Below are 72089 nucleotides of genomic sequence, written 5' to 3' on the forward strand. Positions count from 1 at the left end.
CCAGCAAGTACAGGTCACAGAGTACCTAACAGCTTTTCTCCGTCTTGGTATGGCAGAGAGGGGCAGATGTTTCCCAGCTACCCATTCTCTCCTTCGGACACATAGCTGCTCAACTGAAGAGAACAACTGCAAGATGTCCCTTGCACCTGGATATGGCCAAAGGTATGTGAGGGAAATATGCAACTTAAGGAAAGGAGTTTAACCTCCCATTCCATCTTTCCACTTTCTGAAGGTAAAACACATCTGACGGTGCATGTACCTGTAACCACATGGATGAGGCAAAACCTCAAGGAATGCAGAGCAGTGGAAAGGAAGGAGCCGAAGTTCCCAACACTGCTGGGTTCCTCTGTCATCCCCAGACCCTTGATGTGACTGCTACGTGAGTGGGTCACACTGCAATCTCTCCTCTTGTTTAAGCCATTGCATTTGGAGGTCCATTATGGCAGCCTAGCCAATATCCTAACCAACACTCTTGGTCTCTACACTTGATAGATAAACTTTCTCCACTCCGTTGAATCTCTGACCTGCCCTGTCCACCTAACCCCATGCTCTCAGCAGATGACTTGATCTTCTATTGAGAGAAAAAGAGAAGCCAGCATATGGGCACTATCTCAGCGTCCATTACCTAACCTGAAACCTGCTGATATCTGCACCCAGCTTGTTACTCCCCTGCCTCCTGTGACTATCTAGAAACGTCCCTCTTCCTATCATGGCCAGGGTTTCCACATGGGCTTCGACTCCAACCCCCTTCTACCCTTCAAGGAATTCTCATTATTAATCATCCCTCCTCTTTTTTATTCCCCCATGTACTACCCTATTATTAACATCTTGCATTGGTGTGGTACTTTGTTACAATTGAGGAAAGCACATTTTTATAATTATACTATTAACTATAGTCCATGATTTAAATTAGGGTTCACCATTCATGTTATGTAGTTATATGGAATTTTTTAAATAATTTTTATTCTAGTAACATAGCTACAAGCTAAAATTTCCCCTTTTAACCATATTTAAAGATATAATTCAGGGCTGTTAATTATGTTTACAATGTTGGGCTGTCATCATCACTAACCATTATAAAAACTTTTCCATCATTCCAAATAGGAACTGTACATTTTAAGCATTAACTCCTTCTTCCCTACTCCCATGCTTTCCCCTGGTAATCTGTATTCTAGATTCTGACTCTATGAATTTGCTTATTGTAATTGTTTCATATCAGTGAGGTAATACAATATTTGTCCTTTTGCTTCTGGCTTATTTCAATCAACGTAATGTTTTCAGGTTCATCCAAGATGTTGCATGTATCAGAAGTTCATTCCTTTTTACAGCAGAATAATATTCAATTGCATGACTAAAATACACTTTGTTTATCCACTCATCAGTTGATGGATACTTGGGTTGTTTCCATCTTTTGTGAGTATATCTGTTCAAGTCTGTTTTCAATTCTTCTTGATATATACCTAGAAATGGGGTTGCTGGCTCATATGGTAATTCTATACTTAGCTTCCTGAGGAACTGCCAAACTGTCTTCCACAGCAGCTGCATCATTTTTTTTTTTTTTAACATGGGCAGGCACCAGGAATCGAAGCTGGGTCTCTGGCATGGCAGGCGAGAATTTTGCCACCAAGCCACTGTCGCCCCGCCCACCTGCACCACTTTACATTATCACCAGCAACGAATAAATGTTCCTACTTCTCCATATCTTCTCCAACATTAATGATTTTTCATTTTCTAATAGCAGCCATTCTAGTGGGAATGAAACAGTATCTCATGGGTTTGATTTGCATTTCCCTGATGGCTAATGATATTGAGCATTTTTTCACATGCTTTCTGGCCGTTCATATTATCTTCTTTGGAGAAAAGTCTATGAAGTCTTTTGCCCATTTTTAAATTGGGTTGTTTGACTTTTTGTTGTTGAGTTGAAGCATTTCTTTATATATTCGGGATAGTAATCCTTCATTGGATATGTGGTTGCAAAATATTTTCTCCCATTGTATAGGTTGTCTCTTTACTTTCATGATAAAGTCTTTTGATGAGCAAAAGTTTTTTTTTTCTTTTGATGAGGTTCCATTTATCTATTTTTTTCATTTGTTGCTTGTGCTTTGAGTGTAAAGTCTAAGAAACCATTGCTTAAAACAAGGTCCTGAAGATGCTTCCCTACATTTTCTTTCAGGAGGTTGATAGTTCAGGCTCTTATATTTAGGTCTTTGATCCATTTGGGGTTAATTTTTATATATGGTGTGAAGTATGGGTCTACCTTCATTCTTTTGCATATGGAGATCCTGTTTTCCCAGTGCCACATGTTGAAGAGAGTATTCTTTCCAAATTGAGTGGTCTTTGCCAACTCATCAAAAATCAGCTGGCCATAAATGTGAGGACTAAATTCTGAACTCTCAATTCAATTCCATTATTCTATATAGATCTGACCTTGTCCAATAACATGCTATCTTAATTACAGTCATTTTGTAATATGTTTCATGATCAGGAAGTGTGAGTCCTTCTACTTTGTTCTTGTCCAGATGGCTTTGACAAATTTCAAGGAAGATGGAAGAGTAGGGCACTCAGGACTCAGTCCTCCAACCAAAATAACTATTAAACAGGTGGGAACTGTCTGAAACAACTATTTTGAAACACCAAGGGACTGAAGAACTCTGTAAGATTTAAAGATGTTTAAATCTCAGGGCTGTGGGGGTAAAGTGAGCTGAAGGGCTGAATTTGCTGGGCAGGCCAAGAAAGCTCTTCTTTGGGGAGCCACTGAAGAAGTTTTTGGCATCCTTTCTGGCCCCTCCACAAGACACTGTGGAGCAGGTCTGTACCCTCTCTATACTCCTGTAAACAGGGGAACTCCAAAACAATTAGTATGCAAAAGCTGAGGACAAGGAGAGGTCCATTAAGACAGGTAAAACCCTGTACCATACATTCCACCTTAGGCAGACTTTCCTGATAGGAGGGCTGAAGCTCAAGAAAATATCTGTCTTAACACCATCTGGTTACAAAACCAGGAAACAGACATCCCAGGGAGTAAATCCAAGAGTTAACATTTTAAAATATTAAAATGTAGAGTGTGCAACATAAGATTAAAAGACAAAGAAAAAGGAAATGGTCCATCCAAAGGAAGAGGATAAAAATACATAAACAGCAACAAAGAAGACAAGAACATGGACATACCAAATAAGATTTTTTAAAAAATGACCTTAAAAATGCTCAAGGAGATGAAGGAAAGTAGAAAAAGAAATATAGAGTATTTGGAAAACAATGAATGAGCAATATGAGAGTCTAAATAAAGAGAAAGAAATTTTTAAAAGGACACAAACAGAACTACTAGAGTTGAAGGCCACAATAACTGAGATGAAAAATGTACAGAAGGGTTTCAAGAGCAGAATGGAGCTGACAGAAGAAATAATCAGTGAACTTGAAGACAAGACACTTGAAATGCGTCAGGTTGAGGAACAGGGGAAAAAAATGCTAAAAATGAAAATAAAGGGATGCAAGGGTAGTTCAGTGGTAGGATTCTCGCCTACCATGAGGGAGGCCTGGGTTTGATTCCTGGCCCATGCAGTTCCCAAACAAACAAAAATTCAACAAATGGAGCTAGGATAATGGGATACCACATGGAAAAAGAATGCAATGTGACTCCCACCATATAGCATACACACACACACACAAAAAGAAGTGAAAATAGCCCAAGACAGTTATGGGGCACCATCAGGTATAACAAGATATGCATTCTGGAAGTCTCAGAAGGAGAAGAAAGAGAAAAAAGGACAGAAGGAATAGTCAAAGAAATAATGACTAAGAACATTCCAAACTTAGCAAAAGACATAAGTCTAGAGAACAAAAAACAGGATAAACATGAGAAAAAATATCCACTTATATACTGATCACAACATCAAATGCAAAAGACAAGGAGAGAGTTCTGAAAGCTATAAGAGTAAAGCAATGTGTTACATGCAAAGGAGTCCCAATAATACTGAGTGTTGGTTTCTCATTAGAGACCATGGAAACAAGAAGGCAATGGGTTGAAATCCTTAAAATGCTGGAAAAAAAAAAACATCAGCCCAGAATATCTAGCAAGACTCTTTTTCAACAATGAGAGATTAAGACATTCTCAAATAAACAGAAGCTGATGGAATATATCACCACTAGAACTGCCCTACAAGCAATGCTAAAGAGACCTTTCAGAGTGAAAGGAAAGAATACTAGACAGTGGTTCAAAGCAGCATAAAGAAATAAAGACCTGTGATAAAGATAACCATTTGGACAATGTGCTGGTTTGAAAGGATTATGTACCTAGAAAAGCCATGTTTTAATCCTGATCCATCTTGTTGGAAACAGTCACTTCTTTTAATCCCTATTCAGTACTATAGGTTGGGAACTTGATTAGATTATCTCCATGGAGATGTGACACACCTAATTGTGGGTATTGACCTTTGATTAGAGGGAGAGGTGACTCATCCATTCCAGGTGGGCCTTGGTTAGTTTACTGGACTCCTTTAGAAGAGGAAGCATTTTGGAGAAAGCTTCAGAATCATGAGAGATTGACAGAGCCACAGATCCATGAGAGTCCACACAGTCAGAGACATTTGGAGATGAAGAAGGAAAATGATCCCAGGGGAGTTTCACGAAACAAGAAGCCTAGACACAGAGTTAGTAGACGTCGCCATGTTTGCCATCTGCCTTTCCACTTGAAAGAAATCCTGAACCTCACAGCCTTTCTTATATGAAGATAACCTCTTGTTGGTACCTTAATTTGGACATTTTGATAGCCTTGCTTTAATCTGGACATTTTCGCAGGCTTAGAACTGTAAACTAGCAACTTAATAAATTCCAGTTTTTAAGAGCCACTCCTTTTCTTGTATATCACATTCTGGCAGCTAGCAAACTAGAACAGGTAATAATAAATAACAATATTATTATATCATATTATGTGTTAGTTACTCTACTTCTTACTTCCTATAGGTGCTAAAATGCAAATGCATAAAAAGTAATGATAAATTTAGGTTTCTAGACATACAGTGTAGAAAGATGTATAACAAGTAAAAAAAATTGGGGGTGGATAGAGAGGTAAGGTATAGGAAAAGCATACGTGCAGGCTACTAAAGTTAAGCTGGTATCAAACCAAATATTACTGTCATATATTTAGGAAGCTAAATTTTAACCCTGTAGTAACCACGATGAAAAGAGATGAAAAATATATCAAGCTAGAAATGAGAAGGCACTCAATATGGTGCAATACAAGAAAGCAAAAAAATATAGAAGTAGGCTTTACGGAAGTGAGGGACAAAAAAGGTATTAAGACTTACAAAAGCTAAATAGCAGAATCCCAGAAGAAAGAACTATATTATCAGTGGTGACTTTAAAGTAAATGGATTAAACACCCCAATCAAAAGGCAGAGGTTGGCAGAATAGATTTTTAAAAAGCATGACACAACTTTATGCTGTCTGCAAGAGATTCACCATAAAGTCAAAGACAGAAGTAGGTTGACAGCAAAAGGACGGAAAAATACATATATCATGCAAATAGTAACAAAAGAGAGCTAGGTGGCTCAGATAAAATAGGATGTAGATCAAAACAGTTTCAAGGAATAAAGATGGTCATTACATATTGATTACAACTCCACAGGAATATGTAAAAATTATAAATATATATGCCCCTAGCAGCAGAGCTCCAAAATACATGAAGAAAATACTGACAGATTTGAAGGGAGAAATGGATGATTCCACATTAATAATAGGAGCAGTAGCACACTGTTCTCAGTAATGGACAAAATATCCAGTCAGAAAATCAAGAAGGAAGTACAGGACTTGAATGAAACACTAAACCAACTATACCTAACAGACATATATAGAATAGTACACCCAATGAAAACAGAATATACTCTCTTCTCAAATGCACATGGATCATTCTACAGTATAGAGCATATGTTGGATCATAAAACAAGTCTCAATAAATTCAAAATATTGAAGCCATACAATGTATATTTTCCAACAAAAATAGAATGAAGCTAAAAATCAACAAAAGAGGGAGAAAGGGAAAATTCACAAATACATGGAAATTAAACAACATACTCTTAAACCACCAATGGGTTAAAGAGGAAATCAGAAGCAGAATTAAGAAATATCTTGAGGTGAATGAAAATGCAAGTACAACATACCAAAACTCATGGGATATAGCAAAGGCAGTGATGAGAGGGAAACTTACACAGCTCTAAATGTTTACATTAAAAAAAAGGAAGCCTTCAAATCAGAGACCTAACCCCAAAACCAGAACCAGTAGAAAAAGAAGTGCAAACTAAACCCAAAGCAAGAAGGAAGGAAATAACAAAGTTTAGAATGTAAGTTAATGAAATAGAGAAAAAAAGAGAGAGAGAAAAATTCAACAAAACCAAAAGTTGGTTCTTTGATAAGATAAAAAAATCAACACAACTTTAGCTAGAATGACAAAGAAAAAAAGAGACAGGATATAAATAAAAATCAGAAATGAAAAGGGGGATGTTACTAAATACCGACACTTCTGAAATAAAAAGGGCTATAAGGGGATACTATGAACAACTGTATGCCAATAAATTAGATAACCTAGATAAAATGGACAAATTCTTAGAACCAGACAAATAACCTACATTGACTCAAGAAGACATAGAAGATCTCAACAAACCACTTAAGGGTTTGAATCAGTAAACAAAAATTTGTCAACAAGAAAAGCCAGAACCAGATGGTTTCATAAGGCAATGCTACCAAACATTCCAAGAAGACAAATCCAATTCTGCTCAAAATCTTCCAAACAATTGAAGAAGAGGGAACATTCCCTAACTCACTTAGCAAGGCAAACATCACTCTCATACCAAAGCTGGATAAACATACGATAAGAAAAGAAAACAACAGACAAATATCTCTTATGAAGATACGCATTTTATGATGCAAAACTCCTCAACAAAATACTAGCAAACTGATTACAACTCCATATTAAAAGAATCATACACCACAATCAAGTGGCATTTATCCCTAGTATGCAAGGGTGGTTCAATTTAAGAAAATCAATTAATGTAATACACCACTACAGCAACCCAGGGGTTGGGACCCCCTCCCTCAGGGGAATAAATAAAAAACAGAACTTTTGGCACATAGCAGCCTTGGTGACCAAAACACTGTCCAGAAGGAAAACTGCCTCTCCAAAGGGGGAAAGAATGGTCAAGCCCCGTAAACAGACCCTCTGAAACTTTCTTTGAATGATTACTCTGTTTTCCCTATAATATATCAATACTGAATCTATATCCTACATGTTTCAGGAAATCTTGAAATGTCACTATAAGAAAATAGTTAACTTTGTTAGCAACATGTACATGCACTCTCTTTGCCCTGCTTCTCCTTTGTCTATACCCACTACAAAACCCTGCCTACCCCTCTGATCAAAGCAGAGCACTGGCTTCCATTTGCAAGACTTCCATTTCCCGACTGGCTGCCATTGTGAAGAATCTTCTCTTGTTAGTAAGTCCCTAATTAAAATTCATGAGTAACTCTCTGCCTAGTGTGTTCTTTGATCTTGGGGCTGTGCTGGGTTGAAACACCCACATTAACAGAATGAAGGGAAAAACCACACGATCATTTCAATTGATGCAGAAAGGGTATTTGACAACATACAGCATCCTTTCTTGATATAAACACTTAGGAAACTAGGAATAAAAGGAAACTTTCTCAACATGATATAGGGCATACATGAAAAGCCTACAGCTAACATCCTACTTAATGGTGAAAGACTGAACGCTTTTCCTCTAAGATAAGGAACAGGACAACTATGCCCACTGTTAACATTATTACTCAACGTTGTAATGGAAGTTCTTCCAAGAGCCATTTAGCAAGAAAAAGTAATAAAAGGCATCCAAATTGGAAAGGAAGAAGTAAAACTTGCAATGTTTTCTTAGACTTTACACTTAGAGTACAAGTAACAAATGAAAAAAATAGATAAATGGGACCTCATCAAAATTAAAAACTTTTGCTCATCAAAGGACTTTATCATGAAAGTAAACAGACAACCTACACAATAGGAGAAAATATTCTGTGACCACATATCCAATAAAGGATTACTATCCAGAATATAGAGAGAAATGCTTCAGCTCAACAACAAAAAGTAAAACAACCCAATTTAAAAATGAGCAAAAGACTTTAATAGACATTTCTCCAAAGAAGATATATGAATGGCCAAAAAGCATGTGGCAAGGCAAACATCAGTCTCATACCAAAGCTGGATAAACATAAAGCTATCAGGGAAATGCAAACCACAAACACAATGAGATACCATTTCACACCCATTAGAATGGTTGGTTAGGATGCAGGATAATAGGAACACTCACTCATTGCTGATGGCAATATAAAATGGTACAGCCACTACAGAAGACAGTTTGATGGTTCCTTAGAAAGCTAATTATAGAACTACCATATGACCCAGGAATCACACTACTAAGTATATACCCAAAAGAACTGAAACTAGAGGCTTGAACAGTTATTTGCACACTGTGATGTTCATAGCAGCATTATTCACAATTGCCAAAAGATGGGAGCAACCCAAGTGTCCATGAGCCGATGAATGGATAAATAAAATGTGGTGTATACACATAAAGGAATATTACTTAGCCATAAAAAGGAATGAAGCTCTGAAACATGCAACAACCTGGATAAACCTTAAAGACACCAGGTTGAATGAAATAAGGCAGAAACAAAATGACAAATATTGTGTGATCTGATTCGAAACAATGAGAATAAGCAAACTCAGAGTCAGAATCTAGAACATAGGTTACCAGGGGATGGATGAAGGGGGATATGGAATGGAAACTTAAGGCTTAAAATATACAAGGTTCCTATTTGGAATGATGGAAATGTTTTGGTAATGAATGGTGGTGATAGGAGCACAAAACTGTGAATTCAGTTAACAGTAAAGAAATATACATCACCTTTTAATTAAAGGGAAAATGTTAGATTGTACATATGATAACAGAATAAAACATTCTTTTAAAAAATTCATGGACCTTCACTGCCTACACAGTGAATCCTAAATTAAACCATGGACTATAATTAATAGTGCAATTATAAAAATGTGTTTTCAATTATAACAAATATTCCGTATCAATACAAGGTGTTGCTAGTGGTACTGAATATCAGAATCCTGTGTTTTATGCATGATTGTTCTGTAAACATCTCTAAAGGGGGGGGGGGGAATGATGGCTTTGGCTATTTAGAGTCCCTTCCCCTTCCACATATATTTGATAACTAGCTTTTCCATTTCTGCAAAGAAGGTTGCTGGAATTCTGATTGGGATTGTGTTACATCTGTAAATTGTTTGGGGTAGAATTAACATCTTAACGAAATTTAGTTTTCCAATCCAAGAACATGGAAAGCCCTTCCATTTATTTAGGTTGTCTTTGATTTCTTTTAGCGATGTTTTGTTAGTTTCCTGTGTACAAGTCCTTTATATCTTTGGTTAGGTTTATTCCTAGATATTTGATTCTTTTAGTTTTGCTATTGTAAATGGAATTTCTCTTGATTTCTTCTTCCAATTGTTCATTACTAGTATATAGACACACATATATGGTAGTGTCTACAAATACTGATTTTCACATTATTTTTGCACCCTGTCATTTTGCTGAATTCATTTATTAGCTGTAGGAGCTTTGCTGTGGATTTTTCAGGATTTTCCCTATCTAGGATCATCTCATCGCAAATAGGGAAAGTTTTACTTCTTTCTTTCCAATTTAGATACCTTTTATTACATCTTCTTGCCTAAATGCTGTGGCTAGAACTTCCAGTGCAATGCTGAATAGCAGTGGGGACAGTGGGCATCCTTGCCTTACTCCTTACCTTACAGGGAAAGCTTTCAGTCTTTCACCATTAAGTAAGATGTTAGTTATGGGATTTTCATATATGCCCTTTATCAGGTTCAGAAAGTTTCCTTCTATTCCTAGTTTTCTAAGTGTTTATATCAAGAAGGGGTGCTGTATTTCGACAAATGCCTTTTCCACCTCAATTGAGATGAGCACGTGTTTTCTTCCCCCTCATTCTGTTAATATGGTGCATTACATTTATTTATTTTCTTATGTTGAACCACCCCTGCATACCTGGGATAAATCACGATGGATAATTCTTCTAATGTTCTGTTGGATTCAGTTTGCTAATATTTTGTGGAGGATTCTGACATCTATATTCATAAGAGACATTGGTCTGAAATTTTCTTTTCTAGTGGTATCTTTATCTGACTTTGGTGCTCTCGTTATCAATCATCCCTCCTCTGTTATAACTCAATCTCTCCCTCTTAATTGTTGCACAGCAGCATTAAAACTCACTAATGTCTCACTCATTTTAACAAAAATAAAAGAAATACTAAAGGCCTCCCTTGATCACATCCCATCCTTGTTCCCAAATTATCTCTTAACCACTTCACAGCAAAATTTCCTAAAAGAGTTGTGTATGCTTTGTGTCTACTTCCACAGTCTGCACACACTCGTCAGCCCTTTCCTACAGGAGTTATGTCCCAACGCCGCGCTGAAACAGTCCTAGGTACTGCCTCCAATGACCTCCAAGTTGAGAAATCTTCGCCCCCTGGGCCTCAAGGCCATGTTCGTTCGTGTTCATCTCTCTTATAATCCCTGTCTCGTTTAATCCTCACAACCATCCCATGAGGCAGGTACTTTTCATATTCCCATTCTAAGGATGAAGAAATGGAAACCTAGAGACACTAAATAAATTTCCCAGGACTAGACAGACGAGGAGGTGAACCCAGACCCTTTGACACCAAACTCAGTGTAATAATTCCTTGTGTGACATCACTTTCTAGACTGAGAGAACTTGGGAACATGCTAATTACAAAAATGTTTGATCTATGTTCTCCATTCACAGGGAAGCTGATCATGTAAATAAACAGGAGACTCCTTAGCAAAGCTTCTTACCCCTTCAAAAACTGAGCTTTTCCTTTTATCTACCTTGTCAACAAACGAGTAGAACATATGGAATAAAAATGACTAATAGGGGGAACAAATGTTAAAATAAATTTAGTTTGAAATACTAGTGATCAGTGAGGGTCAGGGGTAAGGGGTATGGCAGGTATAATCTTTTTTTTTTTCTGTTTTCGTTTTACTTCTTTTTCTATTGTCTTTTTATTTCTTTTTCTGAATGGATGCAAATGTTCCAAGAAATGATGAACATGTAATTAAGTGATGATATTGTGAATTACTATCTATGTTAATGTTTTATTTCATTTGTTAAATTTTTAAATTAATAAATAAATTAAAAATAAAAAAAAAACAAACAAAAAAAACCCTGAGCTTTGTGGTCAAAGCTCAGAAGAATATGTGACCACAACTGAGGGTCATTTCAGTCCAATGCGATGACTCTCATCCTTTGGAAACCAAGTGGCAGAGTGGCAAGAGACTTGAACGCTGACTTAGGCTCTGCAATTAATTAGCTTTTATTAGTTAATTAGTGTGACCTTGGACAGACTACTTAACCTCTCTGGGGGGAGAAAGAACACATGCCTGCCCTCGCACCCTGCAGGGTCTTTGTGAGGCTCAAGTGACAACATTGGTATAAAAGATCTTTGAGAAATGAAAACTCACTACTTGAACATAAAGAGGAGCTATAGGAAAGATAAATGTAGGGAATCTCTGTAATGCTGGAGTAATGAATCCCTGCTCCCACCTTGATGGAGACACCTGAAGGAAGGACAGGATCACAACTTCTGATCCAGAGGACACTGGCCTACAGAGGTGGTGGCATCAGCCAGTCTCTGACCAGCTGTCTTCCTTCCCCAAACCCAGGTACTTCTGTTGCATCCCACTCCCCTAGAGGTTGAACTCTGCCCTTGAAGAGCCATCTGTGAGTAGCTGGAAAAGAGATCTCTGTCGTCAAGGAATGGGAACATTATTAGGGAGCCTGTAAAGATGGTCTCCAGGCCAGTGAGAGGAGGCAAGGAGGGACATGGACTGGAAAAGGGGGACGGTTTGGAGTCATTCATTCAACCTGCACCAGCAGGTGGCTGGAGCTGTGAGCAGCCTCAGAACACAGAGCAAGGATGCCCGCAGTATCAGCAGCAGCTAACACTCATTTAGCACTGACTAGGTTCTAGGCACCCTTCTAAGTGTTTTGCACAAGAATCCCCAAATGTTAGTACCATTATTACCCTCATTTTCAGATGAGGAAACCGAGGCACAGGGAGGCTAAGTCCTTTGCACTACAGGCCATGATTCCGACCCAGGCAGTCTGCTCCTGAACTTGTCCTTGTAGCCCTTACACGGCACAGCAAGAACAAGGATCTTCCCACTTCCCGGGTGTTCTAGTTTGCAAGCTGCTGGGATGTGATATACCAGAAATGGACTGGCTTTTAAAAAGGCTATTTATTAAGTTGCTAATTTATAGTTCTAAGGCCGTGAAAATGTCCAAATTAAACCAAGACTATAAAAATGTCCCACCTAAGGCCTCTAGGGAAAGAAACCTTGGTTCAAGAAAGCCGGTGACGTTCAGGGTTTCTCTCTCAACTGGAAAGGCACATGGTGAACACGGTGATGTCTGCCAGCCTTTTTGTTTTTTGTTTCATGAAGCTCCCCCGGGGGCGTTTTCCGTCTTCATCTCCAGAGATCTCTGGCTGCGTGGGCTCTCGTGGCTCTTTCCAAAATCTTTCCCTCTTAAAGGGTTCCCCTAAGCAACCCCACCTGGAATGGGTGGGAGCACGTCTCCATGGAAACCACCTAATCAAAAGCTACCACCCACAATTGGGTGGGTCACATCTCCATGGAGAATCAAAAAGTTCCCACCCAGCAATACTGAATGAGGATTAAAGGACGTGGCTTTTCCAGGGTGCACCACAGACTCAAACTGGCACACCAGGGTTTCTCATGGTTACCTGACTCCTCCCAATAGAAAGCTTACAAAGCATATGGGAAAGGCAGAAAAACCTTAAGCACTTTTCATCCATTCTGCGTCCCTTGCCAGTATCAGCAGAACTAAGAAAAACAGCTACAGTAGCAGGAAATAGCCATAGGACCTAATTTTTAATTTCCCTTTCATTTTCCTTTATCATAGCAACTGTTCTTTCCAAGTGGCTCCTTAAACTGTTCTGTTCTTGTACCCCCTACCCCTGACCTTAGATTCCTAAATAACTCAGGGACCCGATTACAGACACATGGGGGGAGCTCAACAAGGACCCCCGGTCCCCCGAGCCACCAGCAGGCCAGGATACCGCTCTTGTCAGCCAGCGTGCTCCACACTAAGCTTGGGACGTACATTTCACCCTTGACAATCAGGTTTTTATGTTAAGCCAACAAGAGAACTTTTCTTTTACAGAGAAACCTTATGGGCTAACGAAACTCAGTCTCTAATGGGAAGTGAGAGAAAAACAAGTCTGTTTTCTGTGACTATGAGTATGGTAAATTGAATCACACCCCCACAAAGGCATGGTCAAGTCCTAACCTCCTCACCTAGACTCATTTGTAAGTAGGCTCCTCAGACTCTACTTAAATGAGGCCACATTGAATCCGGGTGGGCCCTAATCCAATATGACTGGAGCCCTTTAAGTGAAGGAAATTCGGATCCAGCAGTAGGCAGCCGTGTGGCGGAAGACAGTCACTAAGCTACACCAGGGCTCCACCGACTTGGGAAAAAGCACGGCCTGCAGAGAGCTTGATTTTGGACTTCAGATTTCCAATCTGTGAGCCAGTAATTTTGGCCAATAATTTAAGCCAATCAGTTTGTGGTATTTTGTTATAGCAGTCCTGGCAAAATAAGAGAGTCAATTTTATCACGACGCACACTTCCCTGAATTGGCTAATGGAAGAAGTTCATATAAAAACTTCTGACTGCAGAAGCATGGGCACTCGGCTTCCTAATCTACAAAATTGTTATTAGAGCACCTTACTGCTCTAAGTAAACAGATTACTGCCTGTTTACTCTATTATAACTCTCATATTTTATCACACAGGCTTAAAGTTACCAAGTGTGTATATTATTCTAGAATTTGTTTGTTTGCTCTTTCAGTGGGGAGACAGGGGTAAAGAGGTAAAAGAAGGAAGGAGCCCCTGGGGCATTAACCACCAACCACTACCAAAATCCAGTCTTCAAAAACAAGAAGATTGCTTCTATGAGCCAAGCTTAAGAGGCAGTTCTCTGGGCCTTCTAAAGGAACATGAGCCCATCCTGGGCCTTGAACCAAAGTAGGTTTCCCTTTCAGGGCACCTCTGCAGCCCAGCAGGTACCCCTCATCTCGTGCTGTAGGACTGAAAACAAAACAGGCAGAAATTTCACTACAGTGGGCAGGAGTTGAGTTCTTTTGCAAAGTATGGCTAGAGAAGTCTCAAATATTGGCTGCTTCCTAGCATCCGTGGAATGTGTCATTGTGAGGACAGCCCTTGAATAATCCCCCAGTCAGATATCAATATCTTCATTATTGTAGTTATTGTTATTTATATTGTTTTATTTACATTTCTAATGCCCCCCTCTGTAGTTGACAAAGAGCCTCACATATATTAGCAGGGGTAAATCAGGGACTTCTGTCTCCCAGTGCTGCTTTCCCTGCACCTATTTAGTAAGGCCACCCCCAATCCTTTCAGCAGGCAATGCCATGCCAACTTCCTCAGTATACTCCCCCTTGCCAGCCCTGGGGAATGAGCCCACACCCTGGAGTTCAACACCCCTACTCTGAAATACCTCCTTTGCTACTCTGCCTGGCATGAGCCCTCTGCATTCCAGTTTCATTATCACAAAATGCAAACAGTAGATAAGCTATCTCATGGAGTTAGTATGAGAGTTAATGTATATAATACGTTGTAATAATCAGGCATTTTGGTTGCAATCCCCAGAAATGAACTCTGGAGAATTTAGCAAGAAAAAAGGATCTTGGAGAGTATACAGATCTTCAGAAGGGCTGAAGAATGGACTTGATGCTGTTGCCAAAACCACATCAGACGTAGTCCCTGGAAGTTCCTCTGGTGCGACCACATTCCCCAGACATAGCCCAGACGCTGACATCAGGATCACTGTCGTGGCATCGCAAAACAGGTGTAGCTGACATAGGGCCACCGCTGTCTCCAGAGTAGATTCTGCACAGTCCCTACCTCAACACACCAGCAGGTGCTGATGCACAGCCTGGTGGGTGCACTGGGGAAGCCTGGGTCATGTGCCAGCTTCTTAGCTGAAAAGGTGGCTGGGAAGACAAGTGGCTTTTCGGTCTCTGTAGTGGGAGGTGTTCTGTGTCCCAGTGGGTGTGTTTCGGAGGGAAGAGATAACCTCTGAAGTGTGTTCAGTTGCTGACAGCCAAAAAAAATGACTCATTTACGCTAAGCTAATGAAGTACTTAAGCTAGCTTCTGACATATCATCCTTCACACCTGGACCTCGTCTCACCGAGGTCTGTATGGGGCACAGTGTCAGAACACAAAGATATTTACAAACACCCCACACACACACACTTCACACTCCACTCCCTTCAAATCTTCTCACCTATAAAACCGACCTGTCCCCACTAAGGAAGTCAATGATTATCTGATGAACAAATCTATGCTCAGTGGTAACGTCAGAAAATGGGTTAGTTAGAGTCTGACTCTTTCTGGTATATTTCTTTTTTCACAAGAGAATCTAGAAACCACAAAGCCTTAATCCAGGGAAATTTCAAGCAGCTATGAAATTTACTTTAGAAAGTTTTGCGTCAGCAAGGAGGGCTTTTTTGACTTAGGCAACTTCTCTTAAATAAATAACTTTGGATACGGTGTTATTATGAACTCTCTAAAAATTCCTAACCTTTAAACAAACTTAGAATTTCTAGTGTGCTTTTGAACATTTTATTTCACCTAATCTCCCCCCAAAACCCTGTACGACTGCCCTCCCCCCTATATGGGACATGACTCCCAAGGTGAAAATCTCCCTGGCAACGTGGGACAGGACTCCAGGGATGAGCCAGGACCCAGTATCACAGGATTGAGAAAGCCTTCTTGACCAAAAGGGGGAAGAAAAAATGAGACAAAATGAAGTTTCAGTGGCTGAGAGATTTCAAACAGAGTTAAGAGGTTATCCTGGAGGTTATTTTTATGCATTATATACATATCCCTTTTTAGTTTATGGTGTATTGGAGTGGCTGGAGGGAAGTGCCTGAAACCGTTGAGCTGTGTCCTGGTAGCCTTGATTCTTGAAGAAGATCATATAACTAAATAGCTTTTACAATGTGACTGTGTGATTGTGAAAGCCTTGTGTCTGATATTCCTTTGATTCAGGGTATGGACAGATGAGTTAAAGATATGGATAATAAATAAATAAATAATGGGGGGATAGGGGTAAAATAAATTGGGTAGATTGAAATACTAGTGGTCAATGAGAGGGACGGTAAGGGGTATGTGATGTATGAATTTTTTCTTTTTTGTTTTTATTTCTTTTTCTGGAGTGATGCAAATGTTCTAAAAATCATCATGGTGATACACAACCATATAATGATACTGTGAGCCACTGATTATATACCATATATGGACATTATTTGTGTGAAGATTTGTCAATAAAAACATTTTAAAAAAGAAACCCTGTGTGACATTCAGGGCCAGTATTACCATCTTCATATGATAAATGAGATACTAAGAAAGACTAAAAGAATTTCCCAAGGGAATGAATTTGAAAATTGAGCTAGGCCAAGGTTTCCTGATTCCTAATCGAACTGAAAGTGGTGCCAGTGAGTAAAACAACAAAAGACCCAAGAGAGCAAACCTGGGAGGCAGGAGAAGCTGGCAGGAAAGAAGAAACAACCATGCAAAGATCCTCCTCCTCCTCCAGCACATCCTATTTGCTTTGATTTAACTGGATGTTTTCAAATGTGTTCTGATTCCTAAGCATTTACATGCATCAGAAGAATTGAATATAATTACTTCCTTTTTGCCTCAAAAACTGCAAAAATTAAGGGATGTACAACAACCGCAGAAGGAGTTCTGGGGCGGGGAGGGGTGGTGTGTGTGTGCTAATCTGCAAAATCAGCATGAGCTACAGTAACCGCAGCCCTTGGGGAAGTATGCAGTCTCTGAGCTCCATGATGAAAGCAATTGCAAATTAGTTTCCCCAAAGGTCTTTCCCCTTAAATTGAAAAGCACCATGTAATGGAATTTCATAGATGCTGCTTTGGAAATGACTTCATACCTCACCCTGTTTGGAGCTGAGAGGTGGCCACACACCATGAATCCTAACAGGCTGAGGCTCTCGTGGGGCTGCTGAGCCATCCTCTGACTTCAACATATAGACACTCATAGACCACATACCCCTGTCCTTTAACCTGGGAAGAGAATTATTCAACTGAGGGCACTGGAGTCACCACCACTTGATTAGCAGTCTTCTCCCCCAACCCAGGCTATTAGCCTGCAAACTCTGCTTGCTACCACAGTCAGGCCCCCAGGCACAGCTGGCTGCCTGTGGATTGCCCATGCACATACTTAAATAAAAGGCTTTGAAAGGCCATGGGGTTTCTGGGCTCCAGTAAGAGTTTCCAGAGAAATGATGAAGCAGCCTGGCAAACTATGGCATCATATGCCATAGATACAGGGCCCTTCAGTCAGAGTGGCTCACGTGCCCACCATCCCTTTGTTTCTGTTAAAAATTTTAAACATCATTATGCTACCCAGAGGTGTCACACATGACGCATGAACCCATCACCACTCTAATCACATCAGCATGCATTCACTAATCCATCCATGATCCAGAAGAGAAATGAAGGCACTGCGTAAATGGAAGCCAAGACAAGGCTTTGATCAGGATGCAGAGGAAGATGGGGAGACACAAAGTCAGGTCTCAGTGGGCACCCACGGTGGCACCCAATTGGCTTGAAAGCATCACCGCCAGTAAGCAGAGGCACCAAATCTTGCGTTCTGTTTTATCCTTAGTTTATTCTTGAACAAGATCAGGGAGGCAATGAATGCTACACGTTCAACATACTCTATTTCATTTCCCTCCTGGGGACACATCTAGCCTACGTTTCCAGGCACCCTGTCCGTTAGGTGAGGCCATGTGATTTCCACCCAGTGGAAGTGCGGGTAGAAGTGATACGTGCCACTTCTGGCCCTGGCCCATAAAAACACCCTGCAGAATCCTCCCTGCTCTGTTTCCCCATCTCCCTGATGAATGGAGAAGGTTCCACTGACCTAGAACAGTACTTCTCCACTAGGGGCAATTTTGTCCCCCTCTCCCAGGGAATCTGGCAATGTTTAGATGTTTGGCCACACACCAGGAATCCTAAGAGGCTGAGGCTCTCGTCGGGCTGTTGGGGTAAGATACTGCTGGTCTATAGTGGGGAGAGGCTAGGGATACTGCCAAATACTCTACAACGTACAGGACAGCCCCCGTAACAAAGAAGCATCCTGTCCTAAAGGTCAACCGCGCCACTGTTGAGATAGAGGGGGCCAGAGCACAGGACGGGCCTTTGGATGACTATAAGCAGCCAACTGTCTCCCCAGCCCCTCCCAACACACACTGGCCTGCACTAGATTGTGATTTAAACAAGAAATACCTTTATTGAAGTAAGTCACTGAGATCTGAGGTTAATTCATTATGGCAGCTAGCATTATTTACTTTAACAGACACAACAGAAAAAGGTTAGTTCTTCTATAGAGGACAAAAGCCATATTCACTTGACGGGTACTGTGAAGTAGCGAAGGGAAATGGATGCCTCATCCTGTCCCTTATATCATGAGGCCCCACAATGCCATGGCAGTGAAGAAGGCCTTCAAAGTTCTTGCACTCTGAATGGTCAGAGGCAGCCTCTTGGGTGAGAAACTCTGAGCAGCTGAGCCCAGGAACACAGCTGGAGCTCAACACCTGTCCTGGAAAAACAAACAACAGCCAGAGGCGGAACCAATGCTAACCTCTCTCATTTCCCTCTTTTCCGTCACCCTTTTTTGTGTGACAGGGACTAGCTGACAATAATCAGCAAGGTCCGTTTAGTGTACGGTCTAGACTTGCTGTGACTAATAAGATGATTGGTTGTATCTCTCCCCTTTATGGTTGTTCATTATATCACCCTAACATAAAGTAATTTAATTTCAGTGGGATAATTAGGGTATTTCTAATCTAACTGATCGTCTGAATGAAATGAGATTCTCACAGGGAGATTTGTGTACCAGGAGACTGGTGACCTCCGGCCCCAATTTTCACACAATGTATTCATCTGACAGCCCCACTTCCCAAGCATACTGTATTCCGCATATTTCTGAGCCTGTGGGTTACCCAAAAGACCGGCAAATGAGATTATTTATAATGAGATTTCCTTGGGCTCAAAGAGACAGATCATGATATTTTAACTGGGGCCTTCAGACTGACAGAGTATCCACATGTTAACTCAGGCCCCAAGATGCAAATAAGGTTCTGGGGTCCCAGGGACGCTGCTCAGCAGGAAAAGTAGAGATCAGACGCCTGAGATGCCTGTCTCGGTGGGAGAAAGGCCACCGCAGCACAGGGAAAACCTCGCACTGAGCTGATGGGCACAGGAAGTCAGGCTGGCTCTCACTTGCCCCTTGGAGAAGCTGCAGAAAGAATCTACTCCTTGAAACTGAAGCAGGGAATGGGGAGAGAAATGGCTGGAAGGAAGCAGCAGGAGAGGCTGGCAGGGGACATGGCCAGCATTCTGAGCAAGCAGGGAAGTAAAAAGACCTACTGCCAACTGCATCCCCCCAACACCCTAGAAAGTTCTCCCCAGGCACAGGGCACATCTCTGTCTTCCATGCTTTCTCCAGACATCACCAGTAGAGCCGCTTTTCTCTGCCAGTCATCGCAAGCAGGATGCTCGCTCTTATGAAAATCTGTTACTGAAAACGTACTCAACTGATCATTCACTCATTCACCGAGTGTCCGCCATGTGACACACGCTCGCTGGTCAGACCCAAAAGACAAAGTCCTTGCTTCTTGGCTACTTACACTCTTCTGGTTTTGTTGCTCAAACCTCTATGGCAAATTCCATTAAACTGAGAATTTGATGTGAGAAAAAAAGACTGACTCTCTAGAAGGAATAATAGATTTCCTTTGTTCAGATAATGAGAATTATGCAGCTCTCCCTGTTCCCTTGTTTTCTTGAGTGCTGGGAAGTGCAGAGATTAATGTCATGCTCAATTAAGGCTACAGCATTAGGTCGGTGTTTGTATCTTTTCCTTCTACATGCTCTTTATTATCTATCTAAAGAAAGCCTTTGTTTAAATGCATCTTATTTGGTAAGGCATTTCAAGTTGATTTTGGAAAGAGTATAGTTTACATATGTGAAAAGTAAGCAAAGGTAGAAGTCACTGACTTACAAAACGCCACGGTTAAAAACGCTTTAATAAGTATTGACCATGTGCCTATTAAATACTAACATCTGCCAAGTACTTGACACTGGCCTTTTCCTAAGCGCTTTGTACCTCACAACAGCCCTGTCAGGTGAGACTATTACTATCCCCGTGTTAGAGACGAAGAAATGAGACGATGGAGATGCTAGTTTGCTCAAAATGACATACATTAAGTAAGGAGTAAAACCAGGATTAAAACCTGGGTATTCTGGCACCAAAAGCTGCTCTTTAACCATCACTTCTCAGTATATGCAACACATTATGCTAGGGCAAACAAAAAATGCAAGTTATGCATATTGGCACCAAAAGCTGCTCTTTAACCATCACTTCTCAGTATATGCAACACATTATGCTAGGGCAAACAAAAAATGCAAGTTATGCATATTGGATGCCTCCTCTAAGCTGCATCACATCCTCTTCATCCACCTTCTTACTCCGGCCATTGCTGAAGCCACTGGCCCTGCTCCTGTGTAACCTGATGGCACTCTGCCTCTGCAGCAAGGAAATGCTCCAGCTTTCTGCCCTGCAGGGGTCTCAACCCCAATGTCATGGGAGGAAATCTGTTGAACAATTCCACCTTGTGCACACACTTAGAAGAGAGAATGAGCTAACACCCTATTCTAGTTTGCTAACTGCCAGAATGCAATATATCAGAAATGGAACGGCTTTTAAAAGGGGAATTTAATAAGTTGCTAGTTTTTAGTTCTAAGGCCAAGAAAATGTCCCAATTAAAGCAAGTCTATAGAAATGTCAATCAAAGGCATCCAGAGAAAGATACCTTGGTTCAAGAAGGCCGATGAAGTTCAGGGTTTCTCTCTCAAGTGGAAGGGCACATGGCGAACACAGTCATGGGTTCTCTCTCGGCTAGAAGGGCATGTGGCGAACACGGCATCATCTGCTAGCTTTCTCTCCTGGCTTCCTGTTTCATGAGGCTCCCCAGGAGGTGTTTTCCTTCTTCATCTCCAAAGGTCACTCGCTGGTGGACTCTGCTTCTCGTGGCTGCGTTGCTCTGCTCTCAGAATTTCTCTCATTCTCCAAAATGTTTCTTCTTTTATAGGACTTCAGAAACTAATCAAGAACCACCGAAATGGGTGGAGACACATCTCCACCTAATCCAGCTCGACCACCACTCTTGATTAAATCACATCTCCAGGCAGATAATCTAATTACAGTTTCAAACATACAATGCTGAATAGGGATTAGAAGAAACGGCTGCCTTTACCAAATGGGATTAGGATTAAAACATGGTTTTTCTAGGGTACATTCATCCTTTCAAACCAGCACACAACCCATGGGGCAAGCTTTGGCCAATGGGGGATGGAATCAGTAGATAACTGCTCCCCATTTCTATTCCTGTGAGCAGATCATTCTGATGCCCACTCTACCGTGTCTCTTCAGGGATCCCTAGAGGAGTTTAATTCCACACTGACCTGTTAATCAGTTCAATAACCTTGGGCTGCTTTCCTTTCTCTAGTTCACTCCTTCTGGTTCACCCCTCTCTTGCTCCTCAGGATCAATTTATAAAACAAACTACCTGCAGGCAAGATTGTGTGACAGCTCTGCTTTGGGGGGAAACCAAGGCTAAGACACGATAGCTCCTAGCTTGATGAATTCAAATTAGATTGCAAAAGGAAAAATTCAGTAACACTGCATAACAATTTATGATTAAGTAAACAGAAAAGTGGTACAGAAATACAAGCACACAGAGAATAAGGAATAAATAGGAAACTGCACTAGGAGAAGGATCTATAGAGAATCCGGACTTGGCGCCTTGAAATACTAGTGGAAGGTTAACGAAAAGCACTCTGGGTGTGGAGAACACAGTCAGTGTTTCTTTCTCAGCTAGAAGGGCACATGGCAAACACGGCATCATCTGCTAGCTTTCTCTCCTGGCTTCCTGTTTCGTGAAGCTTGAAATGCTCTGTCAAATTAATCTAGGATGGTTGATATACAGAAAGCAAAGTAGGCAGAATGGAGTCCAGCTCTCACATACGTAGAAAAGAAAGATACGATGTAAAGAATTAACACTGCAGAGGGGGGAGGAGGGAATGAAGGTGGGAGAAACAGGAGCTGGAAGACAAGTTAGAGAGCTGTTTCAAAAGTCCAAGTAGGAAGGGATGGTGACCTGGAGTAGATATTGGGGGTTGGAATGGAGATGAAGGACAGACAGAACATCCATTTTTCAGGGAAAAAAGGGGGACTCAATGTGGTAGCTCATTAGTATAAGAAAGGAGGGAGAGAAAAATTAGACAAATATGACCGGGATTTGGAAAGAAAAGATGGCTGGGAGAATCATAGCTGTGGGGTGGGTAATAGGGAGTTGGGATCATAAGCTGATTTTATAATCTTGGGGAAGTTAGTTTTCCTCTCTGTGGAGCCTCTATTTCTTTATTGTAAAACATGATTAATAATAGTACTTCCTTCATATATATGAGGATTAAAAATGAGTTAGTACATGGCTTTAACCTTGTATTGCATTTGTTTTGTTACTGATACGACAAAAGGCTCTTCTGATATTGTGATGGAGTGAATGTATTTTGTATACGGAAGAAAACATTACTGTTTTAGGGTCCAGAGGGTGGAATGTGCCAATTTGAAAGGATTATGTGCCTCGGAAAAGCCATGTTTTAGTCCTGATCCATCTTGTGGAGGCAGCTGTTTCTCTTAATCCCTATTCAGCACTGTAGGTTGGGAACTGGATTAGATTATCCCACAGAGATGTCACGTGCCCAACTGTGGGTATTAACCTTTGATTAGAGGGAGGTGTGACTCAACCCATTCAAGGTGGGTCTTGATTAGTTTACTGGAATCCTTTAAAAGAGGAAGCATTTTGGAGAAAGCTTCAGAATGATGAGAGATCGACAGAGTCACAGATCCATGAGAGCCCACACCGTCAGAGACCTTTGGAGATGAAAAGAGGGAGGGCGCCGGAGAGCTTCATGAGGCAGGAGGCCTGGAGAGAAAGCTAGCAGATGCCGCCATGTTCGCCATATGTCTTTCCAGTTGAGAAAAAGACCCTGAACATTATCAGCCTTCTTGAACGAGGTATCTTTCCCTGGATGTGTTGGATTGGACATTTCTATAGCCTTGCTTTGATATGGACATTTTCATAGCTTTAGAACTGCAAACTTGCAACTTATTAAATTCCCCTTTAAAAAGCCAAAAAAAAGGAATCAGTACAACCTGTCTGGATAGTTCATTTAAACAACCCAAACTCATGGAGCCCAGAATGGGAACAAAGGCTTGTAATTCTTTATAGTTTAAGGTAATGCCTAGATATATCCCAGAGTATGTTGGGCAAATAATTAAAATGTATAAGCAAAGTCCCTTGAGGGACTAGAGCAAAAATATGGAACTATTAAACTTTGCCACCTGGGAAACCCTGATACTGTCTCAAACACTAGACACTTCTAAGTTAATAGGCCAAGCCCCTTATCTTGAAGCTTGTCTTATGAAATTCATTTCTGTAGCAGAGAAGATAAGCCTACCTATAACTATGCCTAAGAGTTATTTCCAGAAAACCTCTTTTCTTGCTCAGATATAGCCTCTCTCTCTTTCTCTAAGCCCCAACTCTGCAAGTAAAATCATTACACTCCCTGCTACGTGGGACACATCCATCCAGGGGTGTGAGTCTCCCTGGCAACGTGGGACATGACTCCCATGGATGAGTCTGGCCCTGGCACCATGGGATCAGCAAGGCCTTCCTGACCAAAAGAAGGAAAAGAAAATGAAACAAAATAAGGTATCAGTGGCTAAGAGAGTTCAAATAGAGTCGAGAGGCTATTCTGGAGGTTACTCTTATGCAAGCTTCAGCTAGATATTGCTAATTGCCATGGTTCGCCAAACCTCAACCAACATCATTCCCATTAACCCTAAAGAACTCTCAGGGCTCTATCTGAGATCCTACAAAAGCTGCACAGACTAAGTTTTACTTTTCAGAAATCTCAAACTTTCAGATGGAACATCCAGTTCCATCCCCCATCCCATATTGTCAACACCCCTTTTCAACATGAAAAAAAGTTAGAATAGGCATATCCTCAAAAATTGTAACGATTAAAGGAAGGATCAAAGGAAAAGGAGGAGTTATAACAGAGAAGTTAGGATTTAACAAAAGATGACTATTGAATCATTATATTAATATTCCTTTTTAGTCTCCAGTGTTTGGAGCAACTAGAAGGAAAAACCTGAATTTGTTTTTTCAAATTTTGGTATGGGAGCTGTAATGCATTACAAACTTTGAAATCTGTTCTATAATTACTTGTTAAAATGTACTTTGAAATGTATAGCTTTTTTGTATATATATATTTCATAATTTAAAAAATGAGTCAATACATAAAAGTACTTTTATCGGTGCTTTGAACATAGTAAACACTATGTTATTATCCAGAATTTGCCAGCATAGATCAGCTCAGCAGGTTAGCACATCACCACCTTATAAAGCAGAAGGTAATGCCCAGGCAATAGGCAAGCTTGGATTGAAAGTAGGATTGTGGGAAAAGTCAGCAAAGAAGGGAGAATGGTTTGGAGGCCCAAGTGGGGAAAGTATGGACAGCCAGGGGCAAAGTGAAGACCTGAGATGTTTAAGAGGACATTTACTTTATTCAGTTCTACCCAGTTCTGACTCAGGCCATAAGTACAGTGAGTAAAAAATTTATTGCAGTAAATTCTATTTGCTGCTGTCCTACCTCTAAGAGCCTGATGCCCTGACACTCTCAGTACATGCACTTTTATAGCACATTCCCAGTTACCCACTTTTACACCCTCTCCAGGATTACTGTCTCCCTTTCCACTACCAAATTTACAAGGCATTTGTAAAAGTTGAAAATTTCCCTGCCATTTCATTCTCTTTTTGAAGGACCTTAAGAATTAATAGAAATTGCTTAGTAAGAAACTGCTCTGAGACAACAACTCCATGACAACAACGGGGATACTCTGCAGCCATTTACCAAACAACAACACATTTGGCCTCTTGTAAGTAGGTCACAAAATCCCACGTAGCGTATGTAGCATATGACTCCAGTTTTGTCAAATTGCATTTGTGTGTGCATGGAAGAGGGTCTCTGTACACAGGCCTAAGGAGATGCTGCACTTTCCAATTTGAATCCACTGAGAAGGGACACCTTCTTTTAAAACACATAAAGGCTCTTGCTGGACCTACAGCAGCCATGTGTACAAGTATCTGTCTGTCTACACAAACAGTCGCAGGTCCCCTTGAAGCATTTCTGCTTGTCATCAGTCCCATACTTTCCTAAAAACCACTCATCCTCCACTTTGAGCTCCAACTCTTCTCCCCTAAGAAATTCAACTTAATCCAAAGGGCCAGGGGCTGGCCAGATACAAAGTACCTCCTTGCCTGCCCATGGTCTGGCTTTCACCCTGCCCAGAGCATCTCAGTCAGGGCCAGGGCCGAGCTGATGGGCAGGGGCCTGTCCTTCCTGTAATTATGAGCAAGCAGAGCTCCAAGGTTTATAATTGTTTGTTTCCTTTGGCTGTTCGAACAAATACCATGTAATGGTTGGCTTAAACAATGGGAATTTATTTGCTCATGTTTTTTGAGCCAAAAAAAAGGTCCAAATCGAGGCATCATCAAGGCAATGCTTTCTTCATAAAGACTGCTCTAGGGCAGGTTACCGGGGACCCTTGGTCCTGGGCAACCCTATCACGTGACAATGCACATGGCGGCCTCTCCTGGCCTCTCCACTCTCTTCTGAGTTTCAAAAATTCAACTTTCTACTTCCTCATTCTGTCTGAATTTCATTCCAATTATAAAGGACTATAGTAATAGGATTAAGATCATTCTCATTTGCTGGGTCACACCTTAACTGAAATAACCTCATCAAGAGGTCCTACTTACAGTGGGTTCACGCCCACAAGAAGAGATTAGATTTAAGAACATGTTTTTCAGGGGTGCATACAGCTTCAAACCATCATGATAATATGGCAGAAAGGATTGAAACCGCACCTAAACCTAAAAAGAATTCAGAAAGGCAAGGGAAAAATAAAAGGAGGAAGTCCTATGACTCCTTTTCTAAGACAGTTAGAAAGTCATTGCCATCTGTGGGGCAATGTGGGTTCGGTGACACGAAACAGCTCTCCCTTGGTGGATGAGAAAGCACTGCGCCACAAAAGAGACAGTACAGCGTGGCAATCTATGGGCAGCGGGAACTAGAATAAAAACTCCCACCCTGGCCATCTAGTTGTTTCATTTCTTTATACAAACAAATCAGCCTCATTCACTGTCTTCGTTTTCCAGGACGGCTATGGCAAATATCACATAATGTTGGCTTGACGACAGGAATTTACTGGCTCACGGTTTGGGAGGAAAGACCAAAGTCATGGCATTGGTAAGGTTACGCTTCTCCCTGAAGGCTGCAGCGTCTGGCGCAGGAGTACCATAACCTTGGGGCGCCGTGGTTTGCAGCTCGCCTCCTGTCACATGGCACTCTTGCCTCGTGCTTGCTCGTCTGGTTTCTGCTGACTTCTGGCTTCTTCCCGTGGCTTTCTATTTCTGAGGCTTTCAGTAAAACACATTGAAGCCCACCTGATTGCACTGGCCACAGCTAACTGGGAGCTTAGATGATCCTAGTCACAAATGTGTCCACATCCCAACTGGTAATACATTGTCAAAGGGTCCTATCTACAAATGGGTTCACACCCGCAGGAATGAGGATTAAGATTGTGAGCATATTTTTGTTGGGGGACAGGATTCCATCTACCGCATTCGCGTTCCGTCCCTTTTCATTAGGAAAAAAAAAGTCCTGTTATCACACAGCCACTAAACTCTTGCCAGTTAACTAAAAGTAGGTTCAGTTCAACACATGAAGCACTAACTATGTTGTAGGCACTGTACTAGGACCTGGGGAATAACTGTTAATTTCTATCCTCAAGGAACTGAAGAAGCCTAATGGGGAAGACAGATACTTCAATAGTGTCAATATGAAGTGGTAAATTGCATTTTTTGTTCCCAATTCTCCATCCTTCCCCACTCTTGCCATGGTTTGCCAAATGCAGAAGGCATTAGGCGTCCTCACCCCAGTGACTTTGGGTTTGGCCAAGTGACTTACCTTGGCCCATGGAACATGAGCAGACACAACGCGTGCCATGTCTGACAGAGGCTTTAAATGGGCCCAGGTTGTTGACTGCCCTCTTGGGCGTCTGCCATCCACTGTGAGACAAGCACACCCTGGGAGCCACTGCTCCTTCAGCCTGGGGCTGGAATAGGAGACATTGGGAACAGACCTGACCTAAGCCCAGCTGATCCCAGCTGAGCCACAGCCAATCCTCAGATCCATGAGGGAGATAAAAATATTTCCTGTAGAAAGCCTCTGAGATTTGGGGATTGTTTGCTATGCAATAAAATTACTTTAAAGCCTGAAAAAATAAATGGAGCAATAGGTCTATGGTGTAGAATGGGGCCAAATTTGGTCAAACACCTGTTTTTGTAACTGAAGTTTTGTTCAAACACAGCCACACTCATGCATTTGTGTATTGTCTATGGCTATTTTCTTGCTACAATTGCGAGTTGAGCAGTTGCAACAGAGACCTATGGCCCACAAAGCCTGAGAGATTTATTATCTGGCAGTTAACCGAAAAAGCTTGTGAACTTCTAATGTAGAAAACGCATGGCCCAATGGGAATAGAGAGAGTGGACACTATCCTATTTGAAGGGCAGCGGTTGGAAAGATTATAAAAAGTTCAGAAGAGCCAGCCTGTTGAAGACCAGGAACAAGTGCATTCATTCCAGGTCGAGACAAGAGTTTAACCAAAGGCACAAGGTGAGAATCAGCACGCTGCTTGTGACTATGGCAGGAGAGGAAAGAACTACGCAGGAAGTGATGGTAGGTGACACTATGGCAGAGATTTCATTAAGGCACCTTTGCTGGCTTATTTTTCTCATTTTAGGATACTTCCTTCAGTAGCCAAAGATGCTATAATTAAGAGTAACCCCAGAGCCCGGTGTGTGCCTTCAGCTGAAGGGAGTTATATAGAGTTTATGCTCTTCTGATGAATAGTGGGAGCCCCTACTCATAAAGCAACCCCCTTGGCACCTGGGCATGGAAGACCCATGGCTCTGCTTTCCCCCAGGTGATACGCCTTGGGATATTCCAGCTTTGGTCTCCTGCTCCTGTTGCTGCTAAATTAGCCACCGCAAATCATCATGATTGCTGTCAGACCCCAGTGGCTGCTCCAAGCATGTGTCCTCTTGCAGGCATGCTTTGCTGGTTTCTAGGTGGACACCCTATTTCACAGCTCTGTCCCTCTGTTGCCTGCCTGGTCTGTGCTGCCCCCAGGGCCTTCTGGGGAAGCTGTCCAAGCTCTTCCTTTCCCCTGAACTCCCCACAGGCTTCTTTCCCTCATCCCATCACTGTACCCAATGAGCTATAGGGCAGCACTTCCATGGTGGAGTGTGGGGATTGTTTATCTTCACTGGCCTGTGAGCCTCTCAAGGAAAGGACTGGGTCTTATTCGTTTATGTATCCCGAGTATATTACCTTGCCTGGCACATATTTGGTCCTCAATGAAATTCCTTCAGAGAACCAAAGTCACCCCTTTTTGCACAATGCTGGAGCATCCAGGATTTTTTCTTTTTCCGTGGCACGGGGAAGCAGCACCTCCTGGGCTGTGTGGCAGGTCTCAGTCTCCCACCATCACTGCTGGATTCCCATATGCCTGTCAGGTTTTCAGAGAACTGTAAGGCATTCAAGTGCCTTAAGCTGAAACACATTTAAGATGGTCTGTGGTAACCAGAAGTCATAAGTCATTCCAGAAGCTCATGGAACTCCAGTCACTGCCTCTACTTGGTTATTATTGCAATGACATGTGAAGAAATAACAGTAGAGCTTTCTGCTTGACTGATGCTGATAAGCCCATTTCTCCTTTGCCCAGTATGTAGATATCACCAGTAAAATGGATCTGAAAGTTTATACAAGGCCTGGTCCCTCACTGCTGGGCAGGCAGACCAGCAACCACCCTCCGTGAGCTTTGGCTTCCTCTGGAGCTTGGCATAAAGTCGAGCAAAATGACACCAGTCAAAGGGTATGCTGACTTCTCTGAGGAAGGTTTCTTGTTCCTGTGTGTGAATACTAAAAGTCACTTTTGTGCATTGATGTTAAAGCTACAGAATTCAGTCTCAGGTGTTGCTTCCTTCTGCTGCTCTCTAAATACCTGTTGATTAGCTCTGGAACAAGCCACAATAGCCAGATGAGGAGTGAAATCCAGTAGACCAACACAGTAATAGTATAAATATTACACAATGGCCCTCATTCTTTGATTGTTTACCACGTGTCAGGCGCTGTATTAAGGGATTTTCAGACACTATCCCAGTTAGAGCTCACAAGGGAGGATAATATTATTCACTCCTTTAAACACATGAGGAACCTGAGGCTGAGAAAGGAAAATAACTTGGGTCACACAACTGCTGATAGAGCAGAGACTAGAAGACACGTCTTTCTGGCTCCAGCCCATATTCTTTAACCACCAAGCTTCCTACAAGTCAAGCAAAGCCCACTTGCTTTATTTATATGCTCTTTGCTGTCAAATGAAGATATAATCTAGACCTAAACCTTGCTTTCCACTTGAAAAAAATTAGAAACCAGGAAGATATTAATTAAATCAATAATAACAGGCTACTCACACTTTTCTCAAAATGCCAGGTGGGGAAGGGGACTGGAAAGGGACCTAAAATAAACCTGATCTGGGTCACCTGAAGTCTGAGGATGTGGGCAGTCACAGGCTAGGGGAGTCTAAAAGAGCTCAAAGTTCAGCCAAGTAGGAGAGATCTGTGCTCGCTCCCTCTTCCAATGACTGAAGAGCATCCCCCAGGGACACTGCTGGGGGGAAAGGGGCACCATACAAGGCAGCCTGGCTCCCGGTGCTGGTTACCTGCCAGCTTGCTCTCAGCCCCAATTCCCACCCTTCTATGCTCTGCTGTTATTTTAAGAGCATGAAGTCCCCCCCCCACCACCACCACTGTCTTGCTAGCTCGCCTCTGGTTTGGTTCCACTAATGGGAGGCAGCAGGGGAAGTCTGGGCTGCAGGAGGAAGAGAAGAAAGAAATCTTTCTTCTTCCAGCTCTGTCAGCATTTCTCCAGCACAGCAGTCAGAGGCGGGCTCCGGCTTCTTAAGGGAGTGAGTGACTCTGTGCTGAGCAGACTCTGTGCTAAGCTTCTTTCTCCTTCCAGCCCCAGCTCTTGGCAGCCTCTCCTAATTCCCTGCCCCTCCTCCAGGGTCCAGCCTTTCTCCATAGTTCTAGGCTCTGGTAACATCACGTCCTCTCTTTTGTTCCCCAGCCCCCAAAGGAAGAACATCTTCTGCAGTCTCTAATCTCTGCATTACATCATTGTGCCCTTTTGGTTTTTCAAGTCTTCCCAACCCCTGTGTTGCCAAATCCCTGCATTAAATTCCCTCTGTTTAAAAGACCTAGAAAGGCTTCTCTGTTCCTGACTGGGCTCCAATTGACAAATTCCATATGTCTGTATCTGTAATTGTTAGAAAAGGTCCTTCCAGCACTTCCAGCACCGATCTCTCTTCACCATTCTGATTGTCCTTCCTTGGACATACTTCCCTAGCTCTGCTCCCTCCTAGTGATAAAACCTTTAGTTTACTGAGCACTTATTATGCACCCTGCAAACATATTACACTTAGTTAGCATTAATACCAGGGGGCAGGACACCTGTACAATATTTAAAGGGGTTAAATGAAAGCCAAGGTCACACAGCTATTAAGGGAATGAGTGTGAACTGGAACAGAGGTACTCCTTGCCACTGTACTCTCCTCTCTCCTCTCCGCGCTCTTTGTACAAAGTCCTGTGCTAGATTTTGTGATTTCTGACCTCTCTTCTTGTCCCCTTCCATTCCCTTCTCCCTTCGTTTACCTGAATAAGATATACAACTTTTTAAAAGTTCCCCTACTTTTTGTCCTCTCCCATCTGACCACCTGGGGCCTGAAGACGGGAGTTCCCATCCACCCTCAGACCTTGCTAACAGCCTAGGCAAATCTCAATAACCCAGCCTCTCCCTCTGGTCCTTCTCTCCCCGGCTCAGTCCCCTGTCCTTCGCCCTGCCCACTCCCACTTGTAGAGCTTCTGCTGTCTGCACGGCCGGCCGGGAGGGCTGGTGCCAACTCTCCGCTGCGGGGGTGCAACCCTGAGGTAGAGTATGAACGGATATTAAACACTTAATAAATATCCTAAGGGAATCTGCTTTAACAGCTATTTAGTAACAACCTGTAGTGCCACGTCAACTTACCGATTTGCAGTAATATACAAAACCTCTCCTCAGGAGATTCAAGATTTCCCTGGGATTACTTATTTATACTACTGTCTGGTTTGGTGAAATCATTTTTGAAGTAGCAATGCAAAGGTAAGTTTCATTCCCAGGACAGAATTTAGACATAATTCAGAAAATATTGATAATGCCCCATTTCTGGCATGTAGATTCCCACTTCAATTGTTTCAGAGCTATCGAGGCTAAGAAGGAAATGGAGAAAACCAACCTTAATTTTCTAAGAGAGGAAGAAGAATAGCTGACGTTTACTAACACTGCACGTTCTGCCAAGCACCGTGCCAAGGGCTATACAAGCATCATCTCATTTAATCCCCACAACAATCATCTCAGGTAAATTCTAATTATGCCAACTCCATGCTACCGTTTGAGGCAAAGGCATCTTGAACAGATGAAGCGACTTGCCCCTCACACGTTGCTGGGGGAGGGAGGTGCACATGACAGTTTATCCCCAGGGGCCACACCCTTCACCCCCCCCAACCGCCCCCTCCCTGGCCAGCACCTCCCCCCCGCCCCCGTTCCCACCCAGCCCATCTTTTTTTCAGCAGTTTGGCCCTGAAATAAGCTTCAGGATAAGTTCCCTCCCTGCGATAAACAGGGCCCAAGATCTCTGACAGCTGTTCCCACTCTTCATCCCCATCTGAAACAATCAGTAAGCATTAGAGAGTACTTTTCCCTTTACAAAGGTGATAATTAGATAACAAGCTGAGATTAAAGTAATTACAGTTAGACAGCTGGCGAGGCAGCGCACGCATGTTGAAATATTGTTGGTACTTCAGCATCTGGTTCTAATAACAGCATAGACTAAAGGATTTTACATTAATTACAGAACATAATTTAATATAAACATATTTAATTACAATTGATGAGCGATAAACTGTTCAAGAATGACTTAACCCCTTCGCGTGTCAAAATGGAGGGAACCTTGGGCAGACTGCAGCCTGTTCCGCTGCTTTCTCACCCTTCCCCACCACGGCCTCCCTGGCTCCTGGACCCTCCTTTCCTGAGGAAAACTCCCCTCGAGAAAGGAATGTTCTAGGCAAGCCTGTGGCTCATCGATCACCTCTGGGGGTGGCTGGAACCCTTGCGGCGCTGGCCCCGGTGACAAAGGCCAGTGAAGGAGCTGAGGCGCCAAAGTCTCGGCAGTGGCTTTGCCTCACACTCCCGGCCAATACTGCTGCGGCTGTCTCCTCTGCAGCTGGTCCTCCCGACTTTCTCACTCCTTTATAAGCTGCTGTAGCTCACTTTGCTTCTGACAGTCCACGTTTCAGTTTGCTCAAGCTGCCGGGATGTGCTCTACCAGAGATGGGTTGCTTTTACAATGAGGATGTATTCATTTCCCATTTTGCAGTTCTAAGGACATGAAAATGTCCCAATTAAGGCATCAACAGGATGGTACCTTCTCTGAAGAAAGGCTGCTGGCATCCAGGGTTCCTCTGTCAGAGAGCCGTCAGATACCAGGGTGCCTTCACTCCCAGGTGTCATTGCTCTCCATTCCTGATTCTGGTTGCCTCCTCGCTGAGCTTCTGGGTGTTCTCTTTTAGCACCTGCTGGGCTCTTCTCTCTCTGTGAGCTCTCTCTCTCCGGTGTTTCTCTCTGAGCTCTCTCAGCTTTTTCTGCCTTTTATCTTCTCAAAAAGGACTCCAGTAAAGGATTAATGGGGTGGGTCACATCTCAATTGAAACAACCTAATCAAAAGGTCCCACTCACAATAAGTCTGTACCCCAGGAAAGGATGAAAAGAACATGGCCTTTCCTGGGGTACATAACAGCTTCAAACCAGTACAGTCCATGAGCAACCTATGAAACAATCCTCAGATCTCTTAGAAAACATATAAAGGTAAATTCATTTCTCTACATAAGTATGACTAGGAAGTCCCTGACCACAACAGGCAGGGCATTTTCACAACTTGAGAATCAAAGTGCAATACATGGAGACTTCTGTATGAGGCAGGACACCTTCTATTATGGCAAGAATTCCTCCTTACATGCTGCCAAACCCCATCCCCATCCCCCAAAGAGGAAGAAGCAGACCTTGGATAAAACAGTTTATAACAAATTGGTACCACACAGGCACGACCTTCATAGGATAAAGGACTCAATCATCAATACCTGCGCATCGTCTTTCCAGAAGCCTGTTTTGTGAATGGGAGACATGCATGAGCCATGAAAACCAGACACCACTAGGTCTCAACTGCATTTAGGCACTTTTAAGAGTCGACCCAAGAAAGTTACAGGCTCACCCTTCCTGAGAAAGAGTGGATAACCCTGGAGTGAGTTGAAAAATTCACTGTTGGTTTCTCTATGTGACAAATGATGTGAGATTACAAGCAGCCTCAAATACTGCGTTTACCTCCTGCTGTGGTTTTCAAAGTATAAAGTGCACACTCTTCTAAAAGCTAAAATGAGTGCTGAAAAAAATGGTTTATTATTCATAAGTAAGCAAGAGAGAGTTACTCCCAGAGAAATTACTGACACATGCACACAAAGTAAAATTAGTGTAAAGATTCAGGACCACATAGCATACAAGAGAGAAGCAGGATCTATCAAAGGTAAAACTGTTCAGGAGGATTTGGGTTACACATTTCCTTTCTAAAAGAAAAAGAAATTTAAGTTCCTAACCCAGAAAACCTGCAATCTGGTATATTTTTCAGTTAAGTGCTTCTTGGGAAATGAAAAAGGGGCTGGAAGGTAAATTACCAAAAAAGGTTTTGTTATTTAAAAAGTTACCACTCTTGGGTGCATGGATGGTAAGGGGTAGAATGCTCACCTTCCATGTGGGAGACCCAGGTTTGATTGCTGGACCATGCATCCCCCCACCTCCAAAGAAAAGAAAGAAAAAGTTACCACTGTCATAAAAATTAAAAAGTTTTCTGCATCAAAGGACAGTAACAAGAAAGAGGAAAAAACAACCCACAGAAGGGAGAAAATATTTGTAAACCATATATATATATATATAATAAGGATCTAGTATCCAGAATATAATACAGAACGCTTACAACTTAACAATGAAAGGCAAGTAATCAATTAAAAATGAGCAGTCCTACCCCAATCAAGATGATGGCGTGAGAAGCCTGAGGACTCCATCACCCCAAAGAATCCTTGAACAACCAGTAAGAACAAACAAAAACATCTTTCTCAAAGCTCCAGAAAACAGTTAAAGGATTACAGTAACAGGGCAGCACGGAATCAAGGAAAACACAACTTAAAGTGGTAGGATCTCACGGCACCCTGGCTGGCTCCTCTCCTATTGCTCACATGCTTGGCAAGGAGCTTTCCCACACTCCCAGTACAGATCCCTGGTCCCAATTCTAGAGGAAGCATTGTATGTCTGGCCCAGTCTCTCTGGTGGTGGCCCAAGGGATTTACTGTCCCAGAACTTGCCCAGCATGTAGAAGGCAGTTCACCAAGCTCTCTTATAGAACACATGGGCGATCAATCAAGTCATGCTCTCTGGGGTAAGGGATTTCTGGCTGTTGAACGTACAATGCAGTACCCAGAAAAGTAAGGAAACTGTTTTCTAGTTAAGAGGAGACTTTCAGTAACATGTAACAGGGAAATTCCAAAGGCCACGTGGTCATACCCAAGACAAGATGCCTGAATAGAAAGGACCAGGGAGGCCTCTACACTTTGGCCTGGAGCTATCCTCTAACTCATTCTGTGAATATGTCCTGAAGAAGAACATTTGCACAGCTTAATCTGCACAGACTGGAAAAAGTGTTTTTTTTTTTCCTTTCTTTTTTTGTTAGCTCCTGGCATTCAAGGAAAGCTCTGTCATAACACTACACATAAACTTAAGGAAAAGATGCCTCAGAGTGTAATTGCAATGACAGCATACTAAAATAGCCAAATGTTCACGTTTTAACAAAAGATGACAAACCATACAAAGAAACAGAAAATGATGGCCCAGGAAAAGGAGAAGATTAAAGCTTCAAAAACCATCAAATGAGATGGACGAGGCCTGAGACATTCCAGATAAAATTTTTTTTAAAATGGTTCTAAATGTGCTCAAAGAGCTAAAAGAAATCGGGAAAATGATAGATGCACACAAAGAGAATATCAGTAGAGAGAGAGAAATTATGAAAAGAAAGTAAACAGAAGACCTAAATAGATGGAAGGGCATACCGTGTTCATGGATTGGAAGACTAAATATAGTTAAGATGTCAATCCTACCTAAATTGATTTACAGATTCAATGCAATACCAATCAAAATCCCAACAACTTATTTTTCAGAAATAGAAAAACCAATAAGCAAATTTATCTGGAAGGGCAGGGTGCCCCGAATTGCTAAAAACATCTTGAGGGAAAAAAAACGAAGCTGGAGGTCTCACGCTGCCGGACTTTAAGGCATATTATGAAGCCACAGTGGTCAAAACAGCATGGTATTGGCATAAAGATAGATATATCTACCAATGGAATCGAATAGAGTGCTCAGATATAGACCCTCTCATCTATGGACATTTGATCTTCGATAAGGCAATCAAGCCAACTCACCTGGGACAAAACAGTCTCTTCAATAAATGTTGCCTAGAGAACTGGATATCCATATGCAAAAGAATGAAAGAAGACCCATATCTCACACCTTATACAAAAGTTAACTCAAAATGGATCAAAGATCTAAACATTAGGTCTAAGACCATAAAACAGTTAGAGGAAAATGTAGGGAGATATCTTATGAAACTTACAATTGGAGGCGGTTTTATGGACCTTAAACCTAAAGCAAGAGCACTGAAGAAGGAAATAAATAAATGGGAGCTCCTCAAAATTAAACACTTTTGTGCATCAAAGAACTTCATCAAGAAAGTAGAAAGACAGCCTACACAATGGGAGATAATATTTGGAAATGACATATCAGATAAAGGTCTAGTATCCAGAATTTATAAAGAAATTGTTCAACTCAACAACAAAAAGACAGCCAACCCAGTTACAAAATGGGAAAAAGACTTGAACAGACACCTACCAGAAGAGGAAATACAAATGGCCAAAAGGCACATGAAGAGATGCTCAACGTCCCTGGCCATTAGAGAAATGCAAATCAAAACCACAATGAGATATCATCTCACACCCACCAGAATGGCCATTATCAACAAAACAGAAAATGACAAGTTGTGGAGAGGATGCAGAGAAAGAGGCACACTTATCCACTGTTGGTGGGAATGTCAAAGGGTGCAACCACTGTGGAAGGCAGTTTGGCGGTTCCTCAAAAAGCTGAATATAGAATTGCCATACGACCCAGGAATACCATTGCTGGGTATCTACTCAAAGGACTTAAGGGCAAAGACACAAACGGACATTTGCACACCAATGTCTATAGCAGCGTTATTTACAATTGCAAAGAGATGGAAACAGCCAAAATGTCCATCAACAGACGAGTGGCTAAACAAACTGTGGTATATACATACGATGGAATATTATGCAGCTTTAAGACAAGATAAACTTATGAACCATGTAATAACATGGATGGACCTAGAGAACATTATGCTGAATGAGTCTAGCCAAAAACTAAAGGACAAATATTGTATGGTCCCACTGATGTGAACGGACATTCGAGAATAAACTTGGAATATGTCATTGGTAACAGAGTCCAGCAGGAGTTAGAAACTGGGTAAGATAATGGGTAATTGGAGCTGAAAGGATACAGACTGTGCAACAGGACTAGATACAAAAACTCAAAAATGGACAGCACAATAATACCTAATTGTAAAGTAATCATGTTAAAACACTGAATGAAGCTGCATCTGAGCTATAGGTTTTTGTTTGTTTGTTTGTTGTTTTACTATTATTATTACTTTTATTTCTTTTCTCTATATTAACATTCTATATCTTTTTCTGTTGTGTTGCTAGTTCTTCTAAACCGATGCAAATGTACTAAGAAATGATGATCATGCATCTATGTGATGATGTTAAGAATTACTGATTGCATATGTAGAATGGTATGATTTCTAAAAAAAAAAAAAAAAAAAAGAAAGTAAACAGATCTGAAAACCACTGTAATAGCAATTAAAAATTCCCTAGGGTAGTTTAAAAGCTAATTGGAGCTTGCAGAAGAAACAATCAGTGAACTTGAAGACAAGACAACTGAAGTCATCCAGTCTGAGAAGCAGAAAGTAGTATGAAAAAAAGTGAACAGAGCCTGCAGAACCTGTGGGACACTCAAGCATACCAATATATGCATTGTGGGAGGCCCAGATGAGAAGAAAGAAAGGGTCAGAGAGAATATTCAAAAAAATAATGACTGAAAACAGCCCAAATTTCATGAAACCGTGAATATATACATCCAAGGTGCTCAATAAATTCCAAACAGGATAAACCAAAATGGACCCACACAGTGACATATTATAATCAAACTGTTGAATGCCAAAGATAAAGAATTCTGAAAGCCGTATACAAATGAGCCTCAGTAAGATTAAAGCACTAATTTCTCATCAGAAATCATGGAGGCAAGAAGGTAGTGGGATGACAGTTAAAGCACTGAAAGGAATGGCTTTCTGGCAAAATACCCAAGAGAATTATATATCCGGCAAAACCATCTTTCACAAATGAAGGAGGGATAAAAACATTCTCAGACGAACAAAAGCAGAGGGAGTTTGACACCATTAGACCAGCCCTTATATGATATGCTAAAGAGAATTCTCTGGGTTGAAAGGAAAGGACACTAGACACCAGAGTGAAGCCACATGAATGAATAAAGATCTCTGGTATAGATAACGACATGGGTAAACACAAATACCAGTACTGCTGTACTTCTGATTTTAACGCCATGCATTACCTCATATGGAATCTAAAAGGCAAATGCATAAAATGTAATGAGAAATCAATGGTTTTGGACTCATAATGCGTCAATATGTTATTTGTGATGAAGAACTACATAAAGTTGGAGGGATGGAGGGTAATAGAAATATAGTTTATCTATGCTGTTGAAGTGGTTATGTTGATATCAAAGTAAACAAGATTCTTCTAGGTTTTAGGATGTTAAATTTGAGCCCCGTGGTAACCAAAAAGAGAATATCAGATAATATTCAAGCTTATAGAGTCAGAGAGTAGAATGCAGATGACCAGGGGTGGGAGAAAGAAGCAGTAGAGAATTAAAGTAAAATGAGTGTAGGATTCCTGTTGGGGTGAAGGGAAAGTTCTGTAATGGATGGTGGGGAGGGCTCTGCAACGTTGTGAGTATGACTGATCTGACCAAATAGTATGTTTGGGAGGGACTCTGATAGAAATATTTATATTGTATAGATGTTTCCATAATTTCCACAAAAAGGAAAGAAAGAAAAACTAAAGAGATAATGACAGTGAAACGTAGTACATGATACCTGATGTGATCCAACAATGGAAGAGAAAGGTTTTGCTCAAAAGGAAATTATTGGGACATAAGAAGACATTGGAGTATAGAATGAAAGTTTTACATCAATGTTAAATTTCTTGAACTTGATAACTGCACTTAAGGTGATCATATAAGTGAATATCCTTGTTTGCAGGAAATGTACACTGAACTATTACGTGTTCAGATTATGATGTGCGCAATCAATTAAAAATGGGCAAAGGATCTGCACAGACATTTTTGACAAAGAAGATACACCAAAGGTCAATAAACACATAAAAAGATGCTCAACACTGTTAGTCATCAGGGAAATGCAAAACATAACCACAATGAGATATACGTCATACCCACCAGGGTGGCTATAGAAAAAGACAAATAATTAGTGTTGACAAAGATGTGGAGAAATCAGAACGCTCATACACTGCTGGTGGAAATAGAGAATCTTGCAGCCACTGCAAAAAACATTTTGGTACCTCCTCAAAAAAATAAACACAGAGTTACCATATGACTCAGCAATTCTACTCCTAGCTATATCCCCAAGAAATTGGAGCCATATGTCTAAACAAAAAATTGTTCATGAAATAGATGGTAATTAATATTTAAAATTTTCAACTTATGTGTGAGACTAAAGCAATAAATGTTTATTTGGTACAAAATTTATATATATATATATATATATATATATATTTTTTTTTTTTTTTAACACGGGCAGGCACTGGGAATCGAACCCTGGTCCTCTGGCATGGCAGGCAAGCATTCTTGCCTGCTGAGCCACCGTGACCCGCCCCAAAATTTATATCTTGACTAGTGCATTTCCTAGTATAACTTACACAGATAGCTTAATTGAACACCATAAGTACATGGAACCTTGAGTAGGACATGAGATTTTGTTGGTTTGTCCAGAGTGATGCCCCAATAAATCCCGAGTGATTTGAACAGTGAATAAAAAAGTATTTGCAAAGTTTCCTTCAGGGAATGGTGAGAATGGGGTAAAATTCAACTTCTCCAAGTTGAATTCTTGATATTCTCACAAGCAGTGTGGACCACCAAAGCTATAGGCTGAGCCCCCAGTCTTGGGGTTTGTTCATATGAAACTTAACCCCATAAAGGGTAGGTCAAGCGTACTTAAGATTAGGCCTAAGAGTCACCCCCAAGAGAACCTCTTTTGTGGCTCAGATGTGGCCTCTCTCTCCAGCCAGCACAACAAGCAAACTCACCACCCTCCCCCTGTCTACATGGGACATGACTCCCAGGGGTGTGGACCTTTCTGGCAACATGGGACAGAAATCCTAGAATAAGCTGAGACTCAGCATCAGGGGATGGTGAAAACCCCTAGAATGAGCTGAGACTCAGCATCAAGGGATTGAGAAAACCTTCTCAACCAAAAAGGGGAAGAGTGAAATGAGACAAAATAAAGTGTCAATGGCTGAGAGATTCCAAACAGTCGAGAGGTTATCCTGGAGGTTATTCTTATGCATTAAATAGATATCAACTTGTTAGTCAAGATGTAATGGAGAGGCTGGAGGGAACTGCCTAAAAATGTAGAGCTGTGTTCCAGTAGCCATGTCTCTTGAAGATGATTGTATAATGATAGAGCTTTCACAATGTGACTGTCTGATTGTGAAAACCTTGTGTCTGATGCTCCTTTTATCTACCTTGTCAACAGACGAGTAGAACATATGGAATAAAAATAAATAATAGGGGGAACAAATGTTAAAATAAATTTAGTTTGAAATGCTAGTGATCAACGAAAGGGAGGGGTAAGGGGTATGGTATGTATGAATTTTTTTCTGTTTTCTGTTTATTTCTTTTTCTGAATAGATAGACGCAAATGTTCCAAGAAATGATCATGATGATGAATATGCAACTATGTGATTATATTGTGAATTACTGATTATATATGTAAAATGGAATGATCAAAAGTTAAGAATGTTTGCATTTGCTGTTTTTTGGTATTTAAAAAAATTTTTTAAATTAAAAAATTGTTCACTAATGTTCATAAGCATTATTTATAATAGCCAAAAGGTAGAAATAATCCAAATGTCCATTAATTGATGAATGGATAAACAGAATATGCTATATCCATATAAAGGGCGATTATTCGGTCGTAAAAAGGAATGAAGCACTGATACATGATTCAAGGCGCATGAACCTTGAAAACGCGACGTGAAGTAAAAGAAGTCAGACAAAAAGGCCGCATATTGTATGATCCCATTTATATGAAATATCCAGAACAGGCAAATCCTTAAAGACAGAAAGTGGATTAATGGTTTCCAGGGGATGGAGGGAGGAGGGAATTGAGAGTTACTGCTAACAGATCAGGTGTTTTCCTTCTGGGGTGATGGAATTGTTCTGAACTTTGATCACGGTGATGGTTACAATATTGTGGTTACACTAAAAAATGGCTAAAATGGGGAATTTTAGGTTATGTAAATTATTTTAGAAAAAAGTTACTGTTCTGGGTAACTGGAGCTTATTTCCACTGGGGAAATCTGGGAGCCAGTGGAAAGTAGGCACCTCAGAGTTTCCAAGTGGGAAAGCTGGAGTATTTATATGCCAACTCCCATCAGTCAGTGGTTGAGGGCAGCTGCTAGGGGCAGTAATTCTTCAGCACTTCTGGTCTGCCTGCAAAAGGGGTTCTGCCAGAGAAGGTCCTTGGGCAAAGAAATGTTTGTGCCAGCAGCTGAGAGTCAGGTCCGTGCACCCCAAAAGAATAGAGGCCATGAGGTTTAGGCATTCTACTGACAACCTCTGCTGTTCACTCAGAGTTATTTTAAGGATTAAATATGGAAATCTGTATAAAGTTCTTCAAAGAACTAAATATAGTGGAAGCGCTCATAAATGTGAGCTATTTTTACAGAAGATTCAATAAAGCTAAATAATTTGCTCAAAACAGCACAGTTAATGCAAGGTGGATCTAGGATTTCAGCAGCTCTCTCTTAACCACCATCTTTCATTAAGTGGATTATACTAACCAAAGCTTTACCAGCCAGTCTTGCAAACACAATTACCATACAGTGATCACAGCATGGTCGACATGTCATTTGGAGGATGTTTCTTAACTTTCCTCTTTCCTCTCTCTCCTCTTTCCTTTGTGTACCCTTTTTGGGAGAACCTGCTGCTTTTCTCATGAAAAGGCTTTGAGGGTTGATGTCACTGTCTGCTCCAGTTGCCCAGGGACTGACCATCATGTGGTGGGTGTGAATCAAAGTCTGCACAATTTAATGCAAAGGACCCAGATTTACAATCAACGGAGTCTGCAAGGGCAGCGCAGCAACACGCTCCTTTGCTCCCAGGGTGGTCCTTCCGGAATAGTCCAGCTCTCAGTTTGCTCAACTAAAGACATGCATTAGCGGAGGAAAATGAGAGCAAACTCTTCCCAGGACGCCCTGCAGAGAGACTCCACGGAGGGATGAGGAGAGGTCCTGGGGAACAGAACCCGGCCTTCCTGATCAGGTAGTGGTTGCTAATGGTGTGGAAGAAGCTGTAGTCCACGACGTGGTTCACATGGCCATACTGGTCATCGTCCTGCCACCTCGTCTGGAGGGGCAGGAAGTACCCACAGGCCTCGTGCTGCCCATGACAGCTCTCGACTCTCTGATTCTCTGTCGATGTAGCCAAGGAACGGGCATTCCTAGGACGCAGCCTCGAAACCCGAGAGGTCATAGTTGGTAACCAGTGCCTTGGACAGTCCCTTCAAGAGAAACACACCACAGACAGACCTGAATGTTTTCCAGAAAGTTTGATTTTCATTTCACAAAAACAACTGCCTTAAATTTTGCACACTGATATGAAAAGAAATCAGACTTTATTTTCCTAATAAATAAATATCCTTTCTAATCCTGGTCCTTGTCACAAACCTGTTGCCTTTTTAAAATGGTCTCCTTACTAATAAAAGGCTTTGGGATCCAGTGCTAGAAAGAAAAGAAGTGTTTGTTTGAATTTGACTACTGGGGATTTAAGGTATGTTTTTATGGAGCTCTTTTGCTCCACAAAGGATTTTCAAGGAGGGCACGGTTTCTGATGCCCTCTGTAACACTACTAAATGGCATAAAGACACAGCTCAGGATCCCACCATAAAATAAGATGCTTGCCAGAAAATATTTTTGTTCTAGTTTGCTAGCTGCTGGAATGCAATATACCAGAAACGGAATGGCTTTTAACAAGGGGAATTTAATGAGTTGCTAGTTTACAGATCTAAGGCCGAGAAAATGTCCCAATTAAAACAAGTCTATAGAAATGTCCAATCAAAGGCATCCGGGGAAAGATACCTTGGTTCAAGAAGGCCGATGAAGTTCAGGGTTTCTCTCTCATCTGGAAAGGCACATGGTGAACGCAGTCAGGGCTCCTCTCTCGGCTGGACAGGCACATGGCGAATACGGTATCATCTGCTAGCTTTGTCTCCTGGCTTCCTATTTCGTGAAGCTCCCCGGGAGGCGTTCTCCTTCTTCATCTCCAAAGGTTGCTGGCTGGTGGACTCTCTGCTTCATGGTGCTGCAGCATTCTCTGCTCTCTCTGAGTCTCTCTCTCCAAAATGTTTCCTCTTTTATAGAACTCCAATAAACCAATCAAGACCCACTCAAATGGGTGGAGACATGTCATCCCCTAATCCAGTTAAACAACCATTCTTGACTAAATCACATCAACCAGGGAGATGATCTCATTACAGTTTCAAATATACAGTATTGAATAGGGATTATTCTACCTTTATGAAATGGGATTTATATTAAAACATGGCTTTTCTTAGGGGGCATACTTCCCTTCAAACCAGCACATTCCACCCTCTGGCCCCTAAAAAAGACATGTTTTTCCCAAATACAAAATACATTAATTTCATAACAATATTAGAAACCTTAAACCTTTCAGTAGCAATACAATGAAGTACAAAATTAGAGACAGTATAAAATGTCATCAAGTCAGTTACAGGCATGGTCTGTCCTAAGGCAAAATTTTCTCCATTTGCTTTGGACCTTTGAAAACTCATCCACAAGTTATTTGCTGCCAACATACAAAGAAGGAACATTCACAGGATACACAGACACATTTCCATAGGGAGGAAGGAACACAGGGGTCACTGGACCCATACAGTTTCGAAAACCCGCAGGGCAAAGTCCATTAGATTTCAAAGTCTGAGACTCATTTATCCTCAGGGCTTTAGAAAGTGGCAGTCCCACCCTTTCCAAATGCCTACGCCTGCCTCTCTCTGAATGCAACCTTGGGGGATATTGGGGAGACCACCTTTCTCTCAGCTCCACCCTCTCCAAGCATTGGGGCCACACCCGGGCTCTCTGCCATTTCCGGGGCACACGCTCAACCCCTCCATGTGGTGGCAGCCAGGCTCTCCCCAAACCCCAAGGAACGTGCTTCACTCTCTCCAAGACCTGAGGCGGCATGACTCTCCCACTGCAACGAGGTGGAAGGCCCATTCTCTGCCTTTGGGGCAAACTCACCCTCTCCACGGGCTTGGGTGGGTCCACTCTCCTGGCCCGAGGCTTCTTGACTTCAGACCTCAGCCTCCACGGTTTTGCCTCTGAAGTTATTTTTCCTCCAATGTGTCCCTTCTCTGAACCCCTCGGTCCAGACTGGCAGCAGCTCTGTTTATACAGGTCCCACAGCACTCTCGTTGGCTTTCTATGCAGTAGCCTTGGATCATGCCCATCAGACATAAGGAGTTTCCACAAATCTTTCCTGGATAACTCCATGTCCGATCCTGACTTTCTCTGAAATGGCTGGCTGGTTTCACATTTGGTTAAGACCACACTCAGGACACTATACTCTGGAGTCTCCCTTTCTGTAGGCCCAGAATTTTCCAGGACCTCAATTTCTAGTTTCTTTTTACTCAAGAGTTCAGTTCTCAGCTTATCTCTTTCCTTTCGCATTTCACTATAAGCTGTGAGGAGAAACCAGGCTGCACTTTCAACACTTAATTTGGAGATCTCTTCTGCTAAATATACAAGTTCATGGCTTTTACAATCTGCCTTCCAGCCAAAGCCACGAGTCAATTTTGCCAAATTATCTGCCATTTTAAAACAAGGCTCACTTTCCTTCCAGTCTCCAATAACACGTGCCTCATTTCTGTCTAGGGCTTCATCAGAGGTATCTTTAGAGTCCACATTTCTCCCAACAGTCTCTCCAAAGCATTCTAGGCCTTCTCTATCAAGCTTCTCACAACTCCTCCAGAATCTTCCCCTTATCCAATTAAAAAGCTGTTCCAACATGTTTGGTATTTGCAAACCACAGCAGCAGCACCCCACTCTCCGGTACCAAAATCTGTTCTAGTTTGCTAGCTGCTGGAATGCAATATACCAGAAACGGAATGGCTTTTAACAAGGGGAATTTAATGAGTTGCTAGTTTACAGATCTAAGGCCGAGAAAATGTCCCAATTAAAACAAGTCTATAGAAATGTCCAATCAAAGGCATCCGGGGAAAGATACCTTGGTTCAAGAAGGCCGATGAAGTTCAGGGTTTCTCTCTCATCTGGAAAGGCACATGGTGAACGCAGTCAGGGCTCCTCTCTCGGCTGGACAGGCACATGGCGAATACGGTATCATCTGCTAGCTTTGTCTCCTGGCTTCCTATTTCGTGAAGCTCCCCGGGAGGCGTTCTCCTTCTTCATCTCCAAAGGTTGCTGGCTGGTGGACTCTCTGCTTCATGGTGCTGCAGCATTCTCTGCTCTCTCTGAGTCTCTCTCTCCAAAATGTTTCCTCTTTTATAGAACTCCAATAAACCAATCAAGACCCACTCAAATGGGTGGAGACATGTCATCCCCTAATCCAGTTAAACAACCATTCTTGACTAAATCACATCAACCAGGGAGATGATCTCATTACAGTTTCAAATATACAGTATTGAATAGGGATTATTCTACCTTTATGAAATGGGATTTATATTAAAACATGGCTTTTCTTAGGGGGCATACTTCCCTTCAAACCAGCACAATTTTCAACTGACCAATTATAAGTTTAAAAAAGTTTAAAAAAGTTTAAAAAAAGTATATTAATTTTTTCTTATAACAAAATTAATACCCTAGAATATTTTTAAAATATGCATAAACAAAAGAAAGGAAAATCCAATAATACCAGCTATTGACACTTCCATGTACATTGGTCTTACAATTATATATCTGCATATCCATTTTTTTTTTAGGTGCATGGTCCGGGAATTGAACCCAGGTATCTAACCTGGGTCTCCCACATGGAAAGCGAGCATTGTACCACTGAACACCCGTGCACCCCTGTATATGCATTTTTAAATGGCATCATAGTATAAATGTTGTTTTGTAATCTGTCACACTTGACAACAGATCATAAATATATTTAAATATTCATCTACATCATTTGTAATGTCGGATTTCATTATAGTCCATTGTTCTGTAGCACCACAATTAACCAAACCTTCTGTTCCTGCATTGGACTTTGATTCTAAGATTGTTTACTGGGATGGAAATCTTTGTAAATAAAGCTTTACGTGCATCTATGATTATTTTCTTAAGATACATTCTAGAAGCAAAATGGCTAGGTCAAGGGGCAGATGAACTGTTAAGGCTTTCAACAGAGATTAATACCCTCCAGAAAGGTGGTACCAGTTTGTACCCTCACCAGCAGCACATGAGAAGATCAATTTCCCTATCAACTTTTAAATGCTTTGCCAACATGAATGTACTCTCTCATCCCCACACAAATTTAATGAAATATGCTAAGTGGAAAGATGACTGCTACTATTGACTATGATGGAATAACTAGTGTGCTGGTTTGAAAGGAAGTATGCCCCCTAAGAAAAGCCATGTTTTAATATAAATCCCATTCCATAAAGGTAGAATAATCTCTATTCAATACTGTATGTTTGAAACTGTAATGAGATCATCTCCCTGGATGATGTGATTTAGTCAAGAATGGTTGTTAAACTGGATTAGGGGACGACATGTCTCCACCCAACTGGGTGGGTCTTGATTGGTTTATTGGAGTCCTATAAAAGAGGAAATATTTTGGAGAATGAGAGATTCAGAGAGAGCAACACTACGAAGCAGAGAGTCCACTAGCCAGCGACCTTTGGAGATGAAGAAGGAAAACATCTCCCAGGGAGCTTCATGAAACCGGAAGCCAGGAGAGGAAGCTAGCAGATGATGCCGTATTCACCATGTGCCCTTCCAGATGAGAGAGAAGCCCTGACTGTGTTCGCCATGTGCCGCCTCACTTGAGAGAGAAACCCTGAACTTCACTGGCCTTCTTGAACTAAGGTATCTTTCCCTGGATGCCATAGATTGGACATTTCTATAGACTTGTTTTAATTGGGACATTTTCTCGGCCTTAGAACTGTAAACTAGCAACTCATTAAATTCCCCTTTTTAAAAGCCATTCCGTTTCTGGTATATCGCATTCCAGCAGCTAGCAAACTAGAACAACTAGTATTAGAACAGACTCTCAGTTTCAGAGTAACTATAAATGCTATGTAAAAGACATGAAAGATGAGTTGTTTGAAGGTATCAGAAAATAAAACAGCAGACATTTATGAGCTGTGCCTTGGGGATGAGGATAGCACACCGAGGCAAGCCTTGCATTTGCTACTGCTGTTTCTCATCAGGATGGTTGCCAATTCACCAAGTGGGAAATACGGCCTGGAGAGGAAGCAGCAACACAAGGTTTGCAGAAGCCTTGCTGGGCTAGAAGAGGAGTCAAAACAGAAAAGCCGAAGTCCAGGGGAAGCGGGCACTGCAGAGAAGTGAGCCTCACAGTTCAACTTCCCCTCGGTCATTTTCCGATTCCAAAGCTGCACATGCTCTGGGTGAGGTGAAGGGAAAACAGCAGAAAGCAGCTTCTATGAGGCTAAAAATTAAGGAGAATAAAGGAGACTCATATTGATGGGCATACAAAGATTAGCTTTCCCAGGGCTGCTGGGGAAGAGAGCAAAAAACCTCAGACTTTCAGTTCCAACCCCGAAAGTTCTACTCCTTTACAGTGAGGACAAACCTTAAATTGATCAGCCTGGGTCAAGGTTATGTACCTATACACTACCTGTCAGCAGAAAGAAAAAGTAAATCACCTCTGGAGGAAAATAACATCACCCAAAGCCTCTACCACTTTTTAAATACACCAACTGGCATTCAGTCAAAAACTATCAGGCCTGCCAGAAATTGGAACAAATGACCAAAAGCTAAAAGAATGAATAACAAGAACAAAAATAAAACCAGACAATAAAAAAGACTCTCGCAGATACTGGAGTTGTCAGACTTTAAAATAACTATTATTATCATCACATAAATCACAGTGAAAGGGCTAACATCTATTTCCAATACATAAAGAACTCTTCAACATTGAGGGGGAAAAAGTTAAAAAAAAATATCCAACAGAAAAATAAGGACAAGTCCCAGAGAATTCACAAGGAAAGATTTTTAAATGACCTTAAAACATTTGAAAAGATGGACAATTTTACTCATAATAAGAGAAATGCAAATTATATCTGTGTTAAACTACTATTTTTCATCTATCAGATTGGCAAAAATTACAAAGCTTGACAGCACGTTCTCTTGCAAGGCAAGGCCATGGGGAAATAGATATTCATATATTGCTAGTGGAAACATACCCTTAACAATACAAAAAATGCATACATACATATATACACATACATGTATATATATGCTGCAACACTGTTTATAACTGCAAAATATTGGGAGGCAGTCCTAAATTCCCATGCACAGGAGATTCACTGAATAAATTTAAAATGGAGTAGTATGCAGCTATAAATAAAGATTAAGAGGGATTTGATATGGAGTGATTTCCAGGATATTTTTACTAACTGAAAAAGGCAAAGTGCAAAAGAATTTATGTAATAGGCTATTTTAGTGTACGAAGGAAGGAAAAACACTTATCATTACAAAAAGAAATTCAAGAAGGTTGAGCCAAAAACTAATGAGGGTGGGCTAGGATAAGGTGGCTAGAGAGAGTAACACATCTCTGAATATACCTTTTGGTATAATTTTGAGGTTTGGGACCATGTTGATGCTTTACATACTCACATAAAATAATGATGATGACACTGAGGAAATTGAATTAACAGTGGTAGATAGAAAAATCCTAAAATGGAATACAAAAAAATGATCTTAACTCATTTCAAATGAATAACACAATCACACTAAATGAAAAAAATAATTATATTTGAATACACTGGTTTATTATATACTCTTAGTCTAAAGACAAAAAGAACTGTAAAAAGTTGAACACTGGTTTGCAGGTTTGTTTTTGATAATGGTAGCATTAGCAATTCTGAAACTGCTTTCTGTGACTCTAAGCCTGAGATAAGGAGTAAATGTACTGAGGCTAATGTGAGCCAGATTTCTCACTTTAGAGAAAGGGCTTGCAAATACGTAAAGAAGGAAGACTAAAATGAATCCCCTGACGCTATTTGGATTTGGAAGTATTGATATGAACTCACAGATTAGAGATAAAGATAGATTTCATGGCCCTCTTAAGTCTACACTTAACACTCCAATAGCAAAACGAGCACGTTTAATTCCCAGATTTTAGATTCTAAATACTATTATTCTTCACAAAAAAGGAACCAGGTCTCCTGGAAGAAATGACTGATTCTAAGATGGGGACAGAGAAAGTACAAGATGATCTTGGAACATCTTATTTTGCCAGAAGGTAAGGAAATGCTCAAAGAAAGGTGGGGCATGTCAAAGGTGGGCCAAGTTTGGAACATTTTGAACAACACATTAAAAAATGAGAGCAGCCGATTATAACCCTTCAAATTAAATGAGAATTCCTCAGTCCACAGTAATATAAATTAATAAATGGGGTGAACGAAAAGTTATTTCTTATATGATTATGACAAGTAATAAATGTGGAAATGATAATGGATTTAGAAAATTATCATGTTGCAAATATCACTGTGATAATTCATTCAGTCAACAATCATCAATGGCTGCTAAAATACAGTGGGTGAAAGCACAAATATAGTTTGGTGAGGCACAGAACATTTACATTGTCCCAAAGGATCTCCACACAAATTGCTTTTTATTTACAAATTAATAATAGCAATTTTATGGTGGAGCACAATAGGAGCACCTCCTTATTCAAGTTATCAAAGATAATATCACTAATAATGGGCCAAATGAACATCATGTGCCTTTTCATATTATGGAGTGAGAAGCACACAATATCACTTCTGCATTATTCCTGACCAAAATGCACTGTATGAATCTAATTGTGGTGAAATATCAGACAAACCAAAACTGAGGAACATTCCAAAAACTAATTTTTCTTTACTTTTCAAAAATATCAAGATCATGAAAGCAAAGGAAGGCTGAAGAACTGTTTCAATTTAAGGAAACTAAACAGACATGAAAACTAAATGCAATGCATGATACTGGATTGGATCCTAAACTGGGAAAAATACATAGCTCTAAAGGACGTTGTCGGAACAACTCAGAGTTTTGAATTTACACTGTAGATCAGATAAAAGTATCATATCAACATTAAATTCCTAATTTTGATAGTTGTATTGTAGTTATGTAAGAGAAATCCCTTGTTTGTAGCAAATATCAACGGCAGAATTTAGGAATAGAGAGACATGACATCTGTGACATATCGTCAGAGGGTTCAGAAAACATAATGAATGTCTGTGTATGTGTATATATGTACATGTGCATGGGGAGTGATAAATTACATGGGAAAAAAGGCAAGCAATTGGTGAATCTAGGTAGCAGATACATAGTAATTCTCTTTTAAAAAATTTTTTTATTGTATAATATAACACATAAGCAAAGAAAAAAAAGCAATAATTTTCAAAGCACTCTTCAATATATAGTAATTCTGTATACTGTGTATTAGTTGGGTTTCTCTAGGGAAACAAAACCAACAGAGATAGCTGAAAATATGAGATTTTATAAATGTGCCTCAAACAACTGTGCGGATGCATGAGTTCAAATTTCACACGGCAGGCCATGAGCTAGCAAAACAATGAAAGTTTTTGATGAATTCCACCAGAGAAGCTGGCTGCTGAGGTAGAGATGAAAGTACTCTCTGGTTGAAGTAGATATGAAAGTTCTCTCTTCTGACTTCTGAAATAATCAACCATTCCTTAAAAGTCTTCAATTGATTGGATTAAAGTAAGCTGATTGGGTTAAGTTCACCTGGCTGTATTAGAGCAACTGATTGGATTCTCGCATTGTGAAAGACACTCCCCTCAGTTGATCGTAGATGTAATCGGTCATACATGCAATCAACTGACTGATGATTTAAGTCTATAAAATGTCCTCACAGGAACGTTTAGGCCAGTGCTTGCCTGATTAGACAACCGGGTACCATCACATGGCCAAGCTGACACATGAACCTGACCATCACAGTCCACCCCTTGTCAACCTGGCAACCATACACATCACCTTAAACCATACTTAATCTCTAAATAAAACACAGTAACAGACATATATTTCACTTAACAATACTCAACTGTTCTGTGTACAACCAGAAATGCAATAAATTTCTTGAGAATAAAGTGCAAGTCCTTGGGTAACATTCACTCTTAAACTTGATGTCCTATAACATAAATTCTATAACATGACCAATACAACTTATGTCATATGATAAGGGGATAAGACAGAGGAGAAAACAAAATATCTGCTTTATGCACAAATACAAACATACTCATAACAAAGCAAGGAAGAAATATTCATACCATTTCGGTCCTCATTTCTGTAATTGGTCATTACATAGTATGTAGTCATAGTTCATATTTATCACTATCCTCTTCCACTACCCATTCCATGTTCCCTTTACCCTCAGCAAGCACTTCAGCTGGCCATGATTCTTTGCCTGGTGGTGTGACCCAAACCTTTATTCCTGAAGTTTCTGGGCCACTGGTAGTCCTGCCTGGATTGGGTGTTGCAGTTTTCCATTGACTTTCATCAGAGGGCACGGTAGTACTAAGAGACATCCTAGGAGATCTCCTGTATTCCAGGAAAACTCTTCTTTACCTCCATTGTGTAGTTGCCGTCCTATTTTCCCTTGATAGTCAGGATCAATCAACCTAGCCAGTACAGTAATCCCCTCCCTTCCCTGTTGATTCAGAGGCATGAAAAGCCCAAAGTGGTCAGGTGGCAGCCTTAACTTCCAGTTCACTGGAATCGCTGTTGTGTCTCCAGGTGGGACCACTCCTCCTTGTGAACCTAAGACCTGCAGACCAGCATAGCTTAAGATTGCAGGGACAGGAAGCAAATATTTTCCTAGTGGTATCACTAGAGGTGACAGTGAGTGGTGCCACTCCCATTTTCACCCCTTGATTCCTGGACCTGTGAATCCTGGCTATGGGAGAAAAAGCACCATTGTGTGGACACTAATTCAGAACATACACAGCCTCCTGGAGAACACTGTCCCCAGTGGCACTTTAATTGGGTCTCAAAAGGCCATTCCACCATTCTGTCAAGCAGCTGCCTCTGGATGATGGGGAACATGGTAAGACCAGAGAATTCCATGTGCATGTACCCACTTCCACACTTCATTTGCTGTGAAGTGGGTTCATTGATCAGAAGCAATGCTGTGTGGAATACCAAGACAGTTGTTTCAGTTTGCTAAAGCTACAGGAATACAATACACCAGAAATGGATTGGCTTTTATAAAGGAGATTTAAGTTACAATTCTAAGGCTGTGAAAATATCCAAATTAAGGCATCCAACAAGAGATACTTCCTTGGAAAAAAGGCTGATTTTCTCTGTTGGGGTTTCTCTGTCACATCGGAAGGCACATGGTGACATCTGCTGGTTTCAAACCCCTCTCTCAGATTCTAGCATCTTCTGATCTCCAAAACATCTGTGTTGGCTCTTTTAAGACTCCAGTAAACTAATTAAGAACCACCTTGAATGGGTGGAGTCACATCTCTATCTAATCAAAAGTTCCCACCCACAATTGGGTGTGTTATAGCTCCATGGAAACAACCTAATCAAAAGGTTCCACCCAACAATAGATCTGCCCCCACAAGACTGGATTAAGAATAAAAGAACATGGCTTTTCTGGGGTACATAACTGTTTCAAAATAGCACAACAGTGGATAAGATATTCTGTAAGTCCATGGATGGTAGTTTTAGTGGAAGCTTGCATGCAGGGAAGGAAAACCCATATCTGGAGAACGTGTCTACTTCAGTTAGAATAAATCACTGCCCCTTATATGATGGAAGTGGTCCAATCTAATCAACCTGCCAGCAGGTAGCAGACTGATCACCTCAGGGAATGGTGCCAATGAGTGTGGGTCTCTGCTGCTAGCAGACTGGGCACCCAGCAGTGGCTGTAAACAGGTTGGTCTTGGTGAGTGGAAGTCCATGTTGCTGAGCCCATGAATAATTTCCATCCCTACCACAAGGACTACTTTGTTCATGAGCCCATTGGGCAATAACAGGAATGGCTGGAGAAAGAGGATGACTAGCATCCAGAGAATAGGACCACTATTCCCTTAATAATTAAAACTTTGCTGAAATCACCCTCTGGTGAGTATTCATGTGGGACACAAATAGCTTCTGATTTTTTTGCCCACTCAGAAAGGTCTATCTACATACATCTCTCCCAGACCTCTTTGTCACCAATTTTGCAACCATGTTTCTTCCAAGTCCCTGACCATCCAACCAAGCCATTAGCAACAACCCATGAGTCAGTATACAAATGCACTTCTGGCCAGTTTTCCTTCCAAGCAAAAATGAATAAACAGGTGCACTCCTTGAAGTTCCACCCACTGGGAGGATTTCCCCTCATCCTTATCCTTCAGGGACATCCCAGAAAGGGGCTGCAGTGTTGCAGCTACCTGCATGCTGTGCAGAACCATCTGTAAACTAGGCTCGAGTTTTATCTTCCTCAGTCAACTGATTGTAAGGAACTCCCCAAGAGACCATGGTTCTGGGATGAGAAAGAGGAGGTAATATGGCAGGAGTGAGAGCCATGGGCATTTGGGCCACTTTCTCATGGAATTTACCTGTGCCTTCAGGACCCAATCAAACCTTATCTCATATATACCATTTCCATCTGATGATGAAATGCTGCTGTATATACCCAACTTCATGGCTTGGTGGGCCAGGCAACAACCAGCTCATGATAGGCAACACAGGGTTCATGGTAACTTGGTGGCCCATGGTTAAGCACTGAGTCTCTACTAAGGCCCGGTAGCAAGCCAAAAGCTGTTTCTCAAAAGGAGAGTAGTTCTCTGCAGTGGATGGTGAGGTTTTGCTCCAAAATCTTAAGGGTCTGCATTGTGATTCTCCTGTAGGGACCTGCCAAAGGCTCCAGACAGCATCTCTATTTGCCACCGACACTTCCAGCACCATTCGATCTGCTGGATCATATGGCCCAAGTGGCAGAGCTGCTTGCACAGCAGACTGGATCTGTCACAGAGCTGCCTCTTGTTCCTGTCCCCATTCAAAAGTAACAGCTTTTCTGGTCACTGGGTAAATGGGCCAGAGTAGCACACCCAAATGAGGAATATGTTGTGCCCAAAATCCAAACAGACCAACTAGGCATTGTGCCTTTTTTTGGGTCATAGTAGGAGAGGCCAGATGCAACAGTTTATCCTCTATCTTAGAAGGGATATCTCAACATGCCCCACACCACTGGACACCTAGAAATTTCACTGAGGTGGAAGGCCCTTGTATTTTAATGGACTTATCTCCCATCTCCCAACCACTGACATACAAATGCCTTACCAATAAGTCTAGAGTAGTTGCTACTTCTTGCTCATTAGGTCCAACCAACATGATATCATCAATATAATGGACCAATGTGATGTCTTATGGGACGGAGAAATGATTAAGTTCCCTGTGAACGAGATTATGGCATAAGGCTAGAGAACTGATATATCCCTGAGGTAAGACAGTGAAGGTATACTCCTGGCCTTTCCAGCTAAAAGCAAACTGTTTCTGGTGTTCCTTACTAACAGCTATTGAGAAAAAAGCATTTGCCAGATCAATAGCTGCATACCAGGTACCAGGGGATTGATACTACATCTGTAACAGCAGCTGCAATCGGGGTCACCACCTGGTTAAGTTTATGATAATCCACTGTCATTTGAGACCCATCTGTTTTCTGCAGACCAACTAGGAGAGTTGAATGGGGATGTGGTGGGAATCACCACCCCCTACATCCTTCAAGTCCTTAAGAGTTGCACTAATCTCGGCAGTCCCTCCAGGTATATGGTATTACTTCTAATTCACTATTTTGCTAGGTAGGGGCAGTTCTAGTGGCTTCCACTTGGCCTTTTCCAACCATAACAGCTGTTACTCCATGAGTCAAAGAACCAATGTGGGGATTCTGTCAATTGCTGAGTATGTCAGTTCCAATTATGCATTCTAGAACTGGGGAAATTACCAAAGAATAGGTCTGGGGACCCACTGGACCCATTGTGAGACAGATCTGAGCTAAAACTCCATCCATCACCTGGCCTCCATAAGCTCCACTCTAACTGGTGGACCAGAATGATGTTTTAGGTCTCCTGGAATTAATGTCACTTCTAAGCCAATGTCTAGTAGTCTATGAAATATTATTTCCTTTGCCCCAATGCACAGTTACTCTGGCAAAAGACCATAGGTCTCCTTGGTGAAGGCCAGGAAGAAGATTAACAGTATACATTTTTGTCTATGTAACAAGGCCTTTCCCCAAGGGCACCCAGCCTTCCCCTCATTCAAGGGGCTTTGGGTCTGTAAATTGTCTCAAGTCTGGGAACTGATTAAGGGGCTGTGACTCTTACACTTTTGTTCACTTGACTAGAACCCTCCTGGTTATAGAGCTTAAACAAGAATTTAGTAGCTCACCCATCTGTTTTACTTTTAGATACCCTGTAATCTACTAGCCAACACCATAACTCTCTGAGAGTCAGATGATTTTAACTGCTGCTTTGAGTTTGCTGTCCTTTATGGTAGCCATGCCCACCTTGCCTATGATTAACTGTTGCCATGTGATCAGATGAGGACCTGATCAACCTCATTGCGTTAAAGGATTTCAGTTCAATGACAGCAGTTCCCACAGTAATAGCTGACCTACAGAGAGGAATAGTAACTACAGAGATCTTCAGGGATAATGGAGCTAGTCTCAAAAATTTATTCCTCAAAGTCCCTGTAAAAGGCATGTCCTCTGGACATTCCTGGGATGTGTGAGCAGGTCTTCCATGATATTCCAATCTCTCTAAACTTTTGGATCCCCTCATCTACATTATACTAGGACAGTTCTGGCATTTTGACCTCAGGTAATGTCAGTCACCTTTGATCCATGTTTCAGCCAACTACACAAATTTTAACATCCCTTCTAACCCTTAAGCTACAACATTGGATGCAGAATCTTGCTTAGTAGGCCAATATCAATAAATTCAGCCTAATCAAACTTTAAATTCCTTCCACCATTATCCCACACCCTTAATATCCATTCCTACACATATTCCCCTAATTTTTGTCTATATAAATTGGAAAACTCATGCAGTTCTTTTGGAGTATCTCATGTGTCCTCATGGGTCACACTTTGCACCTCACCTTTCAGGGCCTGTTGGGACTTTAGTCTAGTTTTAGGTCTTGAAGAAAAGAGGAGTGGTGGGGGTGGGTCATGAAAAGAATTAGAAGTGTCTTTTAAGTCAGTTACCTCAGGGCATTCTGTTGCAGTTTCATGCAGTTCACTTTCACCACTGAGGAGTGGTGAAACAGGATTCATTACTCCAGACAGGAGTGAGGAGTGCTTCCTCACAGGAAACAGGTTTAGAAGGTTTAAAGATACTGAAGGATTAATCTCTTTAGATGGAGGTTGGATGACAGACTCCTCAGGGTGGGCTGGATTCCTGGAAGGCAGGTGAAGATTAGGTGGCTATTTTCTCAGGGTAGGATGGACAAGAGGCAGCTATTTCCTCAAGACAGACATTACAGGTCTATCTAGCAAAGACTCAGAAGAATTCAGAAGGATGATGTCCCCACTGCCATCAGTATCAATCCATATGTCCCTATTCCAAGTTTCAGGATTCTATTCTTTTCCAATCAAAGCTTTTACTTCAACACAGACACTCTGCAAGGTTGAGAATTTAGTTTCCATTGTAAATCTGCTACTCGTCCAATAAGATTTTCTGTCTGGTTTTCAGAGATCTCAAGTCTAAGACAACAGGAAATAAGATCTTCTTCCAGGGCATACATTAACTTTTATATTCATATGGCATTAGGTTGCAACTTTGAAGCCTTCAGCTCATCGCTTTCTTTCATGACTATATTCAGCATATCTAAGAACAACAAGCCAACATCAATATATGTTTTAACGTCACAAAACTATGTGAAGTCAAAAACACTGCACAGAGCTTAGCCTCATACAAGAGTATGTTAGGAGAATCAAATGGTGATATTTTGCGTATCTGTATTGCCAACTCACACTACTGACTGTCAGTGCCATCTTGATTACTGGAAACAGTCATTAGTGCCTTTTAATCTAATCAGAGTAGAAAACCAGTAGCAAAACCCATTTTTCAGGGCAGGCCATGGTAACTTAGCAGGCAGAGATCTCGCCTGCCATGCCCAGTCCAGGTCCGATTCCCAGTGCCTGCCCATGTAAAAAAAAATAACAAACCATTTTTCAGATTCTGTTTCTCAAGAACCACTCTTAGTACCAAGCTGTATTAGTCAGGGTTCTCCATAGAAACAGAACCAACAGGAGATATCTGTAAATATGAAATTTTATAAAAGTGTCTCACGTAACTGTGGGATACATGAATCTAAGTTATATAGGGTAGGCCACAAGCTGACAACAAGGAAGGTTTCTGATGAATTCCCCAGGAGAATCTGGCTGGCTGAAGTAGAGATAAAAATTCTCTCTGGCTGAGGTAAAGATGAAAGTGCTCTCTTCTGACTTTTGAAATTGTCACCTCTTCCTTAAAAGTCTTCAACTGATTGAATTAAATCCAGCAAATGATATTAGATCCAACTGACTGGATTATCTCATCATGGGAGACACTCCCCTCAGTTGATTGTAGATGTAATCAACCATAGATGCAATCAATTGGCTGAAATGTCCTTGTAATTCTGGTTAGGCCAGTGCTTGCCTGATCAGACAACTGGATGCCACCACCTGGCCAAGCTGATACATTAACCCAATCATCATATTCTGTTTTTACAAACTTTCTGTAAGCTTGAAATTATAAACACTTCAGTTATAAAAAGAGTTGTCATTAATATGTTTGAGAAAACAGATTAAATTTTTTATAATTACTCCAGATTACTACAATCTTTGAAATATAATAACTGATATTATGGAATTCAATAGATAGCTTAAACAGCAGATAAGTCACAGGAGAAAAGAAGATTAATTAACTGGAGAACAGGCCAGTAGAATATTCAGACTGAAGCACAGGTAAATAAGAGAATTTAAAATACAAAACTGAGCATAAAAGACATGCAGGATATGAATTTAAAAATTCTAATATCATCAGTATAATTGAAGTTCAAATCAGAGAGGAGAGAGACAATGGATAAAAAGCAATATTTAAAGTGATAATGGCAGAGAATTTCCCAGAACTGAAAACATGAAGCCACAGATTCAAGAATTATTATAAACCCCAAGCTGGATAAATTGGGGAAAACTAAACATAGTAAAACTTCTGAAAATCAAAGGCAGAAAATTTTGAAAGAAGCAAAGAAAAGACACTTTACTTTCAAAGCAGTAAGACTGACAGATGACTTTTCATTGGAAACAATGGGAGGCAGAAGACAAAACAACAGAATCTTAAAAGGGTTTTAAAGAAATAACTACAAACCTAGAATTCTACACCCAGAGAAAATACCCTTCAAAATGAAGGAAAAAGAAATTAAATATTCAGATGAACAAAAGTACAGCATGTACCTGAGCAGATCTACACTAAAGAAAATGCAGAAGAAAGTTCTTTAGGTAGGAGGAAAATGATCCCCAATGAAATCATAATAATGCAGAAAAGAATTACAAGCAAAGGAAAGTGTACATAACTGGGTAAATTTAAATTAATATTAACCATTTAAAACAACAAATTGTATTGTCTTGTGAGGCTTAAAATTAAGAATTAAAATATGTCACAATAGTAGCAGAAAACCTAGTAGGGCCCTTGCATTTGTCAGTAAGTATTAGAGATTCCAATTTAAGGTTGACTCTAATAAATCAAGGATGCATATTGTAACCTCTAAGATAATCACAGGAATAGCACTAAAATAATGTGTAATTATCAAAGGAAAAATAAAACAATAAAAATACTTTCCAAAACCAAAGAAAGGCGATATCTGAGATGAAAGAACCAAAAACAAAAGAAAAGAAGCAAAACAAAACAAATTAGACAAATAAAAACCAAACTGTAAAATAGTACATTTGAATAAAAAAAATAGCATTATTACATTAGCTATAACTAAATACTTCAAATAAATAACAAAAATTCTCATAATTCACTTTAAAAGCCCACTAAATATTACTTACAGGAGACAATAAATGCAAGGACACAGAGAAGTTGGGAGCAAAAGAATGGAAAGCATACAAACATTAATAAAAAGGCTGGTGTAAATACATTAATGACAGACGAAATCAATTTTAAGGAAAGAAGTATTACTACTGTGAAAATGGAATAGTTAATAACAACTATTCAACTTTTTATACTTGAACTTCTTTTTATGTAGGAACTACAAAGAAGAGACCGAGAACAACTGAGTCAGGCTGACATATCAATAATCCTTCACAGCGCTAAGACCACTGCCCCTACAGCAAAGAAACAAGTCATGGGGACACCAAGTTTGCTTGTCTTCACTACATAGCCCTGTTCCTGCAGAGACATCCTTCCTGTCCAAGCTGCAAAATTAATGAAACATGGCCAAAGGACACCCTGCCCCAAGCAACTCATGTAGCTCACTCTCCCTGGCTTCCCTTCCCCATTCCCGTGCCCTCCCTTTGTTGCTATCAGCCACATTATACCTGCCTGCCCAAAACTTGCCTTTTGAGCAGTAACTTTTTGTTCTTGTTCTGCATTAATGCTATTTTAGTTCAGTAAACTTCTTTTACACTTTGGCTTTCAGAATGTGTTTCCAGCGGAACACTACATAAAAGTGGGACTTTTGGTAAAGCAAAAGATTCAATTCAACATGAAGGTCTCATGACATAGCCTCAAAAATATATGAAGTGAAATCTAAAAGAATAATAGACAAATAGTAATGAGCAGCTTTAACACATCCCTCTCAATAGCCAACTAGCCCAAGATAAATTAGTTAGAATACAGAAAATCTGAACATGGTTAAGAAACTTAACAGTATAATGAACAATTGTTAAGATACGTGTTATTTTTTAGCACACATGGAACATTTACCAAACTAAAACATATACCGGAGCATAAAGCTAATGTCAACAAATTTCAAGGAGCGGAAATGATACAAAGTATATTCTCTGACCACAGTAGAATTAATCTAAAAATTAATAACCAAAATGGAAAAACTCCAAAATGCTTGAAAATAATCAAAACAGCTATAAATAATATATGTGTTATATAAGAAATCACAATGGTAACAACATTTTCAACAGAATGATAATTATAATGAAAATATGACAAAAACTTGTGGAATCCAGCCACTAAGCCATGCGCAGAGAAAATGTACAACTTAAATGCAAATCTAAAACTGAAAAAATTAATCATCTAAGGATCCATCTCAAGAAGTTTGAAAAAGAATAGCAAATTAAACTCAAAGAAAGTAAAAGAAATAAAGATAAGGATCAAAATCAATTAACTAGAAAACAAATATATTATAGAGGTCATCAAACATTTTCTTTTAAAGGACAAATGTTAGGTATTTTAGACTTTGGGGGGCCACAAAGTCTTCTCAACTATTTAACTTTGCTGCTGTAGCGCAAAAGGAGGCATAGACAATTCATAAATAAATGGCTGTGGTTGTGTTCGAATAAAACTATATTTACAAAAACAGATGGCAGACCAGATTTGACTCATGGGCTGCATTTTGCCAGTCCTTGTAATGGAGGAGTATGATAAAGTAAAAAATTGGTTCTTTGAAAAAGCTAATAAAATTGATAAAACCCTGGTAAGACTGAACAAGAAAACAGAGGGCACAAACTGTCAATATAAAAAATGAAAGAAAAAGCATTACTATAGATCTTAAAGGTATTACAAAGATAAGAGTATATAGGTAGTTCAGTGGTAGAATTCTTGCCTGCCATGCTGGAGACCTGGGTTCGATTCCCGGTGCATGTACTTCTGAAACAAACAAATAAGCAAACAAACAAACAAAAAACAAAACAAAGAAAACATCAACAAATGGTGCTGCACCAAGGGGATACTCACACGGAAAAAGAATGAAATGTGACCCCTGCCATTCAGCATTTAAAAAAGGGGGGGTATATTATGAGTAACTTTGAGCCAACGAATTTGATCATTTAGATGAGATGGACAAATTCATTTAAATACAATTCCAATTTACCAAAACTGATACAAATAGAAAGTCCAAATAGTCTTAGCTCCATTAAATAAATGAATCTGTAATTAAAAGCCTCCAGTAACCATGCGGAGACCCAGGTTCAATTCCCAGACCATGCACCTCCCTTAAAAGAAACTTCAGGCCCAAATGGCTTCACCAGTGAATTCCTTAAACATTTCAAGGAGAACTAACACCAAGCTTATATATATTGTATTCCCTAAAACAGATACAGTGAAAACATTTCTGAACTCATTTTATGAGGCCTGTAGAACCTTGAAACTATTATAAGAAAGGAAAATTATTATAAGAAATATAATAATTTCTTATATTCCACTGGCACCTGTGCCATAACTTAGGCGGTCTATAATATAAAAAAGGAAATACAAAAAAGGAAAATTATTATAAGAAATACAAGGATTAGGCCAATCTCTCAGATGAAGAGAGTTTAAAATTTGGCAAAATCAAATTAAAATATTAGCAAATCAAATTCAGTGGTATATAAAAAGAATAGATCTCGCCCAAGTTAATTCACAATAGTAAGAAAAGGCTGGCTCAATATTTGAAAATAAATCAATGTAATTCAATCAGTTAGCTCAGAAAAAAAAATAGTCATGAAATAGATGCAGAAAAAAGCATTTGATGAAAGTCAACACTTGTCATCATTTTTTAAAATCTTAACTAGGAATAGAAAAGGACTTCCTGAATCTAATAAAGAATATTTTAAATTTAAAATAAATATATTAATGGTAAAGTCATGAAAGATTTTCCCGATATTGGGAATGAGACAAAGATGTCTGAAATCAGGACGTCTATTAAACATTGCACCGGAAGTTGAAGGAAAAGAAATTTAAACTGTAAGCATTTAAAAGGAAGATAACTGACATTGTCCACAGACAACATGATTGCATTGCATACATAAAATATTCACAAGAAGCTATTAAGAATTAATAGGTGAATTTAGCAAAGTCGCTGAAGATAAAGACACCATACAAGACTAATTGTATTTCTATTTACTAACACTAAACAACTGGAAGATGAAAATTTTAAATAATACCATTTACATTAGCATCAAGAAACACAAACTATCTAAGAATATCTTGCATCAAAAACACATCACACACCTAGGAGCAAATTTAGCAAAAGATATGGAAGATCAGTACTTAAAAAACAACACAATTTTGTTGAGAAAATTTCAGGAAGATCTACAGAAATGAATAGATACACCACATGTAATAATAAATGTATAAAAATATAATACTAAGTATTGAGATAATGTCAGTTCTCCCCAAATTGACTTATAAGTTCAATACAATCTGAAACACTCGGCTGGTTTTTCTATGAAAATTAATAAACTGATTCTGTCTTTTACATGGAAAGACAAAAGACCTGGAATAGACAAAATAAACGTGAAGAACAAAGTTGAATGACTTTTTTTTTTATCATGTACCAATATTTATTTATAAAGTGTACTGTAATGAAAATTATGGTATTGGCACAGGATAGACAAATAGATCACTGGAATAGGATAGAGGGTGTTCTAATCTGCAAAATCCACTAGAATGCAACACACCAGAGATGGACCGGCTTTTAATGAAAGAGGATTTATTCATCGTTCTTCAGAGGAAGGCAGGTAACTTCTATCTGAGGTTCTCTCCTATACGCGAAGGCACGGGGTGATGTCTGCTGGTCTTCTCTCCTGGCTTCTGGGTTCCCAGAGCTTTCCCAGGGGCGATTGCTTTCTGCATCTCCAAATGTCTGGGCTGATTTGCAAGTGCTGAGATGAGGCATCCTGAGCTGCTTGAGCTGTGCTGCACCGAGCTCTCTTCTGACCTCTGTCTTTTCAGCCTCCAGCTAATTAAATTAAACATGACTCCTTGCAGAAGGCATTCCCCTTAGCCAACTGCAGATGTAAACAGCCATAGGTGAGTTTCACAAGCTGATGGTTCAAGGCCACAGCCACAGAACCACCATCACCTGGCCAAGTTGACACCTGCACCTAACTACCACAGAGGGTTAGGAAATACCCACTCATATAAGACGGCCTAAGTTATGGCACAGGTGCCAGTGGAATGCAGTAGGGAAAGGACAGTGTTTTTAACAATTGATATGATTTTTTAATGAACCTCGATCTTACCTCAAACCATGCACAAAAATCAATTCCACATGAATTACAGACCCAAATGTAAAAGGTAAAATAATAAAAGCTTCCAGAAAGTAGCATAGATTATATTCTTAACATTGGAATGAGAAAAATAATCTCTTCATCTAGGACACAAAAATTACGTTAAAGAAAATAATTGATGAACTTAACTTCTTTAAAATTAGAAACTTACATTAATCAAAAGATCATTAAGGTAAGCAAAAAATATGCATATACATCCAACAAAGAACTCATCCAGAATATACAGAAAATTCCTACAACTCAGTGAGGAAAAAGCAGACAACCCAATTTTAAAAATAAGCAAAAGGCTCAAATAGGCACTTCATGAAGGAGCATAAAATGGCCAATAAGCATAATAAAAGATCATTAGTCAACAGGGAAATGCAAACTAACGCATCAGAATGGCTAAAATTTTATCAAATGTGCAAGAGGATGTGGAGCAACTACAACTCTAATACCCTTCTGGCAGGAGTATAGATATGCACATAAAATTTAGAAACCTATTTGTCAGTATCCACTAAAATTGTATAAATGCACATCCTATGATCGAATGATTCTATTTAGTATATACTCAACAGTAACACACACATATATGCACCAAAAGATGTGTACAAAAATATTCATAGCAGCAATGTTCATGATGGCTCTAAACTGGAAACAGAAATATTCATCAACAGAATGTATAAATAAATAGAATGTTCATGTAATGGAATACTATACAGCAATGAAAACAGTGACTTTCTGTTACACTCAAAGCTCATACACATAACACTGAGGGAAAGAAGCCAAACACAGAAGAGTACCTGCTGTAGGATCATTTACATAAAATTCCAAAACATCAGAAGCAATCTACAGAAATCCGAATGGTGGTTGGGTAGGGAAAAACAAGTGGGAGAGGACATAAAGAAAGTTACTGTGGCCTTAGGAATGGGCCACACCTTGATCTGGATGGTGTTTGCATAGGTAGGGTTACTTTGTAGAAATTCATCAAGCTCTTCACATATGAGTCAGATTTCAGTAAAAATCTCTAGGGTTCAGAACAGCTTTTCTTCATTTTTTTAATACAGGGCATTTATCTCTTGGACATTCACCCTAATGCAAACTCTGAAAACTTCAAGAAGTCAAGATTCTTCTGTAGCCACATAAAGCTTTGTTATATTAATTGCCCTGTGGCTGTGTCCACATTTATACACAGTTCAAGGAGACCCTGGGATGAAGAGCTTATGAATCAGCTCTCACATAGAGCAAGTAATGGCTTAGAGTCTTCGATGACGGAAAATAACCTGACATCCAAGTGATATTTAAAAGGAGAACATTCTTAAACTTCTACACCTCCACCATAAACCTTCCTAAGGAATCATTTTTCATCACCTGCACAAAAATCTCAAAATAAAAGAAGGCCCTGGGTGGGCACGGTGGCTCAGCAGGCAGAATTCTCGCCTGCCATGCTGGAGACCCGGGTTCAATTCCCAGCCAAGTGCTTCCTGCTCATGCACCAAAAAAAGGAGAAGAAGGCCCTGCCTGACATGAAGTATCTGGGTCATTCTGGCTGACTACAATGAGAAAGGAGATGGAAGTCATTTTTAAAAACACTTTTACAAGCTGTGTTGGTAAGTGACAAAGCAAACTGGCATACTGCAAAGGAAGTCTACATAAGCACCTGCTGCAGGAATAGTCATATTTTAAAAACAGGTTTTTCATTCTAAACCCTTTGAGACTGTGTCTTTAAGCCACAAAGAGAGTCACCACCAACGGGTACTTCCCTGATGTCTATGGCTGGGGGGGGAGGGGCGCAGAAGGTGGATCCTGGAGAAATTCTCAGAAAGCTGTGAAGATATTAGCTATTTTACTCAATTCATTCCAAGCTGAAAAAAATAATGGTACATTATAAATCTGTTTTGATTTTACTTAATCTAATGAAAAAAAATGTTCATCTTTTTGATAAGTGCTCATTAGCCATTTTTTTCTGACATAAACAGACAGGAAAGATGTTTAAAACGCAACTCAGCTAATTACAGTGCAATGGCTCAAAGAACAAAATCAACGTGCAGAAGTTTCTCACTTGAATTGTCTTTATAGTTGAATTAAAACTCTAACAAAAAAGGAATTAAAAGGGACCCAGCAGTGTGCTTTATACTTATGTAGAATAATGTTTACATAAACAAAGGCCAAAGTCTAACACATGATAAAAATTTTTAATGTCAATTGCTCTTTAACAGCAAGTAGCGGAGGGGTGGGGCGGGAGGGGTGGGAGGTACTCTCTTTTTTGGAAATGGAGATGGCTTTGCATAAAAAATTCATCCTAGTGTTTTCAGTCCCTTGCTGAAACCAAAGCAATATGTAGATAATATATGGGGAGTTGGAGCCAAGCTAGGACCCGAGAATAGTGTGAAACTAAGTGATCCATATAAGAATCAAACTTACTTCCAGGCTTATACTCAGGACAGTCAGGAATTTAAAATAGTTTGGCATTTGTGTATCACAGAATATTAATCTGCTGAAACATAATCCCGAGTGAGTCTGAAGATTTAATGCCATTTCCCCAAATTCTTGCATTAAGCTTCAGGCAGAACTTTACCTATAGTAATCTGACTCACTGGATATCTTAAATCTGGATGTGCCCATATGACCACTGCATCAACTTGAAAAAATTCATTATTTATTATAAAATATATTTACCTGAAACTAGGAATATTAAAAATGATTTTATATCTACAACACAAAAATTCAAGCTAAAAATTATGCACATCCTATCCAAACTCTCAGGCCAAACATTACAAAGGAGAGAAAGTAAAACTCATTACTTAGATATATTACTTCTTCCTACCTTCTCTATGAAGTCAGTATCTAAAGGAGTCCGTGCAGACTTATCCAAGGCACACCTGAATGAATAAATAAAAATAACAAAAGACCAGTACACTATAAACTCATCTGGACAGATGGTTGTCTGAGTCACCTTTACAAATGATTTTGCAAGCATTTAATAATCATTAGACATTTTTGATTCAAAAAACCACACATATGTGTCTTGCAGGAATTTAAATGGCTCTAATCTCTAAATCGTGTTGAGAGTGCGGCCAGCCTTCACTGTAAGCCCGATACAGCTGCACCCTGGGACAACAATGCACAGTTTGGAGGTTAAGAAATCAGGTTGGAAATGACCAAGATTCAAGTCTCAACTCCACCACTACACCTCCAAGGGAACCAGAGAAAGACTCTCTACTTCTCTATGCTTCACCAACCTCATAAATGAATAAGTAATGGGGGGCAACAGCACCTAAATTACTGCTGCTGTGAGCATTCAATGCAGTGACATGTGGAAAGCAGTTAGCGCAGAGACAGACACATCGTTGAGGTTCAAAACATTATTGATATCAAATAGTATTTAAGATAGTAGTTAATATTTAGAATTCAAGAAACTGATATATTTTTCTATAGGTTTTTTTCCTTTCTTGCTTTAATTTTAAATTGATTTATGAAATATATTGTACAAGAAGGCTTTATGATTATTACTTAGATATGTATTTTTAATACCCCTACGGATAAGCTAACTACGATATCCATTTAAGGTGGTTAAGATTTCCATATGTTAACTGTAAAAATATTTGTATCTTCATATTTTCCTGAAATTAGGAAAATATTTAGTGACATAGGCCATTACTACAGGAAAGCAGCTATTCGTAAGAACTTTCTATTTGATATTTTGAGAACATTCACAGTTTTGACAGCTGATCAAATGGTATCTAAGTTAGTTTTTAATACTTAGAATTTAAGAACTTTGCTATCTGAATTTGTAGATTTTTTTCCTTGTTGCCTTAATTTCAAAAAACTTACTGCACAAACACAGGCTTTACAATGATTATACGGGTACTTTATTTAAATACGCCTATGGTTAACTAAGATATCCCTTGTTGGTGGTTCTAAAAAAAAACATTACTGACATCCTTGAAACAGCAACAGGACATGAGTCTAGAGGCCCTTCCAGGAAAGAGGAGCCGCCCTACTTCCTTTTCATACCACGTGTCATTTTCAACGTTCCAGGGCTCTCAAGAATCAAAAACGCAGAACTTTTCCCTGTATGGCACTAATTGGTCGGTTTTATTCATTAAACCCACAACTGTGACCTTATTATCATCCCAAACTAACCATCTCTACTAGATATCACTTCAAAGTGTCATTATGTGTGAGGAAGGCAGTACACGGAACATTCATTCAAGTCATTCTGTGTCACTAGAAGATTACATCTTTCCATAATCCTACTGCTGGGTTTATATTTCCACAAAAATGGCTTAGCACGAATGTTGGTATTTACCTGCTTACTAAGTAAAAGAATGAATGGGCCATGTTTATTTTATACTGGTTTTGACTAGAGCAAATGTTCCCCAAGCCTATTCATGCTTATTACCAAAGCTCACCTGAACAGCTCATTCCTCCCCATTAATATAAACAATTAAGTCACCCCTTATCAACTGCTTACTAAGTTCCAAGTACTGTGTGAAATCCTTTTGTATACTACCTCACTTAATCTTCAAACAACTCTAGACAATAGGTACTGCCATTGTTACATGAAGAAAGTGAGACTCAGAGAGGCTTATTTAAGGCTATGTAGCTAGTAAGCAATGGAGCCAAGATTTAACTTCAAGTTGATCTGACTCCAAAACTCATGCTCTTAATCACAAGACTGTAACACTAGAAAAGAGTCAGAGATCATCAGCAAATATATCTAGTGGGTATTCATGTCAGTAAAAATTAATTCCAGTGGGAACAGAATAGGACACCAATTAAGTGCTATTCTTGGTTAGTTAGATACTGTTCACTTTGGGGCTTATGTGGACATGGACACTGCTTAGCAAATGCTTTATTTCATTTATTAATGCATATATCTCTTGAACTACTATGCAGGCACTGAGCCAAGTGATAAAGACAAGAACAGCATGTTTCCTAAAGTAGATGCTCAGTTACTGCTGAGTAACTCTTCTCTTCTCTTCCCAAGCCCAGTACTTCCACCAGGAGTCCTTTCCTCAACTACTATGCTTTTGACAAGCACAAGGAGTTTGAGAAAAGAGGAGGTAAGATTTTCCATTCGTTATACAATTAGTTTATCCAAGTTCTCTTTTGCCAGATTTTCAGGGCACTTTTACTGCCTACTATCCCACCAAGATAAACAACATACACAGGGGACTTCGTAACTTCCTCAATTTTCCAGCCCCATCTCTGATTGTGCATCACCACAATCTAAGCTCTAATCATACTGCACCACTTATATTTCCTCCAAAACTCTGTGCTCATTCTCACCTCCAAACTTTTGCATATGCTGTTCCTTCTGTACAATAGATCCATCCCCCTGTATGGCACTAATGTGGGTTTAATTTCAACTCACCCTGGAAGACCCAGTTCAGACATCACCTATGTTTTCCATGTCTCCTCTACAACCTCCAACATTAAGACAGAGATGGGTGATCACCTCCTTCATTCATCCTTTGCAACAAACTTTTCCTGGTCTGAGACTACATCAGCGAACAAAACAGACAAATATCCTTGCCCTTGGGAAGCTGACATTCTTGTGGGGGAGAAACAAACAAGAAAAATAAACATACTAAATAAGTAGATTATACAGAATGTTGTATACTGATAAGTAATATGGGGAACAGATAGAGCAGGGTAAGGAGAAGAGGGCTGAGGTCTGGAGGTGGGGCAGCTGCAGTTAGAATACAGCCAGTTAAGAAGCCAACTGACAAAGATATGAAGGTGGTGAGGGCCTCTGAACATTTTGTACCACCTCTCTTGCGGATATCATTTTGCAATTTCTCATTCACATGTCAGTCTTCCTCATGAAACTGTGAGCTCTCCAGGGGCAAGGACTAAGTGGATTATCTTTTCCTCCCCAGTGTGTAGTACAGTGTCTGGCAGGAATTGCTCAATTCATTCAATTCATTATTTGTCGAATGAACAATGAAAGAAACAAGCTCTCTGCAGGCTTCATAGTCAGAGAATCGGTCACTGGTCCCACTCCTGTGATTTTTAAACGGTGCTATGCTCTGTTTGTCTTTCATATTTGATAACCTCCCTTTGCCCCCAAGTAATTTCTTTGTCCTCCAAACCAGTGATCTTCAAAGTATGGGGTATGCATTCAGGGGCTATCCAGGATAATTCAATGATGAGGAGGAGGAGGAGGGAAAAAGGAGATATTAGAACTTCTATTCACTGATTATTTTACGTCAAAATTAAGATAGGAATTAAGCATTATTAGAATATAATATATGGGTTGACACTGAGACCCTCATTCACAGGGCTACTGAGTGAGTCCTAAGGGAAAGGGGATTTTTCATTCTAGACTGTGGCATCTTCACTTACACAGGACCTTGGATAAGTTGATTTTCACATTGTATATTTTCTATGCCAAAATATATAGGCAAGTGGCTTTAAAACAGTTCCTCAGGTTGAAGATAATACTGATAATGCAAGTAGAAGAAAACAGCAAGAGAATTGCAGAACTGATCTCTTCCCAGTTCCTAGCATAAAAAGGCCACCACTGGGGCAGCCCAGGACCCAGGTCCCCTCCTAAACAGCCCATAACAAACCTACTTCAGCCAACAATAAAAGTCAACAAAGTAAACAGTGTCCCCAGAGGAGAATGACTGTAATGGCGGATGTAAAAACGGTATTGATTGTATCTTACTCTTAAAGGCTAATCTTAATAAATCATCAAATTTGAGGTTTCTTTAATGATTATACAAGAGACCCGATATCCTCATACTGTTTGGAATGTCTCTGTTCTAAAATCACGTTTCCCCTCCCCTGCACCCATCTCTTGCAGAGCACTACACCTCTGGATCAGCTGCCACCAGAAAGCCTCTCCTGTTCATGAGTTCCAATAAATCTATGTCTACTTCTGTGCCTGCTATGTCTTTTGGTCTTGCAACAGTGCCCTCCCGTGCTCTGCACGAACTTGGTCTGGTGCTAATCAGATCTGTCAAGAAAAGGGCCAAAATAATTCAAAATTATCCAGAAGGCCATTTTAAATATGGACATAGAACCACACCAGTAACGATCAACCTTTACTTACACGCATACTGCATTTTACTCATGTTACAAAATATTACTGAACTTGGTAACAAATATTTAGAAGTTTCTAGGCAGACATTGCTTGTTGCCTACCCAATATTCATTCCTAAGGCTCCCTTATTAACAGAATCCTAAATTTTGGCAAGGATGACTCACTCCTCAGATTAAAAATCTGCTGGAGATTTCAGGGAAAGTTGTTGCTCCAATAATATAGGTCCCTCCTTTGCTGGTCTGGAATTCTGACTTGAAAGGTATTACCTCTTCCTTCTTTCTGCCTGGACTTCTGACTTGCAACCAAGTGCAGCCACCTTGTGATCATGCGGCAACAAGCCTAAAGGCAAAGTCCTAGAAAGGAAAGAAATAAGGGGCACAGAACCACCCTGTAAATAGCCTTGGCCTGTGAAAAAAAAAGAGATTCTATTCAATTAAGCCACTGAAGTCAAATGGAGCCAGAAACAAAAATCTTCTTTTGAGGTATATCATTTAATAGCAAAAGACAAAAGGCCACATGTCAATGGGGAACATGTGTCCTTCCTGCTGTTTTCCAAATGGCTGAGATTATACACAGGAAACAACACGGCATTTTCTAGCCTGAAAACACTTTAGAGAAGATGTATCAGTTCTTTAGGCAAATTCCACACACATTCGTGTATATTTTTCATTTTCACATCTACTTTTTTTTTTTTTACTGGAAAGACCATTTGAATAAATATAGCATTTGGCCCTTAAAGTTTATAATGAAAAAAAGAAAGTTTATAATGAGACACAGAAAAACAAAAGAATCTCAAAAGAACCAACAAACTAACTTCCTGACACGGGTGAAACAGTACAACCCACTATCTTCTTTAATTTTTATTTTAAAAATTTGTTTATTATAAAACTGATATATATACTTGAGAAAACATTAAAAGCACTATAGGAGAGTATTAAATGAAAAGCTCATCTCCTCAAGGATTATATTAAATGAAAAGTTAATTCTCTCAAACGTTATCTCTACAAATATTTAGTACATACTCCACGTCTTGTTCTCTACTGTCCAGCCACACCGACTCCTCACTCCCACCCCATTCCCCACCCCACGACTGGCTGTCCGCATTCATGGATGGAATTACTAAAATTGCCATGTCACCGCCAGACTATCTGAGGTCTCCTGTCCATCTGCTCTCAGATCATTGACCTGTTTTTGTAACTATATATTTGTTAGTGTGATTGTCTAATATCAGTCTCCTCCTCTAGACAAATGACTCTTTGAAGGGTGTCACCCACTGTTGTTGTCGTCTACAATATGCTCTGTTCCTAGCACAGCGATGACACATAGTAAGCAGTCAAAAAATATTTGATGAATGAATTCATGAATCAATATTGGTGTATAATACAAACAATGAAAGTTCTAGAGAACTGAACCAAAACTTGTTTTTGCACCTCACTGACCGCAGAAAAGGTTGGGCAGGTCACAGATATCAAAGACCAAAAAGGACTACACCCATTATTCCGGTTAAAACCTTCTTGTCCCTGGGTCATGCTAGCCG

The 72089-nt window shown here is 40.3% G+C and overlaps 1 long non-coding RNA gene across 2 annotated transcripts; it reads left to right on the top strand.

Moving 5' to 3' along the window:
- Positions 1 to 238: 238 nt before the first annotated feature.
- On the top strand, positions 239 to 26842 carry LOC143644828 (uncharacterized). 2 transcript variants are annotated; one of them, XR_013156891.1, is made up of 4 exons: positions 239 to 379; positions 14014 to 14189; positions 14835 to 15123; positions 26565 to 26842. It is a non-coding gene; the product is annotated as an uncharacterized LOC143644828 (long non-coding RNA). The 2 variants fall into 2 exon arrangements; XR_013156890.1 differs by lacking the exon at positions 26565 to 26842 and having other exon boundaries at positions 14835 to 15734.
- The last annotated feature ends 45247 nt before the right edge of the window (positions 26843 to 72089 follow it).

This window comes from Tamandua tetradactyla, chromosome 8 (assembly GCF_023851605.1).
Source record: "Tamandua tetradactyla isolate mTamTet1 chromosome 8, mTamTet1.pri, whole genome shotgun sequence".
Taxonomy (NCBI): domain Eukaryota; kingdom Metazoa; phylum Chordata; class Mammalia; order Pilosa; family Myrmecophagidae; genus Tamandua; species Tamandua tetradactyla.